The sequence below is a fragment of the Anguilla anguilla genome, chromosome 10, assembly GCF_013347855.1.
Source record: "Anguilla anguilla isolate fAngAng1 chromosome 10, fAngAng1.pri, whole genome shotgun sequence".
NCBI lineage: Eukaryota > Metazoa > Chordata > Actinopteri > Anguilliformes > Anguillidae > Anguilla > Anguilla anguilla.
Genome location: NC_049210.1, coordinates 30,312,219 through 30,374,236, shown reverse-complemented (window position 1 = coordinate 30,374,236; position 62,018 = coordinate 30,312,219). Strand labels below are relative to the sequence as shown.

General features: G+C 37.8%; 1 protein-coding gene across 5 annotated transcripts; it reads left to right on the top strand.

Annotated features, from left to right (window-relative positions):
- Positions 1 to 25,064: 25,064 nt before the first annotated feature.
- LOC118237093 (paired box protein Pax-8-like) lies at positions 25,065 to 58,046 on the top strand. 5 transcript variants are annotated; one of them, XM_035435528.1, is made up of 12 exons: positions 25,078 to 25,210; positions 34,088 to 34,210; positions 39,301 to 39,442; positions 41,508 to 41,705; positions 41,826 to 41,902; positions 42,210 to 42,335; positions 48,702 to 48,880; positions 49,148 to 49,268; positions 49,522 to 49,758; positions 52,018 to 52,119; positions 53,897 to 53,983; positions 55,118 to 58,046. In XM_035435528.1, exons 2-12 carry the CDS (start codon positions 34,141 to 34,143, stop codon positions 55,186 to 55,188), a joined length of 1,410 nt encoding a protein of 469 aa, XP_035291419.1. In that variant the 5' UTR covers positions 25,078 to 25,210; positions 34,088 to 34,140; the 3' UTR covers positions 55,189 to 58,046. The 5 variants fall into 5 exon arrangements, with proteins under 5 accessions (XP_035291420.1, XP_035291419.1, XP_035291418.1 ...); XM_035435527.1 differs by having other exon boundaries at positions 39,277 to 39,442; XM_035435526.1 differs by lacking the exon at positions 34,088 to 34,210 and adding an exon at positions 25,889 to 26,052 and having other exon boundaries at positions 25,083 to 25,210; positions 39,277 to 39,442.
- Positions 58,047 to 62,018: the final 3,972 nt, after the last annotated feature.

The window sequence follows — 62,018 nt, the reverse complement described above, 5'->3', positions numbered from 1 at the left end:
AAAACCAATTTGAAGAGAGATTTGATAGATTTACACTCTCAGATAAGAAGAGTTCTTTGAACTAAAAAGGAACCTTTTTTAGTTCTCTGTGGTAGGCGTGAAAAGTGTGGAAGCTCCCAGATTCAACCATTTTGCCTGACAAATAAATTTTACTCTAGATAGGTTAAATAGAGTTCTTCTATGGAGACACAGGGGAGCTTTTTGAAGCCATTTCTTCTGAGAGTGTATAATTAAATAAATTATTATGTGTGTAGTGCTTCATAGGAACCGCCACTAAAATGACAACTGCTCAAATGGAGCATCAGAATATGAGCGTGGTTGGGACTAGGGATTATGTCTGTGATTATGCTTATGGTAATGATATTGGTGATGATGATGATTATGGTGATGATGATGATGATGATGATGATAACTGCTGCAATTAATGCTACTGTTGGCAGTGCCAGTATGAAGTGACCACTTCCTATGTATGAGTGCAGTGAAAGAGATGAATAGAGTTATTACTGCATTTCTGTGGTAATCATCCTGGCACACACATACACACACACACACACACACACATGAATTCTACAACAATAAAATAATATTTTAAAATTTTGTTTAATACAATCTATTCTTTACCATTACCTGTGATTTATTGATAAAAGAAGCTTCTTTTAAATTAAAGAAAGAATGGATGACTGGGTAGTTAAAATGGTCTGGCAAAGACTGCCATTGTATCTGCAGTACTGTTGTAGAAATAGAGTAATCAGGCTTTAATTTTTTTGCTGGACGTCCTCAAAAAACAAAATATTTGGCCTTGTAGATACTTTTTCTTAGTTATAGATCTCATCATATTTTTTTCAATACGTTGGGAAACAATGTTATCTTTTACAATATAATAATTTGAAATCATGAAAATTTGAGCCTAGGGTTTTTTTGATACACAAGTATTTTAGATTTTCATTTTCTGTATCAAAATTGTAACAATTAAGTAATTTCTCAAAACAGTGGTAAGTGTATATAATGCTGTGACTATTTGTAACCTGTCAAGAATATAAGTTTCAGTTTTAACATTTTCTGCTGGGGTATTTTATATTCTGTAACAAAATGTACATTACCAGCTCAAACACAGTTATACTATGTTTTGTTTGTTTATTGCTTTTAAATTTTGTACTGGCATCAGACAAAGGCATCACACAAAATAATAATAATTCCTAATTTGAGGGACACAATTATTTTCATCATACAAGTATATTCAAACAACAGAATCACAAGGTTTAATGTGAAGTTTAATGTGTATGGAATAATGAACAAGTGCAGATACTGACTGTTTATAGCCAGAAGTACAAAATACTGTCATAAAAAATTGATTTAAAAAAAATTGTAAAGAACAAAATAAACTGATTTTATATTTTTCAGTACTCAGATGCTTCTTAACAAAATAGAAAAAAATGTTTTTTAAAACAACTGACACAACAAAAAAAATGTCTTTTACTGTTTTGCATCCACATACATACAAGAGCACCAAAAAGCATAATTTTCAGACCATGCATAAAATCATAATGAAATATTGCATCAAAATATGAATTTATTGATATAATTAACTTCATGTACTTTATGTTCCTGATATGAATCACATTCTTATGATAGACTGGTTCCTGTGAGGTGGTAGTTTTATGCAGTTTGTTTGAAAGGCTTTTATATCACTTGATTAATTTATCATGGACAATATATTGGAAAAGTAGTACATGGTTAAAAATATAAGGCAACGTGTAATTTTTTTAATGATGTGTACGTTCTCTCTCTCTCTCTCACACACACACACACACACACACACACACAGACGTACATACACACATAATACAATAGAACCTTGAAGACACAAAATAGATTTCCAACAAGGTATGAGTCTAAAACAATTGCTCCTTTTCTAGCAATTGCTCCTTTTTCTTTATTATAGATTCTCTTTGTTATGATCCCTGTTGCCATGTCTTTAATAACATGGCCAGAATAATCCCCAGAATCATCCTTAGCTTGTGTTGAACTCCCAGCCTGGCCCGTTTACTTCTTACTAATGCTTCTCTTGGTAAATAGATTTAGTTTTTGTGTACAACATTTTAATGACATTTGAACTTACCATTTATGTTGTTATGTTTGTTTTTTGGAGTACAATAAATTGTAGCCCTTTTTTGCTTGTCATCTACAGGAAGCTTCTTGTATTGCTGCATGGACATGTGAATTACATCATGCCCACTGAAAAGGATATGCAAGCTATTGGTTAGAATACCGAAAAGGCACCACACTGTGGTGCATGGATGAGCCCCGTGGCCTTAGATCGAATCCGGATTACGCCAGTGCCTACTGAGGCTGTGCCTACTGTAGCTCCATAGGGCAATGTGCATTGGGGATTCCCCTACAAGGGTTCAGTTGGCTAGGGAACTGCATTTCATCACTATGTACTGACCCCCGTCAGTCGATCATGCGCCCATGGAAAGTTACATACATAAGGTCTTTCTCTGACTCTGCTGTATGAAAAGAAGAAGCTGGTGATGTCATGCGTTTTGGAGGAGAACCATGATTACCTACACACTCCCAAATCTGCAGTGGGGTATGGGAATGAACGTGGCTGTGGTTGCAGTGGGGTCCAGGCATGAATGCGGGTGTGGTTGCAGAAAATGCAAATTCCATATTAGGGTGACATGTTCAGCCCCATGTCAGCCAAGCTTATTTTTTTAATAAAATAGAGCTTACATAAGGTAGCCTAAATAATCATACTACCCTGAAGTGTTCGTATCACAGAGGTTCTACTATACGTAGCAGCAGTTAAAGGCTAATCAACTGATCAGATATAAAGGGGGTAATAGAAGAACCATTTAGGCCTTATAAAGCTCCAATTTATCACTGATGAAAAAGTGAAAATTTAAAAGAAACTCTTTCTATTCATAAAACTGCAAATACTATCACAATATGAGAAAGGGACATATTACTGGAGAATACAATGTCGGAAAGTCAACAGTGTTTAATGTAAAGAAGTTCTGAACAAAATCAAGTAGTTTGCAAACGAGACCAAAAATAGTCAGCCAATGAAATGAGATCCTTCAGAAAACACAGGAAAGATAAGAATGTTCAAATCCTGATTATGTTTACAGCTGGTATGATGATTGGTTATTAACTTGTAATTGCCCCACAAAGAGAGAAGCCTATTTTAAAATATTAAAATTCTTAAAATTGCTTAATTTTTGTGTCACTTCTAAAGTTATAGGCATTTCAGAATTTCCAAACAACCTCCAATCCTAATGCATTCCTTGGAGATTCTTATAAATAATTTTACCTTGTGGTCTCTAAAATGTCTGAAATAATACACAAAATATGTTTGTTTGAAACACAGGTTGTGTATATTGACATGTATATAAATATTATTAATTAATCAATTTTCATAGTTCTAAATTATAAAACAATTTCAGGAGCTGCTCTGCAGTGCTTTGGCGACCAGTCCTGGGTATATTCCTGGCTCTTGCAAAATGTATGCTAAGAAGATTAGATAATGGATAGATGGATGGATGGATGGATGGATGGATTTCAGGAGTTTCTGTAATTGGAGAGCACTGAATATTCATATTATCCTCATAAAAAATACAGTAATTGTTTTAAAATTCTTCCCAACATAATTGAAAATATCATAAATAGCATAAATATCAAATTACATAAGCTGGGTTTTTAATGCTACATCAACCAACTGATAGCTGTGTTATGAATAGGGAGTCAAGGTGTTTGACAGCAGGACTATTTTAGACTATGGTTATCTGTTCAACCCCGTTTCTCCATACTGATATCCTGGTGAATTTGCAACATGGAACACAAACTTTTTCACTGACTGAAAACAGTGTTTGTGGGTTTTTCCCCTATTACTCTATAGCCACCCACCCCCCCCTCCCGTGATGTACCTGCCCACCCCATCAATCACTCCGCCACACACCCAGTGCTAAATTATTATTTCTTTGATGTGTTACCACTTTAAAACAAATCCATTTCACTGCCCAACAATTTATCACCGGAGATGGGAAGTCACACTCCAGTTGCAGGGCAGCTTGGCGCCCCTTCCCTTCTGCACTGCACTGTAGCGGGAGTCTGGAAGGGAGCGAGAAAGAGAAAGGCTCCTTTAGTCTCCCTCTCACCCTCCCTCGCTGAATGTCTGCAATAATTTATCACTCCTCCTTGCTCGGCTGACAAACTATTTGCAGGAAAATGAGTTTTTCCACGGCAGATTTGTCCTCTGGGAATAGAGAAGCGAGCTACTTTTTTTCTTTCACGCGCGCAAAACCCCACACGCACTGTGAAGCTCTCTCTTTCTCTGGTGGAAGTCTCCAGTATTTATGGAGGTGTTAAAGATAAATGAGGTAAATTAATAGAGTCAGCGGAGGAACAGATCAGCTTCCACACCAGCGAATCTGCCAGCGTCACGGTACAGAGGAGGAGACGCCGCTACACCCCCCCAACCCCCTTCCCCCGCTATTTTTCTCTCTCTTTCCATCTCTCACTTTCAGACTCCTCTGTTCACTACAGTGTCCACTTCTTTCTCATCTTTAGCCTTTTGTATCTTCGAATTTGACTAATGTAATTTCTATGTCCCTATCAAGGTCATTGATATACATGAGGAAGAGCAGTGGTCCAAGCAGCAATCCTTGTGGGACTCCACTTCCCACAGTTCCCTGTTCAGATAATATCCCTCCTATGAAATACCACATGAGAGACTTGGAAAATGAAGACAGTAGGAATTACAGGAGGTATCTGAGAGTGGATTTGGAACTGGCTGCAGGGTAGAACACATAGAGTAGTAGTATGTAATAGCATAAGGCTTGTTATAGTCAAAACACACAGTAGCTCTCCTGTTCCCTCACGCCCCGCCATCCCAAGCCACGATTACTAAAATTTAGCATTAAAAAGATTTAATTGCTGTTCACAATATTATAGGTAGCATTGACAGCTCCCATCTGGACAGTCTGCAACTCCCTACCTTTTTCACTTTCTGACCTCCCTGTCTCCCAGGTCCACAGTTTAAATAATCCTGTGCTACCCTAAGCATACACTGGCCCAATGCAGCAGTAGCCCCCCATTTCAGGTGCAGCTCATCACACTTGCACAGGTCACACCTGTCCTAAAAGGAGTCCCAGCACATTATAAACCTGTACCCCTCTTTCTTACACCAGGTTTGTAGCCACGTGTTCAAACTCCAGATGAAACTCTGCTTCCCACTGCTGGCACATTGTACCAGTAGTATTCCATAAAAAAACTTTGGAGGCTCGGTTCCTAATCTTTTCCGCTACCTCCATAAATTTGTCCTGGAGAACCTCAAACCTACCCTTACCTATGTCATTGGTGGCTATGTAAACCATGACCACTGGATCCCTCCCCACTCTGGTCAGGAGCTTGTCCACATGCTTCAGGAGATCTCCAACCTGGGCACTGGGCAGGCAACATACTGTACGGGATTGTAATTGAGTCCCCCACTATCATCAACTCCCTTTTCTGGGGGATGTGGCGATCTGGGTTCCCAGTGCTCACACACCTTTGGCCACATTTTTACCCCCTAACTATCACCCTATCTCTCCCTATGTCTAGAGATCTAAGTTACTGCCGAGATGGAGACACCAAGACCACAACTTGTGCAGGTGGCTCTGTACAACTAGCAGCAGAAACTGGAGAGGGAAAAGCCACTTTTAACTGTCTAACATTAAGTGTTGAATTAATAACACAAAAAAGAACTACCAGGTGCAGGTTATAATCAACTAGCTTAACTACTGTAGTTTTTGCTAAATAGCAAAAACTAAATGAGTCCTTGTAGTAGATAATATTTATATATATATCTCTGGATAAAATATAACCAAAATTGATCCCAAATTAGATTTTAATGAACTAACGCCAATTTTACCAATGTAACAATGCAACAATAAAGGCAAACGATCAAACTACACTACTAATATTTTTCTCCTGGGCAGGCAAAAACCACACAAAAGAACTTCCAGTCAGCAAGAAGGTTGCCAAATTACCTAACCAGCTAGTTTGCTAGGTGAGTGCTTAACAAAGGAAAAAAGTGGAAAACTCCCCCACCCATCCTCAAACGGCAACAAAGATTTGCACATTAGGAGCAAAACTGACTTACCGTACTCACAATATGAGTTTTAAAAACTTGAACTAATATCAAATACACACTTGAAAGCATAATACAATCCTGTGAAAAACACCAACATACTTCTTCGCATCACTGTTTCCACCACAAACAGGAAGTGTGTGTCAGACACAAGCAATTGCGCAAGAGCAGCTGCAGCTAAGCAAGAGCAGCAGCAGCAATGTTACAAATGCTTGTAACATTTCAATTATTTACGTTGTGTCATATTTTTGATGTTGTATTCACATTGAACAACTTTTAGCCTATGCTAATAATGCTCAGCATATTTGTATTGGAGGCTGATAGGCCTAGTTGTTAATATAGGGGCCTTCGTGTACCCTGGACAGTGTTAGCGTAGTGGCACAAAGTGTCCTGCTTTGTTAGAATTCATACCAGTCACAGTGAAATTGGGTGTCTTTTAAGAGGTTTGCTCTATTCTCTAATGCGGGAATTTCACATACTGTAGTGTAAGCATTCATGGGTGGCTCAGTCATGTGTTTGATGCACTGGTTTACAGTGAAGCTACGACATTGCCAACATTTTTCTGATGATTGAATATTATTTTATTGTAATCTTATTGTACATAATGTGGAGTATTAGTATCTGCATTGGCTATACTTGTTACTTAGGACATGTGCTGATATGTGCTAGATGAACATAAAATTTCCCCTGAAGTGATCATAAATAGTGGCATTTATAAAATGTTGTCTCATCCCCATGCAACAAAAAATGACATCCGTGTTTTGAATAGGTTTTTGGACCCCTAGATACCTTAGACTCCTATTTTAATGAAAATATAATAATTCCCACTTGAAAATAATGCAAAGGTGAGTCTCATGAGTCAAAACAGTTCATTTGTACTGAAATATACGATAATGTTATGATTTACAGCAATGCACAATTAAGACATTTTGAATAGACTTGGGGACACTAAGGGGCACTTGGGTAGACTGCTTACTTTTTGCTTCATAGCTCATTATTAGTTCTACATATCACCCTCAAATTTTGCATACTTGTTGTCAAGGAGTTTGTAATCTGGGACATGTATATTTTTACCTGTTTTGTATATGTGATCTTCAGTATTAAATTTCAAACTAAAGGATAACAACTTCAATTTAGCATTTTTTCCAAAATAATCGCATTTGTGTCATTTTGTTTCCACCTAACTTATGAATGAAAACTAATCTAATGGTTCAAGCGTCTCGCTTCATTTAAGCCAATTTCCAAGTCTCTGTGATGTTCACATCACAAGTTATAAAGCCTTAAATAGAACACCCTCTAAATTGCCAAGGATTGGCATCTGTGCAAAGGGGTTAAAGATCAAATTGTTTTATTCTGCTTTGAGGAATGAAACCCACAAGTGTATATGTACATACTGTATCATATTATATCGATTTCTCAATTTTCAAGTTAGAATGAATTTGTGTCACAAAAATCAGCCATGTATAACTATGATGTTCATTTTTGTTCTTAAACTGGCATCTTGTGGCCATTTCCCACTGTCCATGAAGTGAGTGATATGCATGGAATGCACAGGTCTGGTCAGGAAACTCTTGCTGCAGCCAACCAATGGTCAGGCTCAGCAATCATACACCGATCAGCCGCAACACTAAAACCACCTACCTAATATTGTGTAGGTCCCCCTCGTGCCGCCAAAACAGCTCTGACCCTTCGAGGCATGGACTCCACCTTTGAAGGCGTCCTCTGGTATATTTGGATTTCTGTATATATTTGTATCTACTGTATATTTGTATCTGATATTTTGTATCTACTGTAAATTTGTATCTGATTGTGTTACTTTGTTGTCTTTGATGCTGCAACAGTGCAAATTCCCCCCGAGGATCAATAAAGTAGCTTACACTACTACTACTACTACTACTACTTATTACATTATTGGTTTTTATTGCATAAAAAATGTGAAATGGATTACATTATTGGGAGTTATTACACTGTTGGTAGTTTATAACATTATTAGTTGCCACAAGGTTATAGAAAGCTAAGATATTGTTAGAGGGTGAATTATTTCCACATGAACTCTCGACGGGTCAGAGCTGTTTTGGCGGCACGGGGGGGACCCACACAATATCAGGCAGGTGGTTTTATTGTTGTGGCTGATCGGTGTATGCTCACACATTTCTATCAACCAATCACATACACACAAGCACATTTTCTCATAGCCATCCAATCACATGCACATATCACTACGCCAGGAGTGTAGGAGTGAGTTTGACATTGGGGAGACACATTTGCTCCCCAGCCCCTACTCCCACCAACCCCCACAATAAATTTTATAGTTAGAGCCAGCTACGAGTATTAAAGATGTAGATACATGATAGCTTCATCCATTCTTACCTGCAAGGGCTGGCTGTTGTTGTTTCTTTATTGTTCTGTGTGTGAGACATCCCTTGGTGTGTTCCTTTCAGTTATGTGCAGAGATATGAGAATATTTTTAGAACATAACACATATACAAAAAAGTCTTTGAATTCCCCTTTCACCTTACGCAACTTTCACTCTAAAATTCTTTTTAAAAATTTGGTCACAAAACTCAAGTACACTTCTTTGCTTCCACCCAATCATTGAAATGCAGTTTAGTGTAACGTAAATATGTAACGTGTATGCACGTCAAACATGGTAAAACAATGTACTGCGCCAGATTAAAAGTTGGGCATTGTATGTAAACCTTTGGCCTCAATTGTAAGGCACCCCAAAACATAGGCAATGAATTAATGTTGAATTTATGACGTATTGAACAATACATACAACTTTAGAATAATTATATAATAAAATTTGAACAATGGAACTTATTTTAATACGTTAATAATACCATAGCAAGTTAACTTTCTCCCATATGACCACAAATATTCCTGCAAATCTGACCCGATTTGAATGGGATGATTTTTAAAGATTGATACTGTACCCATTCAGTCGTCTAAATTGTAGCCTACTGAACCTACTGGTTAGTACAGTTCAGGCCAAAAGTTTATATACACATAGGCTAAAGACATTCAAACTCAAATTTTCACAACTCCACACCTTTCATGTTACCATACATTTCCTGTGTTAATTCAATGAGGGTATCTACTTTATTTCCATAAGAGGTAAATTCTAAATAATAGCTAAGAGACAGATTTATTTCAGCTTTTATGTACTATATCAGATTTTCAGTGGGTCAAACGTTTACATACACTTTGTTAGTATTTGGTGGAATTACCTTTAAATTGCTTAACTTGAATGAAATGCTTGAGGTAGCCTTCCACAAGCTTCTCACAATACCTTGCCAGAATTTTTGCCCATTCCTCTTGACAGAACTGGTGTAACTCAGACAGGTCTGTGGACCTCCTTGCTCGGACACGCTTTTTCGGTTCAGTCCACAAATTTTCTATGGGATTCAGGGCAGGGCTTTGTGATGGCTGCTCCAATACTTTCACTTTGTTGTCTTTAAGCCATTTTGTTACAACTTTAGAGGTATGCTTAGAATCACTGTTCTGCTGGAAGACCCAGTTTCTGCCAAGTTTTAACTTTTTAGCTGATGTCTTCATAATTTCTAGATAATTCTCCTTCCTCATGATGCCATCTATTTTCTGAAGTGCACCAGACCCTTTTTCCAGCAAAACACCCCCACAACATGATGCTGCCACCCCCATGCTTCACAGTTGGGATGGTGTTCTTCGGATTAAAAGCCTCACCCTTTTGTCTCCATACATAGCGCTGATCATTATGGCCAAACAGTTCAATTTTTGTTTAATATGACCAGAGAACACTCATCCACAAGGCTAGGACTTTGTCCTGGTGATCACCACAAATGGCGATGTAGGATTCTCTTAATGGTGGATATAGATACTTTGGTACTTACCTCCAACTCCTTCCCCAGTTCCTTTGTTGTTGTCTTGATGGTTCAGTTAAACCTTTTGAACCAAAATTCGTTGAGCCCCAAAGTTTGCTGATTATATTTGCATACAATTGTTTGTACAGATGCTCCTGGTACCTTCAGTTCTTTGGAAATTGCTCATAACGAGGAACCGGAATTGTGGAGGTCCACAATTTTTTTCTGAGGTCTTGGCTGAGTTGCTTGGATTTTCCCATGGTATCAAGGACAAAAGGTAGAGGCTTTAAAGGTAGGCCCTTAAATACAGCCACAGATGTCAATTAACCCCCACTTAACTCCTAATTATGACAATTGGCCTATCAGAAGCTTCTAAAAACTCATTACATCGATTTCTGGAATCTTCCAGACTGTTTACAGAGACAGTCAATTTGGCATATGTAAACTTTCAACCCACTGGAATTCTGATATAGTGACTTAAAGCAGAAATAAATCTGTCTCTAATTGATTGTTTTAAAGTTATCTCTGATGTGAACAAAGTAGATGCCATAAATGACTTGCCAAAAGTAATGTATGTTGACATGAAATGTGCGGAGTTGTGAAAAACTGTGTTTGAATGTCTTTAGCCTAGGTGTATGTATACTTTCGGCCTCAACTGTAGGTACCTACCGCAGGATTTTTAAAGATTTTTAAAGATTTGGCTCCATTAAAGGGAGTGATATTTTTTGTATCAGGTGTACTTGTTCACTGCGCTCCTGTAGCATGCCTTTATAAGTTAAAGTACATGGCAAATGTTTATGTTTTTCGGTACAATTATTGGGGGGACAATTAACACTTTTCACTAATGGGGGGACATCTACCCCCTGCCCCCCAACTTCCTACACACCTGAATGGAGTGTTTTTTTAAACCAACAGTCAAACCTCTCCAGTGCTGCTGATTGCCAGTGCTACTTTTGCATGCTTCGCTTGCTCCCAGCTACCACCTGATGTTTGGATCTGCTTCTTGGTACTGGGTGGGGGGTTTCTGGTATTCCTCCAGTTTCGGAGAGGAGATATATCATGCTCCCTGTTAGAAAAGGTAGTGCACTCTGGTGCATGCACTGTAGTACATGAAGCAGATCCATTCAGCGCCAAACCAAAAGTGTACTAATTCAAATTAATTTTAATATTTCATATAAAAACATGAGTTAGCGAACAGTTTCTGACATTATAAACACATTTCAATAGAATGGTTCATTTTATTCTAAGGCAAAAAATAAACTACACACCTATACATGGTCATTGTTTGTAAATCTGCAAGCAAGAAATGTTCATTCATTCTGACATTTTTGTTCAAACAAAAGTGACATTACATTATATTACAGGCATTTGGCAGACGCTCTTATCCAGAGCGACGTACAACAAAGTGTATAACCATAACCAGGAACAAGTATGACATATCTACATAATATGAATGAAATATGTACTCATATTAGTTAAGCTTGAATGCTATATATTTTATACAGAATTTCACAAATTCTTTTGTTGACAGTCAATGTGAAATTATTATTTGTATGAATTTCATGACCATGATTAGATTAATCTGATGTTGTAATTCTAAGCTACACATTTATATGTCAAAATATACTGTAGCTACAAGTGGCAATTAAGTACAAGCAGTATGGAGCAATGTGCGGTATGAATAAATTAAAGAAAACAGAGCTATTGTAAAGAGCGAAACTACATCCCAGGTGTGTTAAATAAAGGTATAGTAAACATATGGAGTTGAAAAATTAATAAAACTGACATTAGTAGAAAAGTTAAATTGGGTCTATTTCGCCTCACATTGATGGATTTGCAGAGTGTCTAGTGTGCTCAGCAAGTTTTGTATGAGTTGTCCAATCACAAGCTGAGTTTTAAGGTAAAATATCATATTCCACACCCACTGGCAGTCATTTTAACTGAATTTGGTATTTTGAATAGTATTTGGCCCCATAGCATGTGGAAAATTTCATGAAACTTGGTCCATCCAATTATAAGATATACATTTTTGCATTTGTAGAACATCCTATGAATTTAAGTTGGACTGCTGTTGCACACATGCTTATCAAACAGCCCTTAACATTAATACTTAGTTTAATAACAATTATTGATAGCAATCTAGCAGATTTTTATGGAGCCATTTTCCTTTTAGCCCACACCTTTGTTCAATTTCATTGGCTAATTTCTTCAAAATGGAAAAAAAATTCAAGATTTATAAAGAATATATGCCAGAATTCTGTGTGCCAAATTTGGTCTAAGTCAAAGTTATGGTGTCGGAGATATAGCCTTTTAAATTTTAATATTTGTACCTTAAGATATAGTACCACCATCTGGCCAATCATAAAAATATTCATTGTGTCGGTATTTGCACATTATATCTGTTATTGATAAGCTTTCATTTCTCTAGCATTTATGATCCCACTGGAATTTACAAAAAGCTGGACTGAAGAACCTGAAAAAAGTAATACTAAACCAGCACAAAAAAAATAAAGTTCCAGCCATATGGGCTGTGGAATAAATGGGCAGTTACAATTTTTTTAAACTCAAAAATGGAATGCTGCAAAGAAGCACCTAAAAGAGCCCCAGCAGAGTTCTGGAAAATGAGACCAAGATTCACTTGTATCAGTGTAATGGCAAGAGCAAAGTATGGAGGCCAATAGGAACTGCCCAAGATCCAACAGATACTGGCTCACTTGTATTCATTGATGTTATAACTGCTGATAGCAGCAGCAGAATGAATTCTGAAGTGTACTGAAACGTCTGCTCAACTCAACCAAATGCCTCCAAGTTCATTGTATTTACTGCAGAAGCTTCCATGAGCTGGCTTCATGCACCAATGAGCAGCTCCCATGGGAATCCACAGAACCGGCTGATGAGACCATCACTGAGCTTTTTGATCAGAAGAAAAGCCTGTGAGAACATCAGATTCCTTTCAGTGTTGGATATTTTTAGTAACATCAAAAATATTATGATGAAATGTGCAGTTATATTTTAAATAATGTGACACACTTTTCAAAAAAAATTTTAAACAACAGCACCACTGGTCTCAAGGGCCAGTTAAGAAGAAATGAAGCTCTTAAGTCTTATTCAAGTATTAATTCTGTTGGGAGAATCCTGTCTTATCACTCACCAGAAATCCCTATTCGTTAATCGGGTGCCTACTACAGTCTGCTTGGAGGTGTCTTTTGCTGATTCTTTTCTGTGCAAGCTGAACTTAAGTACTGCAGTATGTGTGAAGCAGAGGCTTGACATCACATGATCCAGAGGAGCATGTGTGTGTTTGCCTTGTTCTAATAGTGGAGGTTACAGCAATTGAGTGTGACTAGTTAATAAAATGGGATGGGGGGGAGAATTTTTTTAATCCAGTATTGACTATTATATACCAAACATTTATATTTACCTAGGTGTTTTCTAGTCAGATGTAGACATCACTGACTGAGGACCAGTCACAAGGGTAAAAGCCCAAGTAGCTGAATCTTGCTGAAACTTATTGAGGATCATATAATTTAACCATATAACTTATTATAAATGCAAAATTCAGCCAGAGGCTGTGAGAACATGAAGAACCTCACCCCAACTCTCAGCTATTGCATTTTACTGTCCCCTACTCAAATTGGAAAGTTAAAAATGTATTTTTTAATGGTTTGTCTAGATATCTTATTTGTTGCGTTCTGCATCCAAAACAACCTGTTTGTCAATATAATTTCTACATTGCAGCGAGTGAGTGTGGCTGCCTGTGTTGCTTGAGCAGATCTTTTCAGGACAGGAGATGGACATATAGAACACTGGCATGTTGTCATTGTTGTCAACTAGATATTAAAATCTTTCCACAGCAAGGTCACTCAATGACTACAAAGAAATGTCCAACTACACAATCACCTTTGAAACATCAACTATTTACATTTTGTGATCCTTGTGGAAGCCACATACAGTATGTCGCTGTGCTATAAAAGCCAAAGAATGCAATTATAAAGAATGCTTGTTTAATAAAAAAAGGATCAAAAAAGCAAAAAACAGCAGCCAGGCTCAAGCTGAAATTAACCTGCTTTGCTGAACACAAAATTGGTTTTCAAAATTAAGCAATCCAGGGCATATTCAACTCTGTTTAGGCGTTTTCTTTAGAAATCAGAAAAATCCTATGTTTGGCATAAGACTTTGAGATCAAGAAATAAGAATTAATTCACTGCCTCACTGAGATAAAAACAAAATTGATTAACTTTATGTATATGGCAGAATATACAAAAACACTACTGCTATATTTATATAGGCAAAAATGTAAACAAAGCAAAACAAAATAAATTCCTACAAAGAGATAGAGACCCATACCCCTTCCTAACTGCCACAATGACTTATTCCTAAAACAACTAACACTTTACAATATGCTCGTTATGATGTGTCTCCAATGACACAGATTGCCTGATTGACAGGTACTGGAACACTCACCAAACAAGGAAGCTGTCACTCACAGGGAACTGCTGGGACAAGCTCTGTACAACACAATTACACACACACACATACGCATACATACACACACACACACACACACAAACATACACGCACACAGACACACACACCCATACACACACACACACACACACACAAAGATCTTTAAAGTTTGATTTTATCATATCATTCATGGATCTTTAAAATAATTCATTTCTCTTCTTATCCAAAAATGTGTAATGCAATGAAAGAAGATTGTGGTTTGGCAGCAACTAGAAAATTATGGTTAACATTCGCTGAATAATTCCAAGTGCTTAGTACTTGTACTGGAAAAAATTACATTAATAGTGGTACTTAGGTGAACCTACAGCACTTATAGGACAAGTCCAATTAATCCAGGCTACAGAGCAGGTAAATCTCAGACAGGGACTAACCCCTCTGTGTTAATGACAATTAATGTGCTTGCCTTTGTAGCTCTCACAATAGCTGTCACAGTGGGACTTTGTCTCCAGGTTTCCAGCAACAGTTATTAGCCACAAAACTTTGGGGATAACAGTCAACAGAGGAACAAGAAGTGTAGGAGAGTTGGGAGGATTGGGTCTGGGTGAGAGGTGAAAGATCAGGGCTGGCACGGAAATGGGAGGCAAAGAAACAATGGAGGAGGCTGGACTGGAGAGACAAAGAAAGATGGAGAGAGGGGGTTCAGTTCATAAAACCCAGGAACATAAGAAGGATAAACAGGCATATGGCCAAAGACAAGCTGACATAATAGACAAAAGGAAACAGAAAAGAAGATGTTACAGATCTGAATGAGACAAACCTGAGACCCCACAGGGAAATTACAGTAATGTCTCTATGTGATGCAGCAATTATGTGGAATTATACATTTTACAATTGAATGAGTATATACATATAAATATATTATCACTACCAGCACACGGCTACTTTCATCTTATATCATTGCTGATTTATACTGTATTTTAATGATAATGGGGAACAGACAGGTATGTGAGCATGGCATGTTATTAATTATCTTTGTAGTGCATCTAATTAAAAACACAGAAATCAGGCACAAGGACCTGGCTATGCTTGTATGGCTATGCCAACAGTGCCAGCAATGTTGTAGCAATGAATATAATACAAACACCTGTGTATTAAAAATCTGTAAGTGCCTATAAGTAATATAGGCCTAAAGTGTAATAATTACAAGATACATTTGCTAACCTCCATTACCAAGTGCAAGGCCATAACAAGGGAGCGCAAGCAGAGGCTAAAGAAGCAAGAGAACAGGGGAGAAAGAGAACAAGGGAAATAGTTATTTTTTTTAATTCTGTTCGTCAAAACGATGCCTAAAAATGTTAGCAAAATGCAAACAGAATCATCTGAGGGTTTCTTTAGCTATTATGATCCAATTATCTTGCTTATCTCGAATCACTGGCCACAACGAGACAAGCGTAAGCGTAGATTTATAAAAATTGCCATTAAGTGGAATTTAACATGAGGCAATTCGTCTTGTGAGGCGTCCGGAATGACAGGTGGAGCCGAATGAAGCAAAAGGAGGCAATGCATCATCATCGGCACTCGGTGGCTAGAGCACAGCGAATCACAGACCAGCCTGACACCCGCCATCCCGCCTCATCACCGCTCCCCAGGTAGAGGTGACATTAACGAACCCCAGCCTGCAAATCAACAGTGGCTTGATGTTCATATCAACATCAGAATGAAAATATACACAGTAAATGTCCAGTGTTAATTCAGCTCTTAACAAATAATATTTAGTCCCACTCTGGAATGTGGGACATATTGTTTTCTTTTAAGTGTTGACTTAATACTAGACATTTTACTGTGTGGACTATATAAAAGTTGTCCTAAATTTAATTATGTATTACCAAACCCTATTCAAATACCCTGAAGCTGCTGTTAGCCTATAACAAGAGTCGGGCTCTTTTATTAAACAGGTTTCAAAGATACATGACTGTGGTAAAGGTGAGCAGTTCATCAAATTCCCACGCCAGTTCAGTTAACTGTATGCAGGCAGTAGTCAATTTCAGCAAAGGTTCTGATTATTATGGCTTTACAATTACCTAATTGTAGGCCATGCTAAGGCTTAGGTAGATCAATAGACTAGGCCACGGCAAACAACATGTTTTTATTTAAAATGTTCAGTAACTTCTATTAGTGTTTTTAGTATGACCAAAATATTCAAAATGTTGTTTTGCATGACTGTTAAAATTTATATAGGGCTACCGGCTGGGTAAGGTTGGGTAGGCCTAAGCTTACTCTTAAGAATGATTTACTTTCAGCCTGCAAATCCAAATTACAAAATTTAATCTGAAATTCACCCGAACACAAAACACAGACTCAAGGCCCTACTCAATATAAAATATAAAGCTAGGAAGACATGGATGCAATGTAAATCGTTTGTGTTAGTGTTAATCAGTTTAACCTTCAGGGTCCAAGTTGAACTATGCGGTTGTTCCCTGCACTTGGACCGGTACTTCTCTCTAGGGTTTTCTGGATAAGCGACGTACATGTAATGTAAATGCTATGTACTGTAAAAAGTTGTATAAACCGCCCTGGATATGAGCATCTGCGAAATGCTTGTAATGTAATGTGCAATTCATATCCAACTGATGTGATGAGGAAATATCAAGCTGTTAAAATTAGGCTACTAAGCAGGCAGTGTATTGTTTAAGAAATAAGGCATCAAAAAATATTTTCACGGAGTCCATAAAGTTAAACGTTTTTATATTATTTGGCAGCTATTAAAGCCAGAGGGTTTAATGACTTTTCCAATAGTTACCCAAAATCTTAACAGATGTTCACTCGTGGCATCATCAAGGACCATTAGGATTGGATTCTACTAGAGCGTTCGCCTTGTACCCCATCACTGGCTAAATTTATAGACACAATATATGTTATATTCTACAAAATATAACATATAGTGCTGACTATACCAATTAAAAGTGCAGTATGTAAGTTTTTTAGAACACCTTTGTTCAGATTTGGTTAAATGTCCTTCACATCCCAGGCTATCAATAATTTATAAACTTATTGAAAAAAATCCAGTCTCTCTGTCTGCCCCAGGTTCTGAAATCAGCACTCTAAATTTAGCCTTAACAACCAATTAAGACAGCTCTCTGCAAGGAGGTCAATCAGGACAGCTCTCTGCCTGTCAATCAGGTTGTACATTCACAGTGCTGACAGAGCTGAGATCCCACGCCTAGCTAATTGCCTAGAAAACAAAACAAGAAAGGCAGAGAATCTGCCAAAACTGCCAGTTCTGCCTTTGACTACAACTGTGTATACTGATAGAAAAAAGGAAAAGAAAGAAAGATTATGACCAAAAAGGAATTGAACCAAGTGGCAAGACTTAAGTGAACATTGGTTCGAGTTAGCCTATCAGTAAGAGCACAGGGACTCGAAGGACTCCAAAAGTACTTCAAGCTTGCAGTATTTCTGCTGGACAGGTAAATATCTTGCTGATGGAATTTGTTATCGTCTGAACTGTGTAGGCGACGTAGCTAGGAAATGTCAGCTAGTTGATGTATTTAACCCACTGTTTTAGCTATGCTGTATGTTAGGTGTTATGTTGTAGCTTATCTGTATCGCACACTCGAGTTCCAGATGCATTTTGTGATTTTGACCGAAGTTTTTCCCCTAACTTCATCTGGGTTTCATAACAAAAACGCTGGTGTCTGTATTTATTGACTCATTAGCACACAGCTATTAGAGAAAGACTATAGCTATGTTGTTTATGCTCATTATGATGACGTTATGCGTTATTTTCTACCTGTGAATGAGGCATGATGTGCTTCACTCTCCCTACTTTACTTTTCAATGCTTTTGTCTTCTCTACAGTAGGCCTACTCAGATGACAGTAATATTTCACAATTAAATATTGTAATCAGTAATATTTCACAGTAAAATATAGTACTCAGTATTTTACTGTGAAGTCAATGGTTTCCTGAATTTATTTTACAAGATTTAACAGTAGAATATTGTCATCAAATTTTAATATTAAATCAATGGCTACCTTTGTTGTTTACTAACAGTACTTCCCCTTTATGACTGTAATAGTTTATATATAACTGTATTTTTAAATATAGCCAAGGCCTAGCTATATTTGTACAGTTTTGTAGCTAGAGTGTATTGTCTCAGATTACGACAGTAACTACTAACGTTAACGTCACTTTAGCCTAACTAGGCTATCTAAAATTATAAACTCAATGAATGGACGTGCGAAGGAATAAAAATATTAGCCAACTTCTCAATTTAACTGAAAGTTTTTTGTTTGACAACTTCTGCGTCTGATGAGCCATGTTTATCAGGATGTGTTGCGTGATTAAATAAATGTGGCATCAATCTCACTCAGCTTTCAGAAATGTTCTTTGTTGTATTTAGTGTTTGAAGGAAAGAGACATTATTGCATTTAACTTGGAGAAACAATACCAAAAATGTCTAAAAAAAAAAAACTGAAGACTTTTGTTTTGGCCTTTTATTTATAGGTACTTCTCAGTCATCAACCCAATGAAAGGCTCAAATGCAAAGAAGAGGGCTGGCTTCAACTAGAAATTTTGACTGGATGTCAGTAAACATATAATTTGCTGACTGGACTGTATACTGTGCTTATAGTGGAGGTTTTATAGCTGCAATGTAGTTTATTCATTACCTCTCCACCTTAGCTGAGTGTTCTGTCGCAGAATGGGTGCCGTGCATCACCCATTGTGCTACACATTGGTGGTGGTTGAGGTGAGTTCCCTCCCTTCACTGTACAGCACTTGGAGCATCTGGAAAAGTGCTATATAAATGCCACGTTTAATTCATTCATGCATTCATTCATTCTTTCTTTCTTTTTTTCTTTAAGGTTTTTAAGTTGTTGTTTTTCCATTATTTTCAAGGTGCTGTGGAAAATCTTTGCTGAACATTTTAGTGTTATTGCACTTGTACATTTACATTTAAAACTGGTGTTTCCATCATTTTGCATAATAAAAACACAAAGAAGAAAGTGATAGTTCTAATGCTGTATTCTTTGGTAAGCTTCTGATAAATTCTTCACTGTGTCCTAAGTCCTATGCAAATACATTTTGGAAGCACAAAAAATTACTTAATATGTAAAATTGTTGTTGTCTGTTTTTTTATTTTAATTAACCTGATTAGAAAACTGAGTTGCTGCTGGAAGTGGTGTTGCTGGGGCAGTAGGGGGGCAATCTTCCCTCTGGTTAAATAATTGCCAATGCCCCAGGGCAGTGATGAGGACACTGTGCTTTAACATCTTTTGGATGAGATGTTAAACCAAGGTTCTGACTTAGTTAAAGACCCTATGACACTCATTGCAAAGAGTAGGGGTTCCTTAGTGTCTTGGCTAGATTCCCGATGTGGCTCTTTCACAGCTACCGAATCATCCCCTGATTTAATTGGCTAAAAAAACTGCTCCACCTCAGCTGATGTGTGGTGAGCGTTTTGGTGCAAAATGGCTGCCATACATCACCGAGGTGAGTGTTACATATTGGTGGTGGTTGAGGTTTCACTCTCATCACTGTAAAGTGCTTTGAGTTTGAGAGAAGTGCTATACAAATGTATTTTATTATTATTATTATTATTATTATTATTATTATTATTATTGTAAATGTCATTAAAATGGTCATTTATAGTATTTATAAATATTAATATTGTACCATAAACAACTGGCCGCTGACTTTACAACTTTACAGTTGATATGTGAAAACACAGGTGAATTGTGTTATTTAAAAACTGCTAATTATTGTAATTCTACAGTAGCATACTGCTATATCACAATAACCAGGCTCCTGTTTACTGTGAAATTACAATATATAGCTGGCATTTAATTGTATTTTACAGTGAATATGTTGCACTAAATTACTCTGAAGCTTACCGTAAAAGTACTGCAATTAGTAACCAGTAATTTACCATAAATTTACAGTGTAGGTGTTGATAATATTGTCTTCATTAATAATAATAATTAATTATTTTAACTATAATCAGTGAATATAAGACAACAATAGCCTAGTGTTAGTGTATGGAAATGTCTTACTCAGTAGCCTAATAAAGCGATTTTAAGTATGTCTCTAAACTTACTGATACGTTGACCAGCAATGCGGTCCCTTGATATATAAACTGAACCACCTGTGCAGAGATTCTCATTCCTAGCCCTATGACCAACTTCAACCCATGCCACCACACTCATTTAGCAGTAGCAGCTGGAGATTCATATTTTAAAGATATACAGAGAGGAACAACAGATTGGATGTGCTGACGGTCCTAATGTTCAAAATTAGGACCAACCTAAATGTGGGTTTTATATTCTTTTGTAAACTATGTTTAACGCTGCTGCAGGATATGGTTCTAAATGGAGCAGATACCTTCCTCGGTAGGCCTATGTCATATTTCGGTTAGGCCTACATTTAAATCACTCACGTTTTATTGTTATTATGATACATCAATTGATTCGTTTCATGGGGAAATGGGCACACAGAATAAAGCAAGCAAGCGAGGTTAAGTGCTTTAGGCCTTTGGGCGGTTGGTTTAGAAACTCACTGCATAGCTATCATAGCCCCGGGTATGATTTAATAAACGTTAAAACCAGCTGGAAGCCTGAATATTAGGCACTAGGATGCGTAGATCCAGTTCAGTGACCGTTGTATAACGTCGTAAGCCTTTAGAGGAAACCCAGATATGTTGGGCTTTTCTTTTTTCTACATTTTATTTCATTCTACGTTGTCCAACTGAGTATGACATTCACCATCCCCCCCATACAGCCTGCCTTATCCTAAAATGTAAAAAATCATCTGGCTAATTTATTCTGCGTTTGAAACACCGTGTTGTCTACGGTTTAAATAGACGCGTTTAGCAGGCTATGCGAACTTGGGATTCACAATTCCCTGCAGATGTAATTCTGAACTTTTAGTGGCAAAACGTAGCAATTATTTTAAGTATTCAGTTTATGATAACTAAATAAATTTCCTTATTTATTAAAAATGTCTGGATATATTTAGTGTCCTATTTAAATAAAATTTGGGAACCAAGATTTCATTTTGTTTGAATAAGTATCTAAATAATATTGGTTTTATCTTAATCTTTAACGTGTTCCACAGTAAATTTGCAATAGTGTAGGGATCACATGTTTAGGCCTACACTATCTGAGTTGCAGTTCATATGAATTGATTTAATACATTTTAGTTCATCGTTCATCATCAAACATCATAATGACTCTCTAATGCATCTAACAACATTTACCTTAGAGTGAGACTGTTGAATTGATATTTATGTGGAATGGGCCTATAGTTTGTACATATCTAATGTTCAATGAAACGTAAGGGCTACGCATTAGTTTCTTTATAACATGATAATACAATTTGCCTACAAGATCATTCGAAAGTATAGGCTTGCCTACTACCCGAAAAGGAAATAAGAAAATAGACAGAAGCCTATTGTTGATTTTGGTATTAAGTCGTTAGGAAAATTGCTTCTCGTCTGCATATTATGTGTGATTTGGGTTAAATGTAAAAGTGAATCAATGTTTTTGATTGATATGTAATGGTTGACTGAAAGTTATTTTTTAATCGGGTGCCAAATCTATGGCGAAATACGAATTATGTTGTTAGCCTATACCAGTGAGGGCTGATGAAGGATTGTACGGGATGATGACAGGCAGAGCTGCTAGTGTTTGATTTTAAAACAACTGCTTCGTCCATATGGACGTGTCAATCCCTCACAGTACGGAAATTTATTCAATCTCCTGAAATTGGATATGTTTAAATAGTTTAGTACAGTGATACTTCGGCCTTTATGTACATTGCTCAGTCACTAAAAGGAACGCAATTGTGTTTAGTACGAAAAAAGGAACATGTTTCAATCCGTTAAAATGAACGTCGTAGCCAATAATTTTGGATTGAACCGAGAACGAATCCCAATGATAATCCAGCAAAGATGAGATTGAACTTCCTATTTCTTATAGGGGCAAGGGTATGCTATCGCAGGTCGGGGAGAAAAGTTATGACGTGTGATGGCAACCTCAAGTCGGATGTTCTTTCTGATTAATACAACATGCAATGACGCAATGAAACAAGTTAGCTAAAAGAGAAGAAAAGAATAGGCGAAAACCATTGCTTTGTTGTAGAATGCGTGATATTTACATAAATAGCCTGCCATATGTGAATATTACTAATCTGTCGCTTGCTGTGCTATCGGTGAGAAACACGGGCGACCAGGATATCACATTGAATGGCGACCAGCTCATAAATTCCAAACGCCTCTATTAAATACAAATATTCCATGTAAATTGTAATAAACCAAGACATCATCAAAAATTGATGTCACATTGTATTTGGTCCAGGGCGGTGCAAAGGGAGAACACCAACCGATAAAAACCTGTTTTACGACATCCAGTTATTGTACATAATATATTTTATCAAAATGAATTAATTAAAATTGATGACATCACCAATAATAATAAAAATATTATTTTTTATCAAACCGAACAACAGGGGCACATCTGGGACTTTGGGCAAAAAGGGGCAGGTGCTCGGCACCCGGAGCGCTTATCATACCGCCCCCCCCCCCCCCCACCCCAACCTCCCCCCACCCCAACCCGCCGGACGTGCCTGATTTTTGTCTCAGGTTAAATGCAAAACTGGATCTGAGGCATTATTTATCGTTTTATATAGATAATTGGGATACCTTACCAATACTGTATTTCATGATGGTAAGGAAAATAGCTCGAACATGGGAAACAGCAACAAATGCAGCTAAATGGAAATTGGACTTTATTCAGTCACACAACGGAACATCCCTTAGAATTATCTGTACACATGTAATTGGTAGTTATATTCCCCTTCCTCTCTTCTATTCCTGGGAAAATAAATTTTGGAATTATTTTTTTAAACAACATCAGTAATAATAATTTTATTGTGTTAGTTTTTCTTCCTAACTGCACTTAATTTTTTTATAGTTTTGGAATAGTCCTAAATCGCTTGAACAATGTGCTAATAGATTGTGTGAACCCAACATGAGATGGCAGCGCTGTGTTCTTACGCGCTGGACATGCCGGTAATGTCTAATCGGCAGTCACCACCCCCCTTTCCCCACTGCCAAGAGCAGGCAGTGTAAATGCTATTACATCACTAACGCACTGTGGCAAAGGACAGTGTTTTGGAATAAATAAAACTGTCAAAAACGGACTAAAGCGAATTCCAGGATTAAATGAAGGTCTAAATTTCTTCAACGTAGAACTGAAGGGGCAAGTCACCTTGGGGAAAAGGTCAGGGAGGAAAAATAAACAATATAGAAATAAGTTTAACGGGGGATTCTGAGATTATTATCTCATGAATTAGAAAGTAATAAGTAAGTTAGTTGACCTGCAAGCTATGTTATATATGTAGCAAACGTTTAATGCAGCGCCGACAACAACAACAACAACAATAATTCCGATTTGTGTTGTGTTTGGCAGCTACTACAGCAGCAAAGTAACAAGCGATGATTTGTCGCATTTCTCGTCGCAATATAAAGTTGATTTGCAGCCATGAGGCATATGGCTTGACAAAATTATTCGGGTTGAAAAGGCGGGAGCCCATCTATCAACTAGGTGTTAGAGATAAGAGATATTCAAACTCACAGTTTTATATTGTGAGGTTGTCAGAATAGTATCTTGGTTATAAGGACACAGGCATCCTCACACCAACATGCGAAAAACATGCGTCAGGTTTCACTGACAGGGAGAGCAAGAGACAGAAAAGATAATTGGTAAATACATTTAAATTTCTTCGACTCAACCTAATGTATAGAAATTTTTCTCATTTTCACTTGCAACTCAATTCTTTGTCTAGATTTTTTTTTTTTCAGCATGGAAGACAACCATATGGCCAATTTTTCCTGAAAATTAAGCTTAATTAATTTTCAGGTGGCGGACATTTTCGTTCAACAAGCTTTCTTCACCTGTACGCCTTTTTATTTTGAGATATATAGCCTGCGTAAATAGAAGTTTTTTAATGTCTCATGCAAATTACACAACAGTTACAACCATGTCTCATCTTTTAGAACAGCCACCAAGACAGACCATGTCTACACAACTGTTTCATTTTTTTTTTTCAAGCAGCCAACCAACTTCCATATCATAGCAAACATTTTAAATGTGTATAGATGTTAATTTGCATTGAACGTTGTAAAGCAGAAATGCATATACATGTAGTGGAATTGAATATGTATTCAGACATAACATAACCAGTTGCCTACCGTCCAGAAACCGAATTTTAAGAGCACAGTTCTCTTGCAAAATTAATTTTAAGTAAAGTAAATTAGTTAGAACGCGCTAAAGTTCACATTTTAGAGTATGAAGCTACTGTAGTGCAGCCTCTGAAATTTAGTGATTGTACCTATTTTAATGCAACGTTGTCAAATGGGGTTCATACGGTATTTCAGTGCTGTTTACGGTTGTACTAAGAAATGATGGTTTATAAACTCAAAGCCTTTCGTCCATGTGGCTTTGTTGGAGTCACGCCCCATAGCTCCACAACCCCACCTTCACACAGCCAACCCACGCCTTCACAAAGTCTATCATCCAATAATACCGGGGCTCCGTATTCACACGCGCGTCAGAGGGATAAAAAGCGTACAAGACTGGCAGCTGATTAGAAACTTCCGACCCTGCTGTTGTCCATGAAGAGACAGTTCCGAAAGCATCGTTTTGCTTCTGCTTTCTGCAACGTTGGATAATACAAAGATCTCCCTCGGGGCATTTTATTTCAACAAGGCACAGGTAAATGGCCACGTTAAGTACGAAGTGTTGTTGAGAATCGTTATTTGCTGCATTAACTGCATACAATGGATAGTTTGTTTTCCGCAAAAGGTTAGCCTTTTACACTCTTCAAGAGACAACTGTGACATTCCGTTTAAACATTAGGTGTTATGGTGTTGCTAGTTTTCTGCTAACGGTGTGCCCCATATTTTTAGCCAACACAAAAATAGGGTTAAACACGGATAATCAATATGTTTTAATAGAACGCAGTCTGAAAACCGCGATCTTGAAAACATTAGACTTGCACTTAATTGTTCTTAATATCGGGAAATTAAATGGATATCGTGCGCTGCGGGTTCAGTGGAGAGAGACTGAGACGGAGATGAACACTGAGAGAGAACAACATGGTCCGACGGAGGTGACCATTCAGTCGTGACGTAGAGCCATTTCGCATGTGAAACGTTTCCAGACCGCCAGGACAGCAAGAAATACATGTGAGGCATTGACAAAATTGGATACAGTACTTAGAGCAGTAAACACCTGGCGGCATATTTCTGCCTTAAATAGATACTGCAAAACAATAATACATTTAAAAAATTAACATGCAAGGACATATTTAAGAATATTAAAAATGCAGACATCCAGGTATTAACTAAATTAAGCGACCACCATTAACAATTATAATGTGTCCTTTTGCAGCCTGTTAGACTGTGCACGCGGGAACACTTTTCTCATGCCCGTCGACACTCTTCTTGGACTAATAGCGCATCTAAGTAACAGACCGCCCGGACCTCCAGGTCTAGTGTCCTCTATTAGCCACTGCAACAGAGACCGCAAGACAATGTCCAACGTCACCGGACGAGGTAAAACAATTTAATGTTTTTGTAGTGGCGTTTTATCCGAGACTAAGGCTTGACTTCGTTGAGAAGTACTTACGGACAAATCAAGACAGTAGAACTGCTGCCAAACTTTAGATTGACAATCCCGGGAGTAACGAGTCCAGCGTTTTGTTTTACTATAGTAGCTACTAAATTAAGGGTAACATGATTTTATTACACTGGGCTATATTCTTTTCAGACCAATGCTGATTTATCAAAAGTGGTTCCCTGTTTATGTTGTTATTCCAATTTGGTATTTGACACACTTTTCACCCCTGCTTTTCATAGGTAATGCCTCAGAAGTAAACAATCGTGTTTGTATGCGTCCATCAACCAGTAAACTCGGCAGCCTGAGTTGGATGAATTAAGCATATCAAAAATACTTAACACCGCGTACTGACTATCCTACGCGTATCAATCGTACAGGCCTATCTTACAAAACGACACCGTTTGATAATTAATGTGTAAATGTTTTTTTTATGTCTTCTGACTGATTTCGCAAACTCGTCTGATGTAACGTTTTTATTGATGTTAAGGGATTAACGGTACGGGTTGTCTTGAAGTCATAGGCCTACTCACATTCGCAATTTTACATACGACATTTTGTTGTATACACATGCTGTCATTGTTATTAGTTTTAATGATTTTTCGATAGCATTCGTCAATCGTTGAAATATTTCATCATCTGCCTCATTGTGAGACAACAAATCGACTGTGCACAAATCGTTCAAAACAATCGAAGATTTACTTTCAAACATAATAATTGAGTTATTGGTATCTTATGTCAGTAATACTTATGTCAGTGAATAAATACGATCGAATCGCACAAGAATGATACGTTTACCTATACAAGCCCGATTTATGCGCATACATTTCTATCAATAAAAAGAAAAAATGGAAAAATATATACCTCATTGGCGTAACCCTGCATCATCTTAGCTAACAAGTACAAGCAATAAAAATCCATTCAATGCGCGACATCCCATTAGAGTAATTTGTCGGCAATAATCAGTGATGATGATGTGTTGATAACTGTCGTGTAGAATAATGTGAGTGTTATTCAAATTGTCACTTTAATTAAGAATACAAGCACACAAATATAATAGAAAATTTTGGCCAAGGTAATTTCTTTGACTTTTTTGTTGCTGTGTTTTGTTTTGTTTTTATTGTTGTGGCACATGAAATCGATGAGGATATGACAGAATTTAAAAACGTTTATAGGCCTACCCACATTATTTAATTCCTCGATCGTCTAAAGAAGACTACCATATGAAACTCTTGAATTCATGATCGAAATTAAGAATCATTGACCCATTTATGCTTTCGAATCCGAAAACCGATTGCAGTAATCTCGTTGTGAAAGATGTTCATGCTTTTGTACCTATAGCCTACATTTTGTTTGTTATACTGTGTAGGGCAATTTATTCTTATACTCATTTTAAATGTGCAATTATAGTTATAATAAGTCTATTGAGCGAGCTTGAAAGCGTTTTAAGAAGTTATATCTGCTGTTGTGTCTATGTAGGCTTTAATGACTGAATTACCTGAACTTGCTGATTACCTTCGATTATCTGACGAGTTCTAAAATTGTCCTAGTCTGGACAGACAGACAGACAGACAGACAGACAGATAGACAGATAGACAGATAGATAGATAGATAGATAGATAGATAGATAGATACAGACAGGCATGTGGTAGCCTATACTACTTAATTTAATCTTACTTTACAATTCAATACCGACAGCAACTGTATAAGAAATACCTTTAATTATAAAATTCGTGTTTTTCAGTGTAGCAATACCACAAACATGCAGTACTGATAATAACACATAATCATAAAATGTATTAATAGAAAAACATTATGCAAATGTGTTAATAGACTTGTTTAGTGTATTGAATATATCTCTTAAAACATAAAAGGGGAAATATACATCGTCTACTTGTTCTCATAAGTGTTTTATAGTTATTTATAATATGCCATATTTCTTCACCAATGAAGTAAAAAATAAGCAAATATTTTACTTTTGGTGACAGAGCTACAAATTCCTGTTCGTGACTTGTCATATGATAAACCATCACTTGTTATAAATAATCGAGGGGGACGCAACGTGATTGGTGGACTGCTTAAACTGCAACCTGAATGCCAAAAATATGACTCAGTATACTCCAGATTCAAAACAACTACACTCTAATTCGGGTGTGTATGGCGTCAGATGCCTAACCATTGTGGTGTAGGACTGGACCAGAACCGTCAGCGAGTTCCCAGTCGATTCATCATTGTCATAATTGAACTGACAAAGACCTGGCGATAATAATCTTTTTCAAACCCCTCACAATTTATACATTTTAATTACCTTCCGTCTGAAGAAAATACCTTTGTCGGAAAAATAGACGCAAACTAAGATTTCAATTTAAATTGCCATTCCGTTTAGTTTTACAAATAGGTATACAGAGAAAATACCACAGAAACCCCAAACTAAGTGTTTGTCTTATGTTTTGAACAGAAGGATTAGACCCTTAACTGTTAAATAATAGAAAGAAAGAAAGACCAGGAAGTGGGATCTCAATTCAATAGGGAGAATAGAACAAAGTTAAAAACAACAGTAACAAATTCAAGGAAGTATGCTATTTTAAAAATGTTTTATATGTATGAAAATGCTACGCTTTTAGCGAATATAGCAGAGTTAATTCACTGTAAGCAGTTTCACCGAAAATATTCACTTCGAAAAATGATCTGAGCCCAATGATGTTAATATTTGTTTAATACTTAAGACCCTGTATGCATGTCATTCAGAACATTAGCATTAGTATTATTTCGTCTGTCCAACGAATAGTCTAACGTGGAGACGCTCAATAGATGTTTCCGTGAACGTTAAAATAGATAAGTTTAGGTGTGCAAATCATTAGTCTGTTAACTAGTATAAACGTTCCGTTCTTGCAAGAATAACCTGTGCTGAGTTTTACTGGCAGAGAGTTTTCTCTTGTTGTAGCTAGGGGCTTCTTTCTTTTTATTCAACTGGTATAAGTCTACTCGGTTGATTTATTTCTCATTGAATTTAAGTTTATTTAAAGTAAGCCATTATTTAACTACCCTTAAAATTCTAGACTGCTGGAGCATTTCACTTCCCTGTGAAGTGACAGAGATCTCCGCATGTTCAGTTGGTAGACGAACAGTACTGTGACGTCCAGAATTAATCAAATGTTTCCGCTTGTCGTCACACAGTTTTTTTCCAGTGTCTCTCAACACTTCACAGCATGGTCTCAACCCAGCCTACTGGGTTGCTCATCTCATATAAAACGCAAAAAAGTAAATATAGGCTAACATATCCAAAAGATCCAAACGTTCTTTGCAATGGAACACGGGACGCAGATTAGCAGACTACTGTCATTACAATTTGTTTCCATAAACATACGAAGAATGTTGTTCAAATAATTGCGAAAACAACACAGCATGCTATGTCATGCTTCGGTGCAATTAAATAAAGTTATTGAGGTTTTCATATATTTGCGCTCTGATTTAGGCCTAATCCACCACTAAGTAAGCCTGCCTGCCTCCTTATAGGTACTTGAATGAAGTAATATTTAACATGACACTAGATTAAAATTAAATAATGTAATTTATTATTATTATTATTATTATTAGTAGTAGTAGTAGTAGTAGTAGTAGTAGTAGTATTTTATCCAACTTGTGCTTGCGCGACTGTTGTATCCACAAGCAATACACTTAAGGACTGAATATTGGACTTGTATCCATTTTTTACAAGTCGATACGTTGTTAAACATCCTAAGAGAGAGGCGTGAACAACTAGTGTAGGCCTGTTTACATTAGGCCTATTTTTTATATTTGTGTTTATTTTGGTCACAAAAAAAACCGTTTCTGGATATTTTTGTGAGCTTAACTAGCACATTAGTATTGAGGCTTTCTAGGGCAATTGAATCGTTATTTATGGCACTCGGAATTAGGCCTATCGGAATTGTAGCTTCTCGACTTATTGGTTAACGAATGTTTGCTTAGGAAATTAGTGTAGCCAATACGTACCGAAGACATAGCAGACACATAGCTAGATATTAACAGAAGCTCCTTTGAGGAGAATTAAAAATGTTCTGTGTACAAATTTCATATTTCAAACGAACAGTTTTGACCAAAACTATTTTTTCAAAGTTCAAAATATTTTCTGAATTCTTTCTGCATATTTTATGACATATATTGGTCGACAATCTAACAGCTTGTAATAGTTTACAAGGGGTGTGTGTGTGTGTGTGTGTGTGTGTTTCTCCAATTACGGCACAAGATAGGATAGTGTTTTTGAGACTGAAGTCGCTACAGAGTCCTTATCGTCCGGGCAGGTGCGGCATGTAATAGGATCCTCTATTCAGCCCGTGTGTCTCCTGTATGCGGTCTATTCCCCCGGGGCTGTCCCGCTTTAATATCCTCTTGACTGGTGAAGCTTGGCGAGAGGATTCTTGCACACTCTGCTAGTACCGTTAATAGCGCTCCCCCACCCAGCTTCCTCCAGCGGCCGTTTGATGTGGAAATGAAAGGAAGGCTAGGTTAAGAAAAGAGCTGGGGGGTGGGGGGGGGGGGGGGGGGGGGGGACCAGGAGGAGACAGCTCAATGGGTTAAATTAAAAGCGCGGGGATGCTTAGCGGGTCACTGATGCAGACGACTGAGAGAAAGAGAAAGACAGTTGCTCTCCCAAATCAGTAAAACTTTGGCCGTTTCAGATGGAACCTTAGCTATGGTCGTGGCTGCAAAATAGCTTATATTATAGAATATTATAGCTTGCACCCCAGTCAATACTCTATGCATGCGAAGCATTTGCGATAAAGAAATAGGCATGAAGTTAAAATCAATATATATTACAGCACCACTACTATGCTAATTCTGGTATGAAATGTAGGCTATTTGCTGGAGAACTCTAAAAAATGCAATGAGCAATGCACACAGAATACAATATAGTAGGAAGCTAATGTATTTTAATTAATCGTAAATAGGCTAATTAGCTAAGGCGTTCATAATACTGACACGTTGCAGTCTACTGTAGGATATTTATGATCGCCGTGAAAACATGCAGAACCTTTTGTTTTTGTGAAGTCATACAGCTGAAAACATTTAACAATTTGCGACAATTCAGTAAATTAATAGCAAGATATAAACTTGATGTAATATTTTTTTTCCTAATTTATAATTGAATTAGGCTATTTTGTTTCAAATATCAATTCTCGCTTAACCCCATTTTAGCAGTAAATATGTGACAACAGTTATTGCACTTATTTTTTTTAAAAAAGGAACAAGGTTTTACCTGAAAAGACAGATGCCATTCTCCCGATACCTTAATTGCCCTTTGTCCGTGATGTGAAGTTGCAAACGCAACAGTGAAAGCCGACTGCAGTTTAAAACTACAAATTATAATAAACGATGTACATCTGTAGGGACGACGCAATCCGCATCTAAGTAAGAGTGGATTTTCCCTTTATGATGCATGACGAGGCTGTATTTCATCATGCAAATGCGTGCACCATCATACATTTTTAGTGTGTTATTGTTTTCAGTAAAGCAATATATGTACAGACCTGTTCAATACTCGGGGACTATTATTACCATGCGCCTTTATGCGAAATCGAGCGCAAGCAAATGAAAATACTCCGTGCACAAGAAGATTAAAACATTTTTTTGCACAGACACAATGAAAATGTAACCGCAAACGGAAACTGGAAACTTATTTGGGTTACCTACTGTATGACTATCATCCACTGTCCAAATTTATAGGCCTATCCAACCAGACGCTTACAAAAATAGCTTTAGCAGTCGTTCCTCCTGAATAACCCAAACTAACATCAAGAATAATACTCTGTTGAATCTATACGCAAAGCTTCTAAATGTAGATTTGTCCTGCAGATCACAATAAAGACCTGCTAATGAAAGATGATTGTAGCAGTAAAAGTTGATCAGTGTGTTTAATTAATAGTGCAACGTTGCGACAATTTATATTTACTGCGTTACATATTCAACACAATATTGCACATTATTATTTAACAATATAATTGTGAATAAGGCAACACAGTAACCAAGAAAATAACACATCGACATTGATTTCACATGCAAAGTCTTCCAAGTCAAGCAATATCAACACACCAATTTAGTGAATTCCCTTTTACACCACAGGGTGGTGATATAACTTCAGTGCCTCCCAAAAGTTTTCACACCCTTCATAACAATGAACAAAAAGGATTATATGAAATGAATAGTACAAGTACTGAGCTATATTAATTGTTAAATGTCTGGAAAATGCTTTAGTTTAACAACAATTCAACATAATCAACCAAAATAACTATTATGTAATGGTAAATGTATTCCTCAAAAATGTGTTCGAAAGATTCATACCTACTTTAAGTACTTTGTACACCCTCCCATCACAGATTTAGCACTATTAAATTTTGTTTTATAGTGTTCATGAGACTAGTGAACATATTCAGAGAATCTCTGACCATTCCTATACAGAATATTTCAGATCCTTGTCCTTCAGTCTGTGCTTGCGTACTGTCCTCTTCAATTCAAACCATACATTTTGATTGGATTGAAGTCTGGAGACTGGAGCCATTCCAAAACAGTAATTCAGTAGTCAGTTATCCATTTCTTGAGTGCCTGGGTTTATTGTCTAGCCGAAAGCTCTATGTGTGGCCAAGTTCGAGATTCGTGGCAGGAGGAACCAGGCTTTTGACAAAATATCTTTATACTTGCTCAAGTTCATTCAACAGACCTTAACAATCTTAACAGTCTCACAGATTTTAAAAAAAAAAAAAAGACCATATCAAATATCCACCACCATATTTCTTTGTAGGTATGGCATTCTTTTCAACGTAAGAGTTCTTCTTTGAACACAAAACCCATCACATGGTTTACATGGCAAAAAAGGTCAGCTGCCCATAATATCCAGTTCCACCTGAAGGTCCAATACCACTTAGCAAACTCCAAATGTTATTTTTTGTTGATTGTTCTCCATAGGTACTATTTTCCGGTGAGCCTTCTGAAAAGTCTACTGAAATGGAAATAAAAATGGTAGCTATAAAGACATTGGGTCTCATTAATGATACTTGCGTACAATCACATTTGATTGTAAACTGTGTGTAAAATATTTCCAAAAACATTTTGGCATTCATCATTTTGTTTCTTATCTGTATTTGTTCATGGCTGTTTATGCTAATAGGGTCAGCATTCATCATCTCATACAAGTTTTAAGAACAAAAATAAGAATAATTTAAGAAAAGTTTTGTGAATGAGGCCCATTATGTCCCAAAGGTGCAACTAAGTTTTCTACGTTTTCAACTGTGGCACTTAGATCTTTTTCTTTGCTTCCAAAACCTTCATGAGGGCAAGCTGCACTTGCATCCTCTTCCAGTCACATTTGCCACTGCTTCAATTGGCCTAATAGTGGAAAGTTATTGCTATAATTTTTCATTTATCTTTTGTAACCATCTCCTGGCTTGTGGTTCTTTACACACACACACACACACACACACACACACACACATATATCTATAAAAGATGGTGTTCATGTAGTTTACCAAGCTGTGAAAAATCTAAATTTAACCACATATTGTCATTGGTGGCTGTTAAACCCACGTTTGATAATTGGAGGTGCAGGTTGCACCTGACGTAGGCTACAAGACCATCATAAACAGACTGAAGCTGCGCTAAAAATCGACAATGATAGCATAGGCTAATATATTTTGAGTTTGAATGTTTAAGCAAAAATAGTAATTTTAACAATAGAAAATGGAAAATATACCTGAGTGCAAATAGGCTAATATAGTTTAATGAAAAACATTACTTGTTCATCTTCGATCCAAGAAATGTGCTGTTTAACCGGTGAAAATGAGTGCTTGTGTTCTTTCCCCCAACGCAGATATTGCTGTGATTCAGTGTTAGAGAGCCTGGATTTGCGCTGTTGCATACAAAATATTCAGACGGATGCGTGGAACTCTCGTGCTGAACCCCCTGCCTTCTGTGTCTCTGTAGGAACCCAGGAATACGGAATCTAGAGCTCAGAGCTGGAGTGCACATCATTTAGAATGTGGAAGACTTGCTCAGAACTGAATAGACCAGAGGCTGTCAAAATACTAGCTAAATCCGACATTATTGGTTAGTTACCCTTTTTATATCACTCTTTTAATATGATGATCTGTCATGCGGGAATTCTTAATTCTGCAATGTATTTCAATCTCATTTTTATAATTTTTCTTGATTTGGCTCTGTACTCCACAGTTTTAGATCAGAGAATTCATGTGGTCAAAAGTGTCGATTCTCAGCTTCTATTAAAAGGTATTTTTACATATTGGCTGTAGCAAATAGACATCACGGCACTTTTTATACATAATCCCTTCATTTCAGTGCACCATAATGTTTGGGAGAAATGGCTTCACATGTGTTTCTCATAAGTCAGGTGTGTTCAATTGCTTCCTTAGTGCAGGTATAGGAGAGCTTTCCCATACTTAGGATCGGATCTCATCTTGATCCTTGGCTTTTGATCGATTTTGGAGTCTGTTATTACCGTTTGTCATCATGAGGACCAGTGCTGTGCCAATGAAAGTCAAGGAAGTCATTATGGAGCTGAATAAAAACAGTTAGAAACATATGCCGACCCTTAGGCTTACCAAAATCAACTGTTTGTTACATCATTAAGAAGAGAGCACTGATGAGCTCAGTAATCGCAAAGGGCCTGGAAGACCAAGGAAGACCTCTACAGTTTATGACTGATGAATTGTCACCATAAGAAAGAAAAACCCCAAAACGCAGGTGTATATGTGTCAGTGACTAATGTCTGCAGAAGACTGAAGTACAGAAGTACAGAGGCTACACTGCAAACCACTAGTTAACCGCTAAAACAGGATGGCCAGGTTATAGTTTGCTAGGAAGTACGTAAAAGAGCCTGCAGAGTTCTGGAAACAGTGGACAGATGAAACATCTGTGAAACACGGTGGTGGGGCTGTTATGGTTTAGGCATGTAAGGCTGCCACTGGTACTGGCTCAGCTGTCTTTATTGATGATGCAGCTTGCTAGCTGTAGCAGGATAAAGTGTACATAAGCATCTTATTTCCTGAAGTTTGACCAAATGCCTCCAGACTCATTGGACAGTGCATCATCGTACAGCAAGTTAGTGATCCCAAAACATGCTGCTAAAGCAACAAAGGGTTTTTTTAAAGGCCAAAAACAGGAAATTGACTGGTCAAATCATTCATCCAATCTGAATCCAACTGATCCAACTTTTGTTTTATATGCTGAAGAGAAAACATAAGGCAACTAGCTCCTAAAACAAGCAAGAACTGAAGATGGCTGCAGTACAGGCCTGGCAGACTTGAGAAGATACTCAGCACATGGTGATACCTATGGGTCACAAACCTAAGGCTGTCATTGTATGCAAAGGATATGCGACAAAGTACTAATCATGACTACTTTTACTCATTTACATCACATTTGTCCCAACTATTATGGGGCTCTGAAAAGGGGGGGACTACGTATTAAAAATGCGGGATAATAATACCCTTAAATAAAAGCTGAGAATGTGCACTTTAACTGCATGTGAATTGTTTGATTACAAATCTAATGTTGTGGAGTACAGAGCCAAATAACAAAAATGTATTTGTCCCCAACAATATGGCGCTCATTGTATGACAGAAGTGGGCTGACTGAAACTATTCTTACCTCCATTCATTATTTTAAAATCTCAATGGAATGCAGGCATGGCTTGACATTAACAACTGCCAAATGCAGGTAGAATTCAGCAGTGGCATGTAACTTCATCACTCTTACCAGCCAGTTTGGCGCATGACCTTTTGGTAGCATTTTCTATGAATAAAAATCATTGTAGTTTACAAAAGGCATCTGAAATAATGCAGTCAATTTGAGGTTATACTTTATGATACAACTCCAATGAGCAGTGGGTGCACACTGTGTGCTGATCCCATTGGCCCATCCAGTTTGCTCTCTTGTGTCTTGCCTTTTCAGTCGAGCTGGGAGAATCGTTGATATAAAGGAGAACTCAGCCAAAATCAAACCACTGTCAGACATGGCAACGCATACAAACTGTGTATACTCGTTGCCGCTTTAAAGTTTTTGTTTTGTGACACTCCACGCTAGTGGAGAGCGCAGAGTCAGATCCTGTTGTGCTCAGAAAACACTGAATTGACAATTTCCCAACAAAACACAAGAAGATGTCAATGATTTCAGAGTTGCTTTAGTTTATTTAGTGCTTAAAAAAAGAAAAGAAGAAAGTCGGCTTGTCGCAGTGTTCGGTTTAACCCAGTGCTATGCGGTGCATGAATTTATACAGGTGTATTTTTCTCACAGCCAATGGTATTTTACAATTCCAATTTAAAACTAAAGTAAAAGTAAAATCAATAAATAAAAGTGCATCTGCAGAGCTTCAACGTTGACATTATTAAATAAATATAAGCACATTATATTCACACAATGCTCAATACCATCCGATATAGTCAATTCTCCTGAGTTAGGCTATAGGCGAGTAATAAAATCATTTTATTTGCATCGCAAAATTATGCACATTTCATTGCTGTTATTTAAATTTGTGGATACATGTGTTCATTCTAATATTCTTGGCAAAGATTTGAAATGCACATATTTTGTAAGTTTAATGATCTTGAAGAGCATGTTTTGTTAAAGATAACCTTTATTGTAGGTGGTGCTTTTGTTAAGTGTAGGGTAATGAGTAAAATTGATTTTCTACTCTCTCTCTCTCTCTCTCTCTCTCACACACAGACACACACACACATACATTCACACACACAGTGTCAGATTGGATAGCTATAGTAGTTAACATTTTCCTATATATTTATACATTTTTTTAAAAGGGGGGGGGGGGGGGTTGCCAGTGAAAATGCTGAGTGGCTACTGACTTTGGAAAACCACTAGTTATGTTGAAAAAGGTAATGTCAAGCCCTGAATGCTGGGGATGTACCTTGACACACTATTTCAAGGTGTTCCCTGAGCATGACGAATGTACTTTTGTTGAATACAACATAGGAAATCATTTGTAGCCTTTGTATTTATGTGTATTATTTTATTTTATTACCAATGATTCACCTGAATAGATGACACATAGTGTTAAATAACACATTTTGTTGATTCAAAGGTAACTAAGTTCTCATTCTGAAATGTTCACACCAACTAAGTATGTGCAGAGTGCATTGAGTGTAACCAAAAAAATAATGCATTTATTCAAATATCATCGAAAACTACTGTAGAACGTATTACATATGCTAGAGCCTAGATTTCTGCACCATTTTGTGATTTGTCCTAAACCTGACCACTTTATCATTACTTACACAACAATTTGTTTATCATCAATCTTTTAATATGTTTTAATTATGAGAGCAGTTATTTGAGAGCAATCTATAGTGCCCAAAGATTATTTTCCCCCTCCATCGCTGTTATTGCCCATTTTAATCCAATCTAACAGTATATCATAGTGAGGCTGTATTTCAGCCACAGTATGGCCAGTGTTATAGTTAGGTGAGTAATACGTTTCTGTCTCAAGGCTGTTATACACTTCAGGTCCTCTGGTGTTGTCTCTTTAAACCAGATCAGATTAAGATTTTCAGGGAAAACACATAATTTGACAACTAATCCTAAACACATCTCGCCGGGAGTGTCTTTAGTCTATCAATCGATTATCTAACCCGCTTATTCCTGTTGGGGTCATGGGGTGGCTGGAGCCTATCCCAGCATATATTGGGCGAGAGGCTGGAATACACCCCGGGCAGATCGGCAATCCTTTACATCACACTATTGTAACTAATCAAATGTCAAATCTTATTCTATTCATGGCTTTGGCAATATTGTTTCATTACTTTCATGCCAATCTTTCTTTCTTAAATCTCAGGCTTAAACGTGTGCATAAATGGAACCATCTGAGATATTTGTATTTACCTTATTGTTGTTAGATTTGATTACAGAGCTAGACTGATGATTTTACCTACCATCAGATTGCATGCAATAAAACATTTTACCGATAACTATTGGGGCGAGGTAAGGAGGTAAGACCGATTGTCTGGTAGTCGGAGGGTTGCCGGTTCAAACCCCGCCCTGGGCATGTTGAAGTGTCCTTGAGCAAGACACCTAACCCCTAACTGCTCTGGCGAATGAGAGGCATCAATTGTAAAGCGCTTTGGATAAAAGCGCTATATAAATGCAGTCCATTTATCATTTATCACAGTTTTAACGTAAACATTGCAGAAAATATAGATTGAATATTTTGTTCCTTAACTTACTGTTTAGTACTGCATGTGTACTGTAAGCCTAACAACCAGTTATGCATTGAAAAAGTCTCAGTTTTCTTCAAAAACTATTCAATGCTATGTCAACACTGTGCGTTCACCTCTCTCCAATTTATGAGTGCACCACATCGGCACTTGTATAGCTGCTTGTGAAAACATATTTTTGCAGATTTACATTATCTGAGCATACAATAAATCAGTGGTTTACTTGAAATGGTAAAAGTATTATTGTATTAAAATTGAAATGTTTTGTAAATTTTTTGCTAAAACTGACTGCACTCTTTTCTCACGTTGATCCTGTCTGCTTCCAGTGCTGAGAATGCTCAACTTGTCATGCCCTTTTTGCCTGTTAGTATGAGGCCAGCTCACTACTTACATGGCTGACATTTTAAGTCTGCACAGTAACAAAAAACTTAGAGAATGCAAAGCAGACTATTATGTATATCATAATAAATAATTTGGCAGCCCCTATTTAGAGATTTAAGTGATAAACAATATTGAAATGTAAACACCATCATGATTTTATGATCATTAGCTACAATCTACAGAGATGGAGTAGTAAAAAAGTCATTTTTTTAAAGTTATTTTAAGGTTAGCAAAATATCTGTAAGTTATGAAACAACAGGAACAGGAAGTTGTCAGTTTGTGTTTTATGGTAACATAGTCTGGTGTTAATCAGCAAAAATTGTCTGTGTAAAAGTAGACTAGGCTGCGACTCATTTAAATTATATTACTTGTGAATGAAAACTGACTGTGTGCAAAAATCACATTGAACATATGTGAAATGCTCATTTGCTGTCTGAAAAATAAGTATTAGCCATATTAGTCATATTAAAAGGACCCATGGGCTGTTTGGGGAGGTTGGCATGTCTGTCTACCAAGAGATTAACTGTTTTACCCTTCCCCCTCCCCCAGGTCATGGGGGTCTTAACCAACTAGGCGGGATGTTTGTGAATGGGCGGCCGCTCCCGGAGGTGATCCGCCAGCGTATTGTGGACATGGCCCATCAGGGTGTGCGTCCCTGTGACATTTCCCGCCAGCTAAGGGTTAGCCATGGTTGCGTTAGCAAGATCTTGGGCCGGTAAGTCACGGCATACATTCCAATCAAACTACATGCTAAATCTCATACACTACAAGTTACACATGCTCACAATATTGGGGAGAGCCACCATAAATGTAACACGGTCCATAACACGCAATGCAGGTATTTTAGCCATTTCCGATTTGTTCATGTGCAATTCAGCCCTCTACCACCTCCAGAACAGAGCAATGTGATAACCTGTGAAGGTTTCCAAAAACATGTTATGTGTTATATGTGTTCCGGCAAAAAAATTATTGGAGGATATAAGGCTTTAGATTTCATCCATCCATCATCTATACCTGCTTATTCCTGATCATGGTCGCGAGGGGTGCTGAAGACTATCCCAGCGTGCCTTGGGAAAGAGGGAGGAATACACTCACACACTCATATCTATGGGGAATATTGAGTCTCCAATTAGCCTACCTGCATATCTTTTGGACACGGGGAGAACATGCAACACAGATTCGAACCCTGGACCTTTTTGCTGTGAGGCGACAGTGCTACCCATTGCACCACCATGCCACCCCAGCTCTAGAATTATTTACAATAAATAAAATCATACATCATTTAAAAAAGTTATCTGTCCTTGAAAGTATGGTTCTTGGAGTGTATTCTAACAAGAATTGGATGCTAGGTGACCAAAAATACAGGATCTCCCCATCTGTATAAATGGAACCTTTGGGTTACTATAACATAACTATATATAACTATAACTTTTTTGCTCTTATATATTTACAGAATGCCATATAAAGAGAAAACATGAGGGTTGGTACCCAGGGAGGTCATGGAGAGGGCTTCAGATTTGGAGATTAGGGTTGAAAGCCATCTGTATGTCATGTCTGTATGAAACCCTCTACATGTAGTGTCCATTTTGGGAGACCTTTTAGCATTTTAAATTGTGTTTAATATTTATTAAAGAAACTAATTTTACTGCATTGACATAGTTTCATCTTCTGGATGCTCAAAGTGATTAATGGAAAAGAAACAGCCACCTGGTCACAGGCATTTATGATAAGCACGCGCCAGATTGGTCTTTATGGTAGGCTATTTAGTTTGAAAAGCTTACATACATTACAGCTTTCCTCATCGATTTGGATGCTACCACAATGTAGTAAGTTACGAAGTTGCTTGTGATTCAATGTTTCTGCACAATATTTTTTCATGAATAAAGCCCCATGCTTCATAATCTGAGGAAGTGGCTGGTCTTACATTACCATTGTAATGTGTTTGTTCCTTGATTAACACGTGCAGTAAAAACCTGCATACACACATTTTAGGGCATTTTCATTTACTGTTACAATCATACTGACTGGGTGATATGAATGTAACATTGGACTGTGTGTACATTGGTTTTAATTGAATCCAACTCAGTTAAGTTATGAAGGCAATTGAAATGGCTAATGGTTTCATAGTGATTACATTTGATTAAATTATTAAATTTCATAGTGCTAGGCTAAATAGTTTCTGAGTAAATGAGCAAAATCCAAACTGTTACATTTATGGCAACTCTCCCATACATGATGTGCACACTGACTGAGCACTAAAGGACCAAGACCTATGGGGAGGCGGTCTTTAATGTTTATGGTCCTTGCCTTTCAAACAATCAGCCAAAGGATCTGAGGGCATCACAATCTGTTGACATTTATAACAAGAAGTTAAAACACATATTTAGTCTAGGGTTTACCTAAGGCTCCTTTTATTATACTTTCATTATTTTTATTTTATTGATCAATCTACTCATTCTTATTTACTGTGAAGCTCTTCGTATTACAATCTTGCATGAAAAACGCAATATAAATAAAGCTTGAATTGAATTAAAGACTGTGTGCTGCCGAATACACATGCGTGTGATTCGCTGTACATATTGTGAGCGCTGCATGTGCTGTACAGCACATACACCTTAATATACATTGAGTACAAGGAATACCTTGCTAAAATGAATCACAAACTGAAAGCAGAATAGCCCACATCTGGAAGCCTGCTTTGGCTCCATCCAAAGCTCTGGTCAGTTGATGAGCCACACAGGTGCACTACTTTAACTCTTTCCCACTCTTCTCTGCGGCAGGTACTACGAGACGGGTAGCATCAAGCCGGGAGTGATCGGCGGCTCCAAACCCAAGGTGGCCACTCCCAAGGTGGTGGAGAAGATTGCTGAGTACAAGCGGCAAAACCCCACCATGTTCGCCTGGGAGATCCGAGACAGGCTGTTGACTGAAGGCGTGTGTGACGGAGACACCGTGCCCAGCGTCAGCTCAATTAACAGGTACCAAACACAGCCTCACTTGTTATTAGCGTACACACACACACGCACTCACAAACACACAAAACAATATCACTGCACGACGTGCAGTAAACTTCACTGTGGTCCTTCCCTGTACCATAGGATCATAAGGACCAAAGTGCAGCAGCCATTCAACCTTCCTCTGGACAGCAAGGGGCTCAGCCCAGGACAAACACTCAGTAAGTTTCATTATTTTTTGCTTGCGCACTTTTCATTTCAGCTCCCTTGTCAATTTACTGGAGCTGGACATGGAACTCAGACTTCTATCAATTGCCATAGGATGCCAGCAGTCTTTATTCACTCAGTCAGACCAGTGCCTCTGTCAGACCTTAAATGTAAATTGTAGTCTAAATGACAAAGCATGCACTAATGCGCTATTTTAATCCATCTCTCTCTCTCTCTCTCTCTCTCTCTCTCTCTCTCTCTCTCTCTCTCTTTCTTTCTCTCTCTCTCTCTCTCTCTCTCTCTCTCTCTCTCTCTGCTCAGTCCCCAGCTCAGCAGTGACTCCTCCTGAATCTCCACAGTCTGACTCACTGGGCTCCACCTATACAATTAGCGGGCTCCTGGGGATTACACAGGCCAATCCTGATGGCAAGAGAAAACATGACGACAGTGAGCCCCTTAAAATTCACATAGCTGTATATAAGTATTTGTATTATTAGTATATCAGTCATATTGTCAAAGACAAAAGTAGACATATTTGTGCGTGTGCATGTATGTGTGTCCAAATGTGTGTGCATGCTTCACATTCTCACTATACATTACAATACAAATAGATTGACAAAAAGACAATGCTATTGCCTGCCATTCCATTGTATGTTGAGATGTCTCTCTTAGCCTCAGTAAAAAAAAAATCCTCCCTGCTTAGTTCAGCATCAAGTAAAATAATACCTACAGAGAGAGCAATGAGGCTGCAGAGAAAATGAGCTAAAGGTGTTCATGTCAAACATGACAAGACACTGGGACAGGCCCATTGGGCAAGCCAGTGCACGCAAGAAGTCAGTGACTTGAAACATGAACAGAGAGAGGTAAGAATCTGCCAGTATACAAAAATAATCAGAGTCCCATCTTCCATCAGTGTGAAAGTGGAATTACAAGGAATGGATACAGACCTTCTACTACTACTACTACTACTACTACTAATAATAATAATAATAATAAACATAATAATAATAATAATTATTATTATTATTATTATTATTATTATTATTATTATTATTATTATTATGTGTGAGATTAATTAAAATACATTTTATATTAAGAGCAATTAGCATTTAATTAAAAAACATGTGTAAAAGAAAATTATTATTGGTTTTTAATTTTTATTTTACAAATATCAGTGTCATTTGGATTTATTATGGGATCATTACAGTTGTTAGCCTGTTTGAGCAAAAATCAGTTATGTCTGTCTTTCAGTGATAATATTATCTTAATATTCAGCATGAACTTGAACCAGATTTAATAACGGTCGAGGTGAAATATGTTAATCCTTTCAAATGAGAGATATATGTTATAATATACGCTCCCCCTTAATTGTTTGCACAAGACCCATAGCCCAATAGACTTCTTGAGCAAGTACTTTTACAGGGATGTGGGTTTAGAGTGGGTACTATGTCAATATATTTGTTATATGGGTCAGTTCATCTCATGGTCTGTGTCTATTCTTAAAAAAGACACTTACAAATAGGGCAGGGATGATAGGAAAACTTGAGGAATCTATAAATTTGGACAAAAATATTGATAAATATTTTTAAGATATAAAAAAGATTTTTTCTTTTTTATTGAAAATGTATTCAACAGTTCAATATTAGAATGTGTCTAGGTTCAAATCCTGTACTTTTTTTTGCAGCAGAGGCATTAGTTGCCATGGCTAAACAAGGGAATTTAGAAAAGTAAAAGAAATCTCCTCAAAACAATATCCTGTTTAGTTAAAGAATTATTAAATGCAGCGAAAAAAACCAGCAGGTAAACTGTGTTATTTGAATCAATATGGATATAACTTGATACTGACTCGAGGAGAAACAAAACAGCTTTGTTTATGCTGGAGAAGTTCCATATCTATCATAGAAGCAAATTAAATTTCTAAGCATTAGTCACTACTAAAGACTAGAAAAGACTTGAAACTAAAAAAATCTCCTGAAAATAATAATGTAATTGGTTAAAGTATTCATTTAAGCCATGTTCCATTAGCATTTAGAGTTGCACTGTGGTGCGAGGCAAAGCCACAAGGGCATAATTTACTGGGGATATAGGAGGGTTACAACTCCCAATATTACAGAACAGACCAAATGACCCCATCAGTAATATAGCGTGATTATGAGAAAAATACAGTAATTTCATAAAATGAAGATGGGTATTTCGTTATGTGATTGTGATATACCGGTAAGGCTGAATGTTACGGAAGTCGCAGGTGCCACAGATTCTGTGACTTTCCCCATTTTTGCCAATTAAGCAATTTCCTGTTTTTAGTGATTTCTGTGATTTTTCAGCAATTTTGGATGGTAACTGTCAACCTTGAAGTAGCCTATGGTGTTATTTGTATAGGCTAGGCCTATGCATTTTAACCAATAGCCTATCGCCAAATGCTAGGAGAAACAACGTCAATGTATACAGATTCTGGAATGCACTGGTATCATGATTCTCATCCTTGTCAGTTGTTGCTATGAGATGTTTGACAGCCCCTGTCAACAGTTTTGATTCCCAGCACTCTTTCCACCATCATGGTAACATCAGTTACAACAGGCGCTCATCAAAGACTTAAACCTCGCAATGTGGGGGAGAGTTGGTATTAACGTAACAGTTTTAGCCTAGCGCTCTGAAATTTTACTTCAAACAGCTTTGATGTGTCAGTAGCCAATACCCACTTCAATTATGTTCATAACTTAATTGAGTCAGATGTAAACCAAAGTACACGCAATCTGATTTTACATGCATAAGACCTAATCGATATAACTGTAGCAGTAAATGAAAACGCCCTATAATGCACGAATGGAGGCTTTTTCTGCACATACTAATGTTAATCAAGGAAAAATATTTCCAATGGTAAAGTGAGACCAGGTACATCCTCAGATTATGAAGCTTGGGGCTTTATTTATGAGAAAAGAGGATAGATGCTTTTGTTTGTTTCCTAACACCTAGGTAAGCTTTAACAAAGAAAACAGAATTAACATTAAACACTGCACTAACTTCAAAAGTCAATCATGTTGATGAGTACAATGTATTTAACAAATTCTTTTAACAATTCTTTAACAAATATTCAACCCCATGTTAAATGCCGAAGGTCTCCCCAAAAGGACACATATAGATGGTCGTCAAGTGTCCCTAATCTCCAAATATGAAGCCTTCTCCCTGGGTACCCTCTCGCTTTTGTCTTTAGGTGGCATTCTGCAAACATGTTACAGCAAAAAAAAGCATGTTGTTTGTCATAGCAACTCAGGGGTGGCATAAATTTTACAGCTGTTACATTTATGCAGATGAGGCCATCATGTTTTTTGGTCATCTAGCATAAAATTCCCAATACCCTCCAAAAACCTTACTAAGTGTTCAAGGACAGATGGCTTTGTAAAATTATGTGTGGTTTAACTTATTGTAAATAAAAATAAAGCCTCATACCTGAAAACAACTTCCAGAACAGATTTCTACTTAGCTCACTCAAAAGTAGTTGTTGGAAATATTTCCCACATATGTTAGCTGCATTGCACATTAAGTTATTGACCGTGTTACATTCATCAAGCATTACATTTATGGCAGTATTTTCCACATTCACCAGAAATTATAATTTCACAGCTGTTCTTTAAAAAAAAATATTCCATGCCCCTGGATCCCCCTGTGGGGTTGCAGTTCTTGGGATCTATGCATTTCAAACATCCCAATATTCAAACAAATGTTACACCCTTGCTAATTCATGATGCAATTTTAAATAAGCCAAAGATCAATCAAAGTTCACCTCACAGAACATTTTTTTTTTAATGCAGTGAAAATTACCACCATGTAAACTATGTTTTTTGAACAAACAAATATAACTTGTTACTGACTTGAGGAGAAACCACCGTTTCATTTTTGTCATTTGTTATTATGTTCACAAACATAAACTCATACAGCAGCATGAGATGAAAACAGCTTTGTGATGTTGTTCTATAAACAAATAAACAAAAGTTCACTGTCATATGCATGACTGAGCAGATTTTTGCTCAGAAAGTGACTTGCATAGACAGTCTTTGGATCCAGACAGGACCTGAATTTGTTCTACCGTACTGATCACTCTTTTGGAAGGGGCAGATATGCTTCTTGGCATAGCTGTGTCCATGCATCTGTGGTGATTGTTACAGAACCACATTCTGTCAGAAACTGATACATAAGCCGCGTTTCCACCAAAATTACCCGGAACTTTCAGTCCCAGGAACTACTTTACCAGGAACTAAAAGGTTCCTTCAGCCAATGGTTGTCTGCGTTTCCACCGGGGTCTAAAGTCCCGCGAAGATTAGGCAAATTAGCCCACTGACGTATGAAAAAGCGACGTTGTCGTCGGTCCATCTGTCCTATGATTTCTTCTGTAACCCCATACTACCACCGAAGTAGCCTACATTATTTTCTAATAACCAGGACAGCCCGGAGGGGTTTATTCCACTTATATACAACGGGTTACCAACAATGACTATATATGGTTACTTTTGTATTTATTGATTTTTATCGATTTAATCACATGGAATTGAAATATTCTTCTGCAGCCGTTTGGGCATATTTTGCCGCTGTCAAGCAAAACTGTCGTTGGTAGTTGAACTTGGACCGTTATGCAACAAATATGATATAACAGACCAATAGTCAGATTGTAACTGTTTTATATATCCTCTCAAACACATTCATTATGTTTTTATGCGAACATTCGCTTTCATGTCTTGACATCCGAAGCGACAGAATGCATTCACATTTCCAATATAGGCTAACTGGCAACAACAGCAGAAAACATGCACACGTTATAAACAATTTGCTGTTTGATTACTTTCTCATCGTCAATTCCATATAGACTAATCGCAAAATGACAAGAATAGAACGAAAACTCGGACTTGCGTGAAAATTTAAATTAGTAGTGGTACAGCCACCGTTTGTTTTCCTTCGAAGTTACTGCTAGCCGAGCAGCGAAGTGTGCCCTCCAGATGCGAACCATGCACCATAAATTAGTCCATAGTCTTCCTAGTCTTTTTGTGGAATTGAAGAATGGCAGAGTAAAATTACGGCAGTCTGAAAAAGCTAAAGGTACGATTACTAGAATTAACCTGTTATTTTACCCTGACAAAAAGTGCCGAAGGTGATTTCCAGTTTTCTTTTACTGTATCACCAATGTGAATTACGCAGAACTACCGCATACCTCACATAACTGTATCAAACGTTTTGAGTCAATTACAACGGGCTAAGAAAATCCGGAAGAAAATATTCAGCAACCGAATTAATCCGTTTGAATGTTTTAGTACGTAATATGCTGTCCCAGCACGAATGCTTAGCATTTTACAAAACGAATACTAAAGCAAGAAAAGAACAGAAGAGCACACGTTATAATTCCAAGACGTTGGCAGGCTATAACCAAAAGTAGGCTACTGCGCCGCATAACATACAAGTTTGATTTGAAGTTATTATGAAAATAAATTGGTTTGCGCCTGCATATTTTCAAACATGGCGCCTGAAAATAGACACAAAAAAATCCCGTGAGTACTCGACCAATCATAAATGTTCAGCGCTGCAAGCTCAACCCAAAAGGTTCCTGTACTTTCGGAAAGTACTACCCCCCGAGCAGGAACCTTTTGGGGGGTAAAACAAAGCCCCCAGAACTAAATTTAGACCCTAGTTCCTGCGGTGGAAACGCACTGAGTTCCTCAAAAGGTTCCTAGTTCCGGGGTATAGTTCCTGCGGTGGAAACGCGGCTATAGTGTTTCGATAAATTATTGGCGCGCAGAAAATGTATTTATGCATAGAAAAGACAAAATAAAGTTATGTTGCATGGCATTATCGATAATTATTAATGAATTGATAAGTGGTCCCAGCTCTCCTTGTGAAAGGAAACACACATATTCCGGATGAATTATAGTTTCCTTATATATTCATGATTAGACAGGTAAGATGCAAAGTTAGGACTTAGGATCTCTCCAAATCTGAAGCCGAAACTTCTCTTTCATTTGCAAAATCAGAATCTGTCCATTTAAATTGGTATTGGTGAGTATATACACTGTATGACCACAAGTATCTGGACATCCCTTGATCTGGGGCTGTTTTTCATGGTTTGGGCTCAGCCCCTTAGTTCCAGTGAAGGCTAATCTTAATTCTACAATGCATGCAATCACATTCTAGGTGATTCTTTGCTTTCCCAACAGTTTGGGGCAGGCCCTTTCCTGTTTCAGCATGACAATGCCCTCGGACACATAGCTAGGCCTATATAGAAATGGTTTTGTCGAGAACGGTGTGGAAGAACTTGATTGGCCTGCGCATAGCCCTGCCCTCAACCCCATCACCTTTTGGATCTATTGGAAAGCCAACTGCGATCCAGGGCTAGTCACCCAATCAGTGCCCGCTCTCACTAATGCTCTTCTGGCTAAATGGAAGCAAATCCCTGCAGCAATGCTCAAACATCTAGTATAAGGCCTTCTCAGAAGAGTGGAGGTTGTTGTGGCAGCAAAGGGTGGACCATCTCCATATTAATGGCCAGAATTTTGAATGAAATATTGGATGTCAGGTGTCCACATACATTTATATTATTATATTATTATAATGTACTTAGCAAAATACACTTTACAGAGGGAATAAAAATAGTCAGTAAACTGAGCCTCTTGGGGAAAAATTATTCCCTAACACTGGTAAAAACACAGGCGGAGAACGCTTCTGGAAATTTATGGCAAACACAAGAATGATATATAAATAATGAAGTCTCGTAGTATAGATGTGTTGAAATTTCTCCTTCTTTCATTCTCTCTGGCCCTCTCTCGGTGTCAGGTGATCAGGAGAGCTGCCGGCACAGTGTGGATTCCCAGGGGAGTGGGGGCGGTACCCGGAAACAGCTCCGATCAGAGCACTTCCCACCCCAGCACCTGGACGGCCAGGACTGTGGCTTTGAGCGGAACCACTATGGTCCCGACACCTTCTCCTCACCTGGCCACAGCAAGGCAGAGCAGGTACAAATGTAACCTCAGTACAGTCACTGGATCACATCACGTCTTTCTGACTACTGCAAAATGACTACAATATCACTGCTCCTCTCTGCTTAGAAGCTGTTACCTGCAATCAACGTAAAGGATATTTTCAAAATGCAGCCAAGCAATACACACTAATTTGAAACACCGAATCAGTTGCCCGGTTTTGGCTGCAAAAATGTTCCATACTGCTGTTCTACCTCACATACACTGAATAAAAATTTTACTCACCCTTTTTATTGCCTTCAGGCATTGTATCCTCTGTCACTCATCAATGGGAGCTTAGACGAAGGGAAAACCAGCATCTCAACATCGAGCGCTGCCATTGGCCGCAACCTGACATCACATCAGGGCTACTCTGTGGTAACAGGTATGAGATCATTGGCTCTGACTATCACATGCTCTACTTCACAGCAGAGTGAAAGGCATGACAAGAGTTTTTTTTTACACAAATATTTTTGTGTAATCTGATACAGATGAAATTCTTTCATTTATCTTTAATAAATTCACATTAGCATCCATTATTTTTGACAGTCATGGTGGGCTTTCATTATCCAATCTGCATGCTTTAATTTCATATTTTCATTTACTTTTCCACCTACTCCTTTCCATTCCATCCTTAGACCCCCTGCAGTCCCTCCCACTTTGTCTGAAGCAGGAAATGTCACCAGAAGAGACCAGTGCTGGCTCCTCCCCCAATGTCATGCCCAATTCTGCCTTCCTGGACCTGCAGCCAATCCCAGCTTCTGTCTCTGTCAGTAACAGAGGTGGATGCTCCTCCCATCTCTCTCATGCCTTCAACTCATTCTCCCATCATGGCCCAGTATATGGGCAATTCAGCAGCCAGTCTCTTATAGCAGGTACAGTGCTTGGGTCAATCAACTGGCTGGATACTCACTGCTCAACATGAGTCCTTTTTTACCTTTCATAGCTGGTAGCATTTGCAGTGTGTCTTCCTCTAACCCTCTTTCTCCCAATTACCATGCACTGATCAATCAGAACACAGGAATAATGGAAGGTTGCTAAGAATTCAGTATTTAATCTCCTATTCATAAAGCATCACTGGCACTGACACTGTGTTTTACTGTTTAGTTTTTGATATAGATTAAATTGCCAAAGCGTTTGGTCAAATACATCTCTTCTGGCTTGGCAAAATTTGTAACAAACAGTTTCGTCTAGTTTTCACAAACAAATGCATTAAAGCAGAGGTGTCACACTCTAGCCCTGAAAAGCCCTGTTTTTGTGGTTTTTCTTTCAATTTAGCTCCCAGTTTAAGCCTTCAAACCAGGTGTGTGGACACTTTCACCAATGAATGACTAAAATGAATCAATTAAGTGTTGAAACACACCAAAAACCATAGATACTGTCATTTGGTTCTCGAGGACTGGAGTCGTACGCCCCTGCACTCCAAGTAACCAAATGTAATTTTTATTTTTCTGTTAAATTATTCAGTGCATCATGCAGTATGGTACTATGCTTTGTTACCATATCATTTCTGTGCAACTGAAAGTTTAAGACTGTTTTGTTATTGACTCCTCAGCAAGCATTCCAAGATTGTAGATCATTTGCATTTACAGACCTTCCAGGCCTCTTAAATTATGTGCATGCTAATTTGACCATAAAGATTTAATCTGACCCTTCTCTTGTTCTTTTCTGCCTTTTCATGAAGGGTACAAACTTGTGCCCTTAAGGAGGCATTTTAGACTCCAAATTTGCAGACATATTAATGTAAACTTGAAACCTCTTCCAGTCCATACTCAATTAAACTGCTCAATCTGCAAATGAGTTCACAATGGTAATATCTGGGTAAAGTTCAATTATAAGATCTTGTGAAATTGTGATGAGTAAAGGGCAATAATGGGGGTTGGTGAAATAATCGGAGTAACGTGCAATCATGGGAAACTGTGTAGTGTTTCAAGGTGTGTGTGAGATGTAGGTTATGTATATTGCTTACTTTCAATTCTTAAAACTTGATTACAAAATAAAATTACACCTGTTGTTGCTAGCTAGCAAGCTCATTCTGTCCTATGACTTTGTTGCTTTCTCCTGAACTACAACTATATTTATTAACCGCACTTTGTGGCAGATGGCTGCTAACAGCAAGACTGACAAATATTTGTTTGAATTTGTTTTGCCAAATTAGCAACTATATTTTGGCATTGTATTGTCAAATGACAATGATGATGATGATGAGGATGATGATGATGATGATGATGATGATTATTATTATTATTATTAATAATAATAATAATAATCATCATCATCATCATCATCAAAAATGCATGTATTTGGTGTTTTTCACTGTCTCACAGCATTTTATAGTGAAGGGGGGAAGCTCACCTCCACCAACACAATTGTGGATCAAACACCTGGTAATCATGTATTCCCTGAACCCAAGAGGGAGGGAATAATTAGGAGGCACAATGTGAATGGCAGGTTGAAAAATTGGCTAGACCACTGTAAAAGCCCCTATTATTATCTCTATGATAAACACCATGGGAACTTGACCGCAGTGGGTCTGGTTAAAGTCTCATCTGAAATATAAATAAACGTGTTCACTGTTAATAAGCACTTAAAGACTTGTGGTAATTTCTTCTATTTTAAAAGTGACTCATAGTGCTTTATAAATGAGCCAGTTTGAAATTTCTTGTTTGAAAAATAACAGCAATGCCTACTGAATAAGGCTGTTAGTCAATCGGGCTACTTGAAGAAGAAAAAAATACAGAGATACTTTATTGTAATCTCTGCATTAAAAAAATACAGAGATGACCACAGACTGTCAAGACCATGGTTTAAAATCACATCTAAAAGTAGACTTGCAAATAAGCATGAGAACACATTGTGACAGTGTTCTCTGTTAACATGCCATTAAAGCCTTTTGATAATTTCTTTTATTATAAAAGTGTCAATGATGAATAATGCAGTTGGACATTTTCTCAGTTTGAAAAATCACAGTGATGCTTTATGAAAAAGTTCTTTCATTGAGTCAATTTCTTTGAAGAAAAAAATGTAAATATGTTTTATGAATAACAAGGATGATAATTTTGAGAAATGACTGGATTGCTGAATGAAAAGAGGTTTTCAAGGCAGAGGCTCATTGCAAGAGTCTGTCATTTCAGGTCGGGACATGGTGAGCTCAACACTACCTGGTTACCCTCCTCACATTCCTGGCGGTGGTCAGACAGGCTTTGCTTCATCAGCCATCACCAGCATGGTGGCAGGTAAGAGCTCAGCCCACGAGAGCTGTCTGTAGCAGAAAGTGCATTTACTGATTATGCAAAGCCACTAGGCTGCTATCTGCCTTATAGCCAAAAGCAACTGATTCTAAGTTCTCAATCAGCTCACCATGTTTCAGAGATTATGATGGCATTGATGTTTGCAATGTAATGCACACATTTGCATGCTGACCCGTACATATACAAACGTGTGAGTACACAGATTCGCATACGAATGGAGCATTGCCTAGAAAGGTCACATTACAGGCATTATGTGACTTTGGTAGGTTATTAAATTCCCTTGACATAGTCACTTTTGATTTAGTTTTGTTGAACATACAGTACCTGGTCAGAAACCTCATTACGAATTTGTGCACTATCTATTTTTTCGTTTGAATCTGAAACCCGGTGAGGTGGTAAGTGATGGCAAAAATAAGTAGCGTGTAAATGAATCATTTAGGACAGAGGTAGTAACTAATTTTTGTCAGGGAACTACATTAACAAAACTCCATCATTTAGAGAGCTGCAAGAGATGGAAAGAGGGAAAATGTTAAAATGTTATGAGAGATTACCTTGAGGAATTAAAAAGGGAAAGGGAAACAAAGTACAAAATGCAGAATTGGAAAAGCATATGAAACAAGCATAGGAAGGGGACACAAAGTGACAATGAAAAGAGTGCAAAAGAGAGAAAGAAAAGATAAAAAGAGGGGAGAACCCTGAAGGGAGATGTTCGATTAGTGGAGCGGTGCTGGTGGGGGGGGGGGGGAGGGGGGTGGTTAATCAGTAGCCTGCTCTTCTGGTGAACTTGGCCGCCGGCATAGACAAGGCCTGGGGGGCACAAGGAGCTGGATGGGGTTCCGCCCTGTTGCACTAACCCTGCTCGTGTACGCATCACGATGGGGACTGAGGGGCCCTAGAGCGGGGAATGGGATGTGAAGGGGGGGGGGGAATGTTGGCAGAATGTTTTGAGGTTGGGGAAGGGAAGGGGGAGGGGTGTACTGAATTTGTGATGTGTGTGCTGTGATGTGCCTTCTTTTTTATTTGAAGTCTGTCCTTCGAAGCGCGAAATGAGAGTGTCTGATTTATTATTTTTCTGGTGGGCCGACTGAGAGGAAGTGTTCATACACAATTACTCATTAAGAGGGGGGAGTGAGCAAGGGGGGATTCAATCCTGGTGGCATAATTACCAATTAAATATTGGAATGCTTAAAAAAGAGACAGAAGAGGGCGAGAAAAGAGCGTGAAAAGAGGAAGTGAGGGATTGAGGAGGGGGGGCGGTGTGGGACATTAAAGCTTTAAAGGGAGGACGCGCAGACTGTACGCACCAGTGAGCTGCAGGATTTGACCCCCAGCCATCCAACCTGGCCCACAGATTAATGGTTTACAAGCCATCCAAACCATTTGTGAATTATGTGCTAAGTCTGCTCAGATGCTGGCAAAGTCACAAGCAGACTTGCACACATTAACAGCCAGAGAAAAAAAATCATCTTACCTAAGGAAAGTGCACCCCTACTCAAACAAACAAAAATAAGAATGTAAACGTGAACCATCACGAGAATTTAAAACTGATCTGTTCAGAATTGGTCATTTTATTTGATTCATTTTTTGAGAGTGTTTTATACAGTAATATTTGTTTTAAGACAATTTGAATGTGCTCATGTTTGACTGTGTGTATCAGAAACTGATCTGTTTTTCGTGTTTGTGTGTATCTGCTAGTGATATTTCTGCACGTGTCAGACAGTGGAATATATGTGTGCAATGTATTTTCATCAATTCCCTGCAGGTACAGATTACTCTAGCCAGGCCTATACTCACTCCCCGTACTCCTCCTACAGTGACGCATGGAGGTTTACAAACTCTGCTATTTTGGGTGAGTCTGCCTCAAGCTCTGCTCCAGACATACCCATCGACACGCACAGATGCACATGCAAATATGTACACACACTCTCGATTTGGAAAGTATTCCCAGGGAAAGCCAATACCATAAATGGCAGTCCAGTGCCGTAACCACACTGCTGCTGCAGGTGCAGTACTCACTTCATTTGAGCATTTAGAAGGTATGTTCGTATACATTATATTTAAACAGTTAGATATTTTTTCAAAGGTACAATGGAGACAGAAACCTGAATGGAATCATATATAACAACAATCACCAACTCAGTCTCCAGTACAGATTAAATATGGGTCACACGTTTCAGTCACATGTCTAATGTCACAGAAAACAACTCCACCCCCTAGTAACCACTCACCATGGGTGGAGTTCCACTTAGTCCCTGACCCCTCGCAGACAAAGCAGCTATTCTTACTGAACAGCCGCTCTCTAGTGTACAACTTGGGCCCTGTAGTCACTGTGCCCAGTTAAGCCTGTCTCCCAATGTATCTTATTACAGCTGAGTAATGCAGGCACAGGGAAGAACACTTGTGCCTCAATGCACTCATTAACAGACTAACCATTAACTGGCTTAATTCAGCCTTTCCAACAGAAAAGGAATGGAGAATGAGCTGTATGTTATCCATTGTACTGACATAAACTTGTTGACCTTGCAATATGAACAAGGCTTTTCGGTCCCTGTGTGTGGCAATTAATTGTGCTGTTATAGCTGGTTTAAAATGGTTGGACAGTTAATTTAATGATGTTTCTCATGCGTTCCCAAGTCACTTGGACAATCTACAAGCACAGCAGAAAAATAATATGTATTTTTATCTATTTTGTTTTATTATATTTTTTCTAATGAAAATAAAAATTAATAGCTTTTTTGAGATGAATCATATGACTGGAAAATTATTGCAAGAAAATTATCTGCTTTGTGTCTGTGTGTGGACAGGCAGTCTGAGGGTATCTTTTTCACACACTGTACAGCTAATAATTATTGATTATTAAAATATGCATTAGTCATGTCATTATTCAACTAAAATCACTTCTTTAAACACAGAAAGAAAAGCATTGCAAGAGAATCAAACTAAATGAAAAGCTTATTATATGTCTGTTTGTCACCCTCTAAAGGATCACCCTATTACTACAGCTCTGCGTCCCGTACTGCTCCCTCTACCACAACTGCTTATGACCACCTGTAGTTGCCACGGCCCTGGTCCCGGACGAGAATGTTCCGCATCATTTGTGGGAAGAAAATGATGAATCAGAGGTGAAAGGGAGATGCACAGCAGGACAGCAACTCACCAGCACTCAATGAACATTAAATGCAATAGGAAACAGGAGACCCATGAGCAGTTCTGCATCATTGGGGCAAGACAATGAATCATTTCCCCAAAACCTAATACATGTGTCTGAACTCCTGAATTGCAATGGACTCTGGTGGACAAGTTCATTCACCTTATTGAAAATACAGTAATCACATGCTGGAAAGGGCTAGAATAATTATCACAGTTTACTTGTTCATTGTACTGCTGAGCTGTAGACACAGGTATGCCAGAGATAATGCTGGATGGTGTGTCAGTGAGCGTGTTATGTTCTGGGAGCACATTTCCAAAGTTCTTCTGAATATCATGAGTTATGAATATCATGAATATCATATGTTACATCTCAATCCGCTGTTAGTGTCTTGGCAATTGCTAATTGTTTCCCTTCTTAGATACACAAAACGGCAGAATCAGAGTTTGTCATAAATTTCAGCTGGGAAACTGTATCTACAATAATATATATTTTTTCCTTTTAAATATTCAACAAGATTAGACAGAGACAAGCTGCTTGTTTCAGTGCTTAAGTGGCCTGAAGAATTGTGGTTACATCATTGTTTTCACATGCAGTTGCAGCAAATATTCACCAGCAAAAAAAGAAAAAGAAAAAAAAAGCACAATGAATACGACAAACCCCCAAGGAGGGAGTGCCATGGGGGGCCTGGGTGGACTTTCCCAGTCCTACTCCTTGTGATGTAGTGAGGTTTACCCAAGACTGCATGAGATATGTAATGCTTTGAATGATCCTTTATTTTTTTAGCGAGGGGTACAGAGATCTGTATTACTCCAAGCACATCCAAAACATTCAGTTGCTTCTGAAAGTACAGTAGAACCTCAAAAACGAAGACCTCAGAAATTTCAAAGTTCTCAAAAAAAAAATCAAACTTTATGAAAATCATTAGAAAAGTATTCTTTTCTACATGAGCTTTCTGAAATGCACACGATAATAATAATCAGTCTAGGCTAGAGCTGACAGCTGCTAGCAAAAACACTAGCTTACCTGTTTTGAATTCATAAAATTGAACTCATTAAAGTTATCACCATAAAGGATAGTGTCTTGATTACAGAGAAATTGAAAGCTACTGACCAAAAAAAAGTGCTAGAAGGATGCATGTGTCAATAGCAAGGTCAAGGCAAGCTAGGTATGTCTCTTCAGTAAATGGAACTGTCCATAAAACATCACATTAAAATGCATGTTTCATTGTAGACAAGAAAGCACTGTTGTTCATTCCAAACTCCCTGATTTCAGGTGGTCCCAAAAAGCAGTTACAGAAGGGAGGTGTGGGCTATTACAGTTTTTGTAATTATTTCTGTTTAATGCTCTTCTTTGCATTAGTGATAATAACAAAGAGAAATTATGTATAATTTGGAGCTTGAAAAGGCATAATTTCTTGCAGTACTTCTGGGTTCATATCCTGTTTGGTTGATTAGTTAGTCCATAATGCTGAGATTCATATCTCTGAGGTTCTACAGTAGTCAGGTAGAGCTGCTGTAAAATTCACATTTTAGCCTTTTTCGTCAAGCTAAAATAAACAGATAAACTCTGTACATGAAAAAGTAACTCTTACTTCTCTATTCAAAGCAAAGGATAATCACAACTAGATTCTGTTGAATTACTGAGAAATCAGAACCAAGGGAGCCCTTGAAAACATCCTGGAGAAGAGCAACATCAACTGATGATCTCCCCATTTTTAGAAAGGAACAACCTTGTGCAGTTTCTGTAAGGTATGCAACTGCTCATTAAAAATGAGAGTGTGTGCTGCTGTTGCTGACTGATATTAGATTCTGTTGTAATTTCAATGCTTCACAGTGCTGCAACCAAGCGCCCAAATCCAGGCTACATTTTTAAATCTCACTTCCTGGTCTTGTTGAGAGATGTTACTCACTAGTACCAGTGGCTCCAGTATAGGTGTTTCAGCCACCCATTTCAATGTAAGTCCATAGTAACAATACGGTCAAAATACAAAGTCAATCATTTTTTCCCACAAGCCAATGTAATCACAGTATATGTTTTTTCTTTGTCTAATGTCTCCCCATGTGCCGATTTGTTAAGTTATTGCATTATTTGGACAAGATTGTAATATTTTGTGGAAGTATCAGGTACAGTTTGCGTCACTGCCAAGTCACTGTATCTCACATGCTTAGTGGACGACTGGACTTCATGCCCATGTAAGGGTCCCACTTTTGGCTCCAATTTGTACAACATGGCGGCACCCAGAAACTGCACGTCCAGGGCTTCAAGACTTTTTTCACTAAGCCCATGGAGAGTCAATGGGTGACATCACAGTGACTTGGTCCATATTTTTCCTACAGTCTATGGCTGCAACTTGAGGAAGAACCAAGAATTGACAGTTGCCATTTCCCATATCTTCTCCATCTGTAACACGAAGGTGGCCAGTATCATGCACCAAGTAGATTTATCCCTTTCTTAGGGGCATGTACATAGTGTAGATGAATTTCCGGAGATTGAGAAACAAGTTTATTTATAGGGATGATTTTGCGGTTGGGTGTGGCAGGAATGACAAAATATGCAAGGGAAAAAAAAGGATTTGTTTTTCAAAGAACACATGAACGAGAACTGGAATTTTTTCTTCCTGAGCGGATTTTCCAGATTTGTTGTCATGCTGATATTTTGTAAGGAGCCAGCAAAGAAAGTTTTGTGTTCATGATAATGTTATTGCTGTTGAGAATGTAAATACACTATTTCTAAAGAATTATTTTAATTAAATAAAGCATGACTGGACAAACTGGGTGGTTGTAAAGTGATTTTTAAAAAATCAATTTTGCTCAACTTTATGACATGATTAGCATGATTCCCAATTATATCAGGCATAAAATGGTTGTCATAGGGTCAATGTTAACAGAGGTGCAATGGTTGTGTATGCACCTGGTCCCTGTTCTTAACTACTGAGCTCTATAATTTTTGAGACAAAAAAGTTTGGGTTTTTTCTTGATTTGAAACTGTACTCCACAATTTTAGATTTATAATCTGACAATCCATATTAAAGTGCAGATTCTCAGCTTTTATTAAAAGCATTTAGAAATTTCTATTTCACCATGTAGAAATTATGGTACTTTTTATACACAATCAACCATTTCAGGGCACCATAATGTTTGGGACATATAAATATTATGTAAATGAAAGTACTAATGTTTAGCACTTTGTCACATATCCTTTGCATGCATTGACTGCTTGAAGTCTGTGACTCATAGACATCACAAGGTGCTGTGTATCTTCTCTGGTGATGCGCTACCAGGCTTTCAGCTCCTGCTTGTTTTGGAGCCTAGTTGCCTTACGTTTTCTCTTCAACATATGAAACGCATGTTCATTTGGATTGAGATGAGATCAATGACTTGGCCAGCCAAGAATTATTTCAGTTTTTGGCTTTGGCAAACTCCTTTGTTGCTTTGCCTGCATGTTTGGGATCATTGTCTTGCTGTAGGATGATGCACCATCCAATGAGTTTGGAGGCATTTGGAGGAATGCATAATGTTCTTATTCCATGATTGTCTGTGCACTTGTTTTAAATGTGCAGCTGTACCATGGCAGCAGCTATTAATGCAGCTGTACCATGACAGGAAGCTGGAAAGCAAGTTCTTCTTTATTTAAAACTTTATTTGATCAGTAATGTCACTGGAGAGATTTAGCTCTTTAATTGAAAATGCCATGGCTAAGCAAGTGGATTATAATGATATCATTAGCCAGTTTTTGTGCAACATTACATCAAGTTTGAAAAAGGAATAAGAATTCATTTGCAGCCCATGAACCCATAACTTTGCAGTATTACGAATTGCTCTCCACTGGGTAAGGATGTTTTACAGGGTGAGTTGGTAATGGATAACGGAAAGAAAGTGGCAGCAGTCTGGTGGAAAATTAAAGTGAATTTATTTACAGTGCCTCACACAAAACCCAAGGCAAGGCATAAAGACCCAACTTGTGCTGAATTACCAAGACAAAGCAAAACAAAAAAAAGAGAAGACAGGAAACAAAATGGTAACTTTTACTGCTACTGCACATTCACACGATAGTATCCCCAGCCTCTCAGCAAGCTACTACTCTGGGGAACAACAACCACCATCAAGTAAAGGGAACTGCCAGCTTTTTATATTTACACTTTCCATAATGCAAGTGTAAATTGAACTGTCATACAATGCCATGCTATCATAGCAAATGAGAAAGGAAACGTATACATATGTTGAATGGTAAATAAATGTATGCTGTGAATTTTCATCTAAAACAATAAAAAGCAATTTTGGTAGGGCTTCTCTGAAAAAGAGACATTGGTCTCAGAAGGAACTTGCAGCATAAAGGAAGGTTAAATACATTTTTTTTAAAGTATAAATGGACATAGTATGAAAACAATGGGTACTATTCTCTTCATGGGGATCTCAAAAAATATAAGCTGCTGAGAAGAAAAGCCAAGCACTTGGAAACATAAAAAGACATCTATTTCCCACTGTTAATTAATATGAGGAAAACTACTCCTGAAATTAACCTGATTGACAAATCTATGGAAGCTTAGCCCAGCCCCAGGCACCCAGCAGATAGGCAGACTGATGTCACTTATTCACAGTATTATGCTCCCTGATCTTGCTCCCCTGTCTTGTGCTCCTCAGTGAGTCTGTTTGTGAACTTGGAGGTGGTGCCTGAGTGCATAATGAATTGAAGTGAGGCACACCCGGGCAAACCTCCATTCCAGGCAAAAAAAAACAACAATGCACATTTGCCTGAATGGGAGTGATTGCCGACCTCTTCAGTTCTATCTTCAGCCTCTGTATTTTTATTCTGTGTTCAACTTTATATGTCATCTTTTGTTTGCATGTTTCTTTGCACACAAAGTTTGATCAAAGTAGGTAGCCTACGAAAGACTCATCTTTTTTCCTTTTCTCTGGCCGTGATTGCTACTATGTAAGACCTATGGGGTAGATTTAGTCTTCTGTATGTCCTGCTTTGGCCTGTGTACCGACACCTGCACCCCAACATTCTGCAACATACATTTGTGTGTATGGTGATTTACATTGCACTTCTTTGGTGTTTTGTCATGATAGATGGTGTTTTATGTTTGGATTCTGTGTTATAATAACACTGGGCTTGCTGTATTTGGACTGTAAGTGCTTGACTCAACTGCTCAACTGCAACTTTGGGGCATAACATTCATGATGAACCAGTGGTGCCGAGGAATAGATTGAGACAAGCCAGTAGTATTAGAGAAAAACTGAGCCTGAAGCAGAGGATGACACACAACTGAAGTTGAGCTGGCAGCAGAGCCTGATGGAATGAATGGCAGAGACATGCAGAATGAATTACTGAAAAGAGGTCCAAAACAGGTCAGGGATGTGGCATTTTCCTGAAGTAAAGGGAAGGTTCTACATAAATGTATCACGGGAAAGTATTGCAGCATTCTTAAAAATGGACTAAAACGGACAAATGTATTCAGGACAAGTTTTTTCTTATGTTGAATTCTGTTATTCTGTCAACATAAGCAGCATCTTTTGAAGAACGGTTTAAGGTTTGGAACCTGATTCACAGTACTATCTAGGAATATAATCACACACAGGAACAAATGCATAACATGTACAGTATGCATGGCACAATCTGCAGGCAGGAATTGCATAATGAACACACTATGCAGTATTAATACAGTACGCACATTAAGGTTGAAAGTACACACTCACCAAACCCACACATAATCACCTGTCATGAGATGAACACAGACAATATTTGGGCTTTCGGATCTAACCTGATCTTTGACCTGAACTCCTGAACTGACCTTTATTTTAGGACCTTGAAGTAGGACCTACTTTATATAGCAACATACTTTTGAGTAGGCTTGTCACAGTTCTTGTTAACTGTTTATGTTAATAAACATGTTCTAAAGATGAGCTAAAGAAATGTAGCATACTACTGACATCAAAAAATGATAGTAGTTAGTAGTCTTTACATAAATCATAAACATCACCATAGGTGTACAAGGAGGTAATTGTATAGGACTTGTCAATCAGCGCCTCTTTTTTTCCATAAGAAAACACAAAAAGGAAATTATGTTTTTAATAGAAGTGGTTTTTTCTCATATTTCAGCCAATATATTTGAAACAGTGCCATCTAGGTCAATATATCGGTAACTACATTCACAAAAGAGCTACACATTCATCCAAATTTTACATTTTTAGTTGATATTCAATCATTCTGAATAATTCATAATCTAGGAATGCAGTATTCTGAAGTCAATATTCCTAAATTTCCAATGGGAGATGTAAGATATTTCATTGATTTTTCAATACTTTATCTTCTAGGAATACATCTGTCTAACAAATATTTTCTATAAACTTTCATTCATCCATTAATATCAGCAACATTACCATCATAGTCATTTTGAATATGCAATGCAGTGTCCTGTAATGCCAACATAATTTTCACTAGTCAGCAATTTAGCAAAAACACAAAAAAGAGGACAGAGCAACGATCCTGAAAACATGCACATCTGTTTAATCTTTTTTATTTTCTGCATCATGTAGTTTTATTTGCAATTATTTCTCCCCTCCTTGCAGTCTCATTATTATCCTGCCTTAACGAGGTTACGCATTGATGGTGCCGCTGTCCACCTGGGCCTGTGAACTGAGGAACAAGCACATGCCTTGATTGATGGCCCAAGTCCAGGGGAGGCAAGCATTAACTACCCTTATGGCGTTCTGATGGAACAAGAGAGTTT

Bases quoted from the DNA above. Each gene is read 5' to 3' on its own strand.
- LOC118237093 (XM_035435526.1), top strand. From the start codon at position 25,923: ATGCCCGTCGACACTCTTCTTGGACTAATAGCGCATCTAAGTAACAGA. The intron at 26,053-39,276 runs GTAAAACAATTT...CCCCTCCCCCAG, and splicing joins GTCCAACGTCACCGGACGAG to GTCATGGGGGTCTTAACCAA. The intron at 53,984-55,117 runs GTGAGTCTGCCT...CACCCTCTAAAG, and splicing joins TACAAACTCTGCTATTTTGG to GATCACCCTATTACTACAGC.